The sequence below is a fragment of the Nothobranchius furzeri genome, chromosome 4 (assembly GCF_043380555.1).
Source record: "Nothobranchius furzeri strain GRZ-AD chromosome 4, NfurGRZ-RIMD1, whole genome shotgun sequence".
Taxonomy (NCBI): Eukaryota; Metazoa; Chordata; class Actinopteri; order Cyprinodontiformes; family Nothobranchiidae; genus Nothobranchius; species Nothobranchius furzeri.
In genome coordinates, this window is record NC_091744.1 from 4028580 (window position 1) to 4082045 (window position 53466).

A 53466-nucleotide genomic window follows, 5' to 3' on the forward strand; every position below is an offset into this window, starting at 1 on the left:
ATTGGGACGTAGATCGACTGGTAAATCGAGAGCCTGGCTTTCTGGCTCAGCTCCCTCTTCACCACGACAGATCGGCTCAGCGTCCGCATCACTGCAGATGCTGAACCAATCCGCCTGTTGATCTCCCGATCCCTCCTACCCTCACTCATGAACAAGACCCCGAGATACTTAATCTCCTCCACTTGAGGTAGGACCTCTCTCCCGACCAGGAGTTGGCAAGCCACCCTTTTCCCGGTCGAGAACCATGGTCTCAGATTTGGAGGTGCTGATCCTCATCCCAGTCGCTTCACACTCGGCAGTGAACCTACCCAGCAAGAGCTGAAGGTCAGAGCCGGATGAAGCTAGGAGGACCACATCATCCGCAAAAAGCAGAGACGAGATTCTCCTGCCACCAAACTCGACACACTCCACACCACGGCTGCGCCTAGAAATTCTGTCCATGAAGGTAATGAATAGAACCGGTGACAAAGGGCAGCCCTGGCGGAGTCCAACCCTCACCGGGAACGGGTCCGACTTACTACCGGCTATGCGGACCAAACTCACGCTCCTCTGGTAAAGGGACTGAATGGCCCTTAACAGAAAGCCACCCACCCCATACTCCTGGAGCGTCCCCCACAGGGTGCCCCTGGGGACACGGTCATAAGCCTTCTCCAAATGCATAAAACACATGTGGATTGGTTGGGCAAACTCCCATGCCCCCTCCACACGTAGGCATTGAAGTCCCCCAGCAGGACAATGGAGTCTCCTGATGGAGCACTATCTAGCACTTGTCCCAGGGACTCCAAAAAGTGTGGGTGCTCTGAACTGATATTTGGCCAATGAGCACAAACAACAGTCAGGACCCGTTCCCCAACCTGAAGGTGCAGGGAAGCTACCCTCCCTTCCCCCGGGGTAAACCCCAACACACAGGCAGAGAGTCTTGGGGCTAACAAGAAGCCGGCCCCAGCCCTCCGCCTCTCACCCGGAGCAACTCCAGCGAAGGAGAGTGTCCAACTCCTTTCAAGGACTTGGGTTCCAGAGCCAACGCTATGTGTCGAGGTGAGTCCGACAATATCTAGCCGGTACCGCTCAACCTGTGCCACAAGCTCCCGCTCCTTCCTCGCCAGTGAGGTGGCCAGGTTCCATGTCCCAAAAACCAGTTTCCTTGTCCAGGGATCAGACCGCCAAAGCTCCCGCCTCGGTCTGCCACCCGATCCACACTGCACCAGACCCTTCATGTTCCTCCTGCGGGTGGTGGGTCCACAGTTGGATGAGCCCATGTATCCGGTTTGAGTTGGGCCCAGCCGGGCCCCATGGGCAAAAGCCCGGCCACCAGGCGCTCGCTCACGGGCCCAAACCCCAGGCCTGGCTCCAGGGTGGGACCCCGATAACCCTCCGGGCCAGGTACTCCGACTCCTTGATAGTTCATCCATGAAAGACCCTCTGAACTGTTCTTTGTCTCACTCTTCACCTAGACCAATTTGTCATGGGAGACCCTACCAGGGGCACAAAGTGCCCCAGACAACATAGCTCCTAGGATCATAAGGACACTCAGACTCCTCCACCACGATAAGGTGACGGTTCAAGGAGGAGTAGGCCTCCTTCTTCACTTTACTGCAGCAATTTTCAAATAATATATAAATAACAAAACAATATAAAGCTCCTGAATATTTTATTACAGCTTTTAGTTTTGTTGCACCAATTCCATCTTTTTAAATGTTGTTGCAGTCCTTCAGAAAATTGCCGACTAAATTAAGAATTTTGGATTTTCTCATTCTGACACAATTTGAGATGTGTCTTGATTTTTGCTCATTCCTCATTAAATTCTGCTGGTAAACAAAACAACATAACAGCCTTTAATTCTAACAAATTACACTGCATGTTGTCATTAACAGCAAACAATGCACAGGTTGCATGAACTGGTGTCTGTTTAAGTGCATCTGTGCATGCAGTCTTCACAGAGCCTAATTAGCAGCATGTGTCAGCGTTGTTGCAAAGAGCAGGTGTTGCACCCAGAGCCAATTACAGACCAGTGGCGAATAAAAGACAGAAGGCAGGATGATCTCACCTCCAGCAGCTTGTTATTTATAACTAAATCACAAAGCACAACCAGCCTGAATGATTGAAGTTTGTTATTAAAACAGAAAATAAAATGTTTTTTCTTTCGATTTAAATATTTTTGCAGACTTATAATATTCACTTTTACGGTTTTCATAGAAAGAGCTGAGCACACAAAATGCAAAAGACTGATGTTTCTTAGTTTGTGACTATTGAAGCTGGATTATACCTAACAAATTGGGGTCTAGATGCAGCGGTAACCTTCAGCCTTGGACAGAAAAGTGAGGAAAACGAGGACACAGAAGAAGGAGGAACGATGAAAGAGGGAGTGTCTCATTCTCAGCGTGTGTCCCGGAGCTCCACCTCTGTTCACACATGAAAATCCTGCTTTGGATTAGCTGCTGGGACCTTCAGATTGAACACTAGGTGTTTGGGATTGTGCTGCTTTGGGAGTCATTTTACAGGAATATTTTCCCCAGGAGCTCTGGATCTGAGTGAGAGCTTCCAGCTGGAGGACATCCTGCAGAAGGAGAAACATCCAGGATTGGTATGAGAATAAACATTTGGCTTCTTTCTGGTTGTCTTTAATGGTTCAGTCTGACAAAACAGTTTCATATTGTGTTTTAAGACTTATGAACTTTGAAAACATCATTGAAATACTGATGTTCACAATTGACAGACAGACAGAATAAAACAAAAAAAATTTTGTCAGATGCAAAGATAACAGGTTTTAAAATGTCTGACCTTTCTGATTTTAATACATTTAAATACCACAACCAGCTTTTGTTTTTCATGCTTGTATTTATTGATTTATTGCCTGTCTGCCTTTTGACTTTGTGCAGTGGCACCAATGAGCAGGGCCTCAGGTTAATCTAAGTATATCTTCTCAGGGATTAAATAGCTTCTTAATGAGCTTTGACTAATGTCCAGGCTGCAGGAGAGCTCCCTCTGAAGGTTCTCTGCAGAACAAAGCTTTGTCACATTAACAGAACCACTGCTGTTAATACCTTTATTATGACTTCATCATTTAACACCAAAAGACCTTTACTTATTTTTTACCACTTTTTAAAAATAGATCTACAATCAAACAAGATGCAACAACAAGTAAAGCTTTCAAAAATCAAGAAATTATAGAAAATAATGTTGTTGTTTTTCTGTTGGTCTTTTCCACTTTATAAAATGTCAAATAACTAAAGTCAAATTCTGTCAGAAATCTGATTTAATCACTGACATCGCAGCAGCTGAATTGTCTTTTCTACTTTATGCTTTGGAGTTTTGTTTTTCAGAAAAAACTGAATTGGATATTTTAAATGTAATAAAATTAGCACAGATTAAGACGGTTTGATATTCATGTCAACTTTACAAAAACAAAATAAGAAAACAATAGAAAAACTTTTCAAATGTCAAAAACAACTAAAAGTCAGTTGTGAATGAATTATAATTTTGAAACGGATGTATTTAATAATACAGCGTCACGCTTCCTTATGAAGACCAGATCCCTGGACTTGACATGTTCTTAGATTATATTTTGGTTTTGTTTCACCAAAGAAAGCAAACCCGGTGCTCCATAAACTGAATCTGGGACCAAAGATTGTTGAAGGTCTCTTTGCTAACATGCCAGTTTGCCATGCCACGTGCACCCGTGCACCATCAATCTCTAACAGGCGCTGACTTATAAACCCAGAGCTAAAACATCTTGTCCCTTGACCATCTGAATTGAGTTTCTCATTCTTTCTTTCTTTCTTTCTGTCTTTCTTTGAGGTAGTTTTGGCAACACTTTACAATAGGGGTTCTTTTATTATCATCACTTAGTGTATTATTAAGCATTAATAAACAAAGGGCCCCTTTATTAACATTTCTGATATTGTTAACTATTAACTGTACTTAAAGTTAGGATAAAGGGCCAGGGGTGGGGGGGGGGGGGGGGGGGTCCTGCTTAGTAATGCATTACTTAAAATAGTTAAGCTGTTTTTAATACTTTATTAAATAGTTCATTAATGCTTAATAATACACTAAGTAACTTTAATAAAGGGGCCTCTGTTGTAAAGTGTTAATATAGTTTTCATGCTGCAAAGTGATTTAATTGACTTTTGAAATGTTCTCAGATGCATTTGATGATATTTGACAACAGGACTTTTTAAAATCAGAAACTCCAATATTCATGTTTTTTTATGAATTGTAAATGCAAAGCTGCCTGTTATCACAATAACCTGAAATGAGATTATTGCAGCCAATGCATCTTTAAATGACACTATGAACTGAAAACGATGAAGAAAAATGAGAACAGAAAGAAAAAATACAGTTAAAAACTTTTTTTTCCTTTCACAAATTAGAAAACAAATGTACTATCTGACAGAATCAAGATGGTTCCCTCATCAACATCCCAGACCTGTTTTAGGGGACATTAATTGAAGCTAGTTGCTGGTCTCAAAATCACCATTTACAGACTCATTCAAAGCACAGGTATTCATTTCTGCACCCAGCGTTCCGGTATCCAGTATGTTTTAGTGGTTTCTCTGCTCCAACATGATTCAGCGGTTGAGTCACCTGTGTAACAGCTAGTCAGGCTCTGCAGAAGCCTACTTGCCTGCTGATGAAAACCAGATGTGTTGAAACAGAGTTAAAACTAAAACGTACTGGATACGAGCCTTCCAGGCCTGGAATTGAATACCCCTGCTTTAAAGGATACAAACAAATTATACATCTATTTATTCTGCCATACCTAACATCTATTGCAAAAATAATAAAGTTGACAACTGAAACCGGAAATCTGAAACAAAATGACTCAAAGTCTTGTGAAAGAATCCCTTATTCCCATGGATTTGATCTTTCCATACTTCAAAGAAAACAAAATGATGGTTTAAGGATCAGGGGCGGACTTAATGGGGGGAAGGCTAGGGTCAGCTGCTGTTGGAGGTATTTCAAAATTTTGCGTGTAATATAACAGTAATTTAGCTTCTGCTGTTTTAGGCCAATAAGGTTCAAAATGTAACTGTTTTGCAAAGAAGAACTTGATATGGTAGTTATCTGTGTTTTCTGTCTTGCAGTGAGTAATATGAGGAAGCCTTTGAACGTGTTGGATCCTGGGATCAGACTACAGCGTGTCCATGGTGTTTAGGACTGGGAGCAGCATGCAAACCAAACGGTGAACCGCCGCTGCCTGTCAAACCCCACCGGCACCACCAACCTTAGGGAGGGGGATTTCAGTCGCTTCATCTCCGCCTGATAATCTTCACCAAACACCATGGATTACATGCTACCCATAAGAAGTCAGGACATTATAGTTTTCTCCTGCTCTGATCCTTTTCTGGATCCCCACAGCACCAGAACCAGGTTCCACTACCAGGCTGTCAAGAGAAAGCTGCGGCCTGGACGGATTCTAGGCTTCATCGTCAGCGTGGTGGCTGTCTGCACAGTTTGTACACTCAGTGCCTTATCACTGGCCACAGCGGTGGTCACTGAGCCAGAGTCATCTGCTGAGGGCTCAGCTGATGCAGCGGTACCCCAAAGAACTCTCCTGCAACAACACAACATCTCAGCGGCCCCAGAGGACACGCCAGTCGCCATGAAGTCCGCCCACTTAGAGATGAACCAAGGAGACTACCCCACAGATTATTTCAGTGTGGAGGACAGACGTCAGGGTTATGTGATTCTTCATATGTTTGGGATGTTGTACATGTTCATAGCCTTGGCCATCGTGTGCGATGAGTTTTTTGTCCCCGCACTCACTGTCATCACGGAGAAGCTGGAGATCTCAGACGATGTAGCAGGGGCCACCTTCATGGCAGCAGGTGGTTCAGCCCCGGAGCTCTTTACCTCCGTCATAGGGGTCTTCATCTCCCACAGTAATGTGGGTATTGGCACCATTGTGGGCTCAGCTGTTTTCAACATCCTGTTTGTGATCGGAATGTGTGCCCTGTTCTCCAAAGAGGTGCTGAACCTCACCTGGTGGCCTCTGTTCAGAGATGTCTCGTTTTACATCGTGGGGTTGCTCATGCTCATCTATTTCTTTCTGGATAATCAAATCACGGTGATGGAAAGCGCCAGCCTGCTGACATGCTACGCCTGTTACGTGACGTTTATGAAGTACAACGCCAAGGTTGAATATGTCATAAAAACCCTGCTGGGCAGCAACCAGGTGGACAGGCTGGAGGAGGCACCAAAGGTCTGTGATCCATACACCTATCCATTACTCATTTCATTTAGTTTTGGAAGTCAACAGAACAGCTCCTCCACCAGAAACAAACCTCACACTACAGATTTTCAGACATTTATATTCCACTGAACCTGTAGCCAACAAAGGAATGAAGGGATAATTTCATAACTTATTCTGAGAATACCAGGTATCTTCTGTTAATCAACAGGGAGGTAAAGCAGAGTGGGTTAGGGTTAGATTTGATCACACCGTGCGATAGTCTTCATAAAGGCTCAGCAGGACATGTCTGCCATCTCTCCATGTTCAAAGTCTGTGAACTGGCCTCTTCAGTTTCTACTTTTAGTGACCTTTCTCAGACCCAAGTCCACTAAGGCTCTTGGGATTGAAGTGATGTAACCGTTCTGGGTCAATGTCCTCAATTAAACAGGATTAGAACAGTGGAGAATTTTAGGGTAAAGAATTTCAGGAATAAAAGTAGTTTGTCATTCGTAGATGAAAATATACCATTTTCAACTTCATATTAGAATGAATAATTTTTTTAAACAAACTGGCGATCAGCCAAGTTGTTGTTGAAGTTCTGCAACATGAGAGATGATGCATGGGTATGGGATCACTGCCATTAGTTTGAATTTTAAATGCAGAGGAACTTTGTAAGGAGGCACATTATGACCAGTGGAGGAAGTTGTGCTTTATTGTCTCTTTGAAACACTTTATAAATGTAGGAAGAACTTGTCTTGTTGTTGAGAAAATTCCCTTTTCCCAGAGTTTTTGTTTGCAGTGTTTGTTTTTGACATGCAGCTGAGCTTTGCTTGGAAAGCATAAGAAAAAACACCAAAGTGACCTTCAAATCAAGTCATCAACAGTTCTAAGAAACAAAACACAACCAAGAGTAAATCTTCTTAGTTTCATTTCCACACTCAGACATTGGCTTTGGAGGCTTGTAGTATTTACCAATTTTATGGCAAACATACAGCAAAGCATTGGTTTCATTGCTAATTTTGCACAAATTGACATATCACTAACGCTACTTTAGCCCAGGAATAACACAAAAATCCAATCCTGTTGTAGTGATGTCATGTCTCCATGACTCCAGCAAAGTGCAAGTAAGTGCAGGCTAGCTCTGCTTTTATCTTTCCGTATATTGTCTTATGCTACAGTAGTAAATGCATTCATGTGTTATTGTTGTCACTTCTTTTTAAAATAGCAGATGCCTTTTAGCAATATTTATACCTAGGCGGGGATTTTCCCATTAATACACAAAATGATCAGCATCAACTCAAGCTTGTGGTCATGCCCTGTTACATGTTAATGCTAATAACCCCTGATTGTGACCCATATGAAGCAGTATGGAATTGTTAACCATCAACCACAATACTGGTTAAATTGGTTCATAACCTGATGAAAAAACAGTTGAGCTGTAACTAAACTTTATATTATGCCTTCTTTCTTATTTGGAGATTGGAAAAATTCTCTAACTGACTTGGTGGTGTAAAATCTGGGTGGTTGTTTTTTTTTTTTTTAAATGAAGCATATTTTTGGAACATTTGACCTTAAGCAGTTGGTTGGTAAAATTAGTTTCGTTTAGCTTTGATAGAAACCCCAAAATGTCAAAAATACAATTTTCCAACTTTAAAAAATGATTTATGTTTCTTTATTTTCTTTTCATTCATGTGTATCACAGTCAGGATGACTATTTAATTACTTCACTCAGCCAAGTGTGAATAAAGGGAGATTTTAATCTGGAGATTAACTTTGAGAGCTGATGGTTCTGTGATTATACACTTTGGGATTAGATTGACAGTAAAGAAGCTCAAAAGCAGCAGAATTTCTTATTTATTGCTGATCTTATATTATTTATATGCAGTTTCATCAAATCTGTTGATCTATAATCCCATGTGATGCAAATATTAGAAGCTACACTGTAAGAAAGGAAATGTTGAATTTACCCAACCAAGTTATATCAACTGGTTCCACTAAACCTAACTGCTTCTATTTGATTTTTTATCTAGATTTTTATCTTGAAAGGCCCTATATAAAAGATTGTTTCTTCTTCAACGTAAAGAGTAATATACATTGTTATAAATCGTTATATACATTGCTTTTTATTGAAAGAAGCCATTTGAGGTGGCTCGGGTATCTGGTTAGAATGCCTCCCTGGTGAGGTTTTCTGGGCACGTCCAACCAGGAGGAGACCCAGTACAAGCTGGAGAGACTATGTTTTTGTGCTGGCCAGGGAACGCCTTGGGATTCCTGCAGAAGAGCTGGCCCAAGAGACTGGAGAATGGGAAGTCTGTGCCTCTCTGCTTATGCTGCTGCCCCCACGGCCCGACCCTGGATATGCGGATGAAAATTAATGGATGGATGGGCATTGTTCTTTTCATTATGAGCAACTACATTTAGAGAAATCAGTGAACATAAGTTGATTAAGTAAATTCAGCCTTTCATTTGTTAGAATGTAATCTCATCATCACATGTGTTGTTCTGCATCATCCAGCTACTTAGGTGTTTAAATGGAAAGAAAATTATTTTATTAATGTAAAACATTTTATTTATTGTAGAAAACAACAAAACTTTCAATTATTTTGAAAGAAAAAAATGCATTTTTTTATTTTAATTTCAAGTCATTTCAAGTTTCACTTCTAGAATTGTGACAGCTGTTGAAACTTCAGTCACTGTGGGTCAAATAATTACTGTTAATTATGTCCCCCACTTCCAAAGAAGCTTCCACGGCGGCCACAACAAAACAAAGCAGACAAAGGGTCTTAGGGCACAGTAGTCTTACAAACGGTGGAGGGTACATCAAGAATGACTGTAGTTTTGGGCCGGACTAGAACATGAAGAAGTGTGGTAGGTGATTTCTTGCAACATAAAACAAGTTGGGTCCAACTTCAGTCCAAGTCTAGCTTAATTTTAAATATTCTATCTTTGGACCAATGTAAACGGTGCACCACTTTGAACTGAATAACACTCACACAGATCGAGGATCAATGGATATTCTGTGGAACCTTGTGCCAGGTCTCCTCTGATAATCCATTACTCAGGTCTAGCTCCCATTTCTGCTTTAAAACGCCCAAACTGGTCCGATGATGTGAACTGAGCTGGGTATAGAGTTTACTCAAAATTTTCTTGGTTGATGTCCAAGAGCTCAAGATCTAATCAAGTAAATATGGGCACAAGGGAAAACACAGAGTTAGATTTGACAACATGTCACATTTGTAAATACCTAAATGGTTACGAAATCTGGCCACCAGTTGTTCAAAGGAGGCAAATATACCATCAATGTATAAGTCATCTAGAGAAGATACCTTTAGTGGCCCACTCATTAAAGACCTCATCAGACACAGGAGGAATAAATATATGGTTCTTCGACACAAGAGCAGTAAATGATTATCCAATGAAGCCAAAAACCATTTAAACTGATTCCAGATCTTAACTGTCTGAACATTGATGGGATTAGCTGAGAATGGAGAAATCAAGTCTGTGGTGTTCTCCTTAGTAAATTAAAGCAGCTGTGAACAGTGCTGCTTTTGGAGGCTTTGATATGAAGCACTTTGTTTCCTGCTCTCTCACCGAGACTGCTGTGTGCTCCTCAAAGCAGTCTATGCTTGCACTGCCGCAGCTGAAGCATTGCATTTCTAAGATGCAGTGAGAGAAGATGTTTACCCTACTGCGTCCAGACTGATGATGAATTGCGCATTTGAGAAGCTGCCGCTGACTGATTCTACCCACCAAAATGAGGCTTCCTCTAGTAGTGTCACGTTTTGGAGGGATGTTAGAACCCAAAATGCAGAACCCAGGATGACACGAGGCAGGAGTGGATGTGAAGAAAAAAATCCTTTTATTGTAGGATAAACAGAATTAAATTTAAAAAAAAAAAAAGGCAGAGAGCCAAAATCCAAAAATCCAGAACATGAGAACCAAAGCCCACTTTGAGCACAAACTGGGCACGGGACAGGAAGCTCACACAGAGCACCAAAACAACACTGAACAAACAACAATGGACCGACAAGACACTGAGACAAGACAGGGCTTAAATAAACTGGGGCATGATGGGAGGCAGATGAGCTGCAGGTGTGTGGGGAGAGGACCAGGTGAAAGCAATACTTAATCAGGGAGCGAACTCACATGACCTAAGAAAAAGCCTAAAAACAAGAAAAGCAACCACATAACTAATATTCTAAAGGGAAGGAGAACTACAAAGACTGGTGGGACAAAACATATAAAAGTGACTAACGAAATGAAAAGCTGAAACTATAAACACTGCAGAGGGGTGAATGGAGAAGACTAAAGGAACACAGGACCTGAGAGATATATTTGGAAGGCTGAAGACCAGGGGACACATGAGGAACACAAAGAGACACATAAATGAGATGCAGACAAAGGACACATGAGGGCGCTATGAAACGCAAAAGGAGAACCTGGAGTGGGAACTGGAGGGGCTGGGGAACAAAGGGACACAGAACATGACAAAGAGGCAGTTGTGAACCTCAGTCAGCCAATCATACAGACCAAGAACAAACAACATCCAACCGAGCTCCCAAGACAAAATTACAAAATAAATTAAAACCTCTCTTGGCCTAACAACAATAGCATATCAGTAAAGCCTAATGTGTACTTCTCCATCTGTGTGGGTACAGAGAGCCATTATACTTTGGCGCAAGGGCTCTCCAACGGGCTTGAAGAGGCTGATGGAAACATGCCTAACTTTTTTACTATCCGTCGAAAGTGACGAAGATCTTTAGCTTGGGATTGGGCTTCTTTTAAATTCATCAACAGCACCGCCGTTGCCCCCTCAAACTCAAAAGCTATTTAGGGGCAGACACAGAACAGACTGAAGAATGCCTCGTGGAAATTGTCTGAAAATACGAATGTTTACCCGCACCCGTGACTGAAGGAATACAAATGTATGCAGCAAGCATTTTATTTGTGGATGGAAATATGGCACGAATGTATCTGTGTTTAAAAAAAAGTCTTTGAAATACATTAAAATGATGTAAGCACAATAGTAAACATACTATTTTGGACCAGGTACGTGACTGTAATGGTGGCAGGATACCCCAGAAAAGCCCTATGCCTTGTCCAGGTGGGAGCTTTGCAACACTCCCCAGCAGACGAAGAAGAGAAAGCATCTCCGTCAATGCATGTGCAGGACTCCACATTCGAGATGGCGTGTAAATCAGGCTTTACGGTCCAAATGCAATCTGCCACAACAAAGAAAAGAGAGCAAACAGAACAGAATAAAATCAGATTTGCTGCTATTTCGTCAGCAAAACCTTCCTGGTGTCCAGCAAAGACGCAGCCCAGAATACAACCAGCCCCAGAGCTCTGTTAAACAAAAAAAAAAAGAAAAAAAAAGTCAGAATCAAGTCAGGTTCTTCTCGCAGTCTTGAAGAAGTGTTCCTTATCTCAGTTCTCAGTGCACGCAGCACTCCCTTATTAAAGGTGAAATTGTCAACCCCAGCATCTTTCAGTTCAAATTCAAACATGTCAGAGATTTCAGACTTTAATGCCCTGATTATGTCATCTTTCAGATTCATCATGTCAGACATGTTAGGGATAGAATCTGTTGTTGGCCGATCCAAATGAGTCAAAACTGCCATGGTTACGAACCGCCCAGAGGATACATCTACTTCCTAGGCTGCAGCGCGAGTACTCTTGTTTGTTTTAGCATTTGTTGCCTTTTTATTTAGCTGTTAAGGGACCACAACGCATGTCGGACCCAAAATGAGGCATCGAGGATGGTATAAAGTTCCGGCTAAAAGCCACTTTTGCTAAGGAAACTGGTCAGGAGCTTCAACCATGATTCCCAAACATCTTCTGCCATCTTGGATTTTCCCTATTGATTTACATTTTTATTTAAACACATTTCTTTGTTAGAATCAGTGCTGTCGACACATACATCTCATCTGGGAATCAGCTTTTCTTTGACTTGTCTCACTTCAGCCTCAAGAGCAGCTTTTCTTCTGCTGCCGTCCCGCACTTGATGTCCAGCTGCCTTGGCCTCATGTGTCAGTAGCTGCTAAATAATCCCCAAGGTTAATTCTCTCCAATCCCATTAGAGCCACTAATAATAGGATGCTCCCTGGGGGAAAGAGGAATCAGCAGATTGACCCTTATGTAAAGTCTGCATGCTTCTTTGCTGTCTGAACTTTTTTTTTTTTTTTGCACCAAACTACTGATATACTGGAGAGCTTGTGTTTTACTTTCTGAGGTAGGCCGTGTTGGAGGAGATGACAAAGACACCTGCAGGTTTGCTTTATGATGGCAGTAAAGTCAGCAATCCTCTTTTATCCCCTCATCAACTGCTTACCTGCAGTGACGACAGCAAACACAGTCCAACACACTGCAAAGCGTTCTTTCTGCAAACTCAAATATTCGGGTCATTTCCAACTAAAACGCTAATGCATTCTTTATCATTGCAACAAAAAGCATCCACACTGCCCTAGTGAGTGGGACGTTTCATCAGTGATTCCAGAAGTGCCTTAAGAAATTGTTTGATCTGTTCATTTGTTCCTATGTGGAGGTAAAGATGAGTTGCTGACAGATGTCGGTGAGAGCCGTTTGACAACACTGTTACCTGGGAGGACTGCAGAAGTTCACACGCAGTCTTTAAAATTAGCATTCTGAAAGTGGTGATCGCTGTGGATTAATCCTGGATAAGTCTGACAGCTTGGCAGTCAGGTGGATGGGACAAAGAGGAGCCCACAGAGAGAAAGTTGATCTGATTGCACCTCAGAGGCATAACGGTAATTGGGATGAGGGAGAAGTCTGTTTAAATCTGTCGACTCCAGGGCGGCACTTTTAACCACAGGAGTGCTCATATGGTCTTGGAGGTGAGAAAAAATCAGAGAAATACTGTTTTTTATTACTGCTGTGATCATTTTTAATTATAGGTACAGATACATCAACATATCAATGGAGTTGAGTCATTTTCAGCACAGTCGGCTCAGCTGAGATTCAAAAATCTAATTTTGATATGGTTCATAAATGCACCAAGCAGCAATAAATAAAATCTGATATTTTTCTGGGTCCTCACCATCAGCTTTTCACTAATAAAATAAAATAAAATGAAATAATAATTATCTTAGTTATATTTTTATGGAATGATCATCTGATCAGAGACTAATCAGAAACTAATGATAGCCTTATAAACCAGAGTCAGGCATAGTTGTCGCTATTGCTCTCATAATTCACATCCAGAAGTCATCATGGACGAGTGGCAGGGGACACCCTGGACAAGTCTCATGTCCATCACGGGGACGCATGAAAACGAACAACCATACACACTTTTTTGGCCTTTGTCAGACATGCTGGTTCATTCTGCTTTTTATACAGCAACATGTCAGTGATACATGTATGTGATGTTTATGCAGGTTTGTTATAGGAAACTCTTAATTACTCCAAATGTCACTGGGATGTTACCAGTCATGCTGAAACTTTGTTGGAAGATTGTTCTAATGCAACCTATCATCACTGTGCATCATCACCACACACTATTGGTCACAAATGCAAGTTTTCTGTTTAATGTTAATTATTTGCTACTTTTTTAACGGCTTGAGATGTGACAGTAATGCTTCATTTTATTTAGCACTGATAAATTACACAAGGTCACGCTTCACATGTCAACACATTTTTTGCATAGGGTGGTGATTGGTGCTGCTATTAAGATCTGTGGTTATAAATCTGGCCTTTTTATAGAAACCTGTTCAGGTTGTACCTCTTCACTCACCTGATGACCCCAAACACAATAAAACAGATGGTCAACCTGTGCATATATTTTCAAACACCTTGCAGAGGAAGCAACATGCCTTTATGCTGTTCATAATTCATGTTCTCACAACAGTCCCACAAACGTTTCATCATGCAACATGCTGCATTTTTAAAAATAACTGAGGAGAAATTTTCAGATTAATGTGGAAGATGCTGATCTAAGGATTATTTAAAAGTCTCCAACCTTCAAATGTAGGCGAATGTAAAAAAAATTACTATTGAACAGATTTATGAGGCATTTATAAAACATACTTGCTTCCATTCATGTTTCTGAGCTAAATGGCTTATTATTATTGGTTGTTGTAGAAACCATGCTTGAACTGTCAAAACAGGTTTTTTTTAATTAGATAAATCAGACCTGCTTTATTTCTTTCAAATTAGAAGTTTTCTTTAATAACTTCGCATTAAATGATTATTTGGGGAAACTCTTGCTTCTGGTCTCACGTTTAACGAGACATTTAAACATCTGATAAATAAAACAACATGCCGACGCAATATTTTTTTTATCAGGAGACAAAGCTTTAGAAAATAGAACATTTGAATCTGTATATGATATTTTAAGAAACACATGATTTCTTCTTTTCTATATACAGTATGTTCATTAAATGTTTACAATTATTACAGTTAAAGAATTTTTTGCACAAATGTTTTTGCTGTCACTAATTTTTCTCATTATTTATAGAATGGTTACATTTGTAATTCGATTTAAGCACAAATTTATCTTTAGGACTGTTTTCAAATTTTGATTATGCAAGCTGGGCTCAAAACGTAGGAACATTCCTATGATTTATTTGTGCTAACAATGGTTCTTGACAAAATACAAATCTTTGGAAAGCTTGAATGACCTCCATTAAAAGCTGATGCATTCATAAAATGAGAAACACTGCAAAAAATGCCAAAATCCCTGATATTTTCTTCTGCTGGTTAATGTAAAGGTGCTGATATAGGATGAATGCTTCTTTTTTCTATTTGTTTGTTTTGATGAAAATGTTGTCTTGAATTCTGAGTATAACCAGGGTTTGAATTACGGGGGAGCTAAGGGGAGCTCGGCTCCCCTGAAAGGGTGACACGCTCCCCTAGAAGCCCAGATCTTACACACCCAAGGGGAGTCTAATAAAAGATCAATTTTCTACCTATATTACATCATTTATATGGACTCTAAGTGTAGGCTACTGGGGTTTATTGTTAGCAGAGAGTGGCAGATCACTGATTGTTCATGCCCGCCATGCAGCTGGGTCCTGCGCACTGTCACAAGCGTGGGCGAGTTGAGTGGTTGAGGTGAGGATCCAAAAGGCAGGGGAAAGGCAGTCAGGAATAATTACAAAAAGGCTTTAATGAAGAGCACACGAGACATTGAAACAATGAACGGATGAGGAACACAGAACTGGGAGGGTTTAAAAACTAAAGGAGCTGGGGTCTTCAGTGATTGGCAGACGAGACACATTCTCACTCCCAGCGCGTCAAAAACAAACGCTTGGTCGGCCACCCTCCGCCTCAGAACCCTGACGCCAAAAGTGCCCTTTTTCGTTACTTATGTGCGAAAAGGGGGTTTACCCTTTTCTGATTGCAGATCCCAATGCAGCGTAAAACTGACGTGAAGGGATGTCCGCAGCCAGGGCACCAAACAACCTCATTGTACCTCACCCTAACCTTATCCTCTTATTTAACCTTCCCCTCACCCCTATCCTAACCTTAACCATCTTGCAGCGAACACGTTAGTGATGTGTCGATCGCTCTAAAAGCTGGCTCTATGAAGGGAGCCGTCTCGTCATTGGTCGGGTTTGGACCGAGCCAACGCGAGGGGGAGGTTTCATATACCACGGTGGAGGTTAAAAGTAGAGGGTATGTGTAACCTCCCCCTCGCCAGATGGTATGTTCTAACGTTCCCCTGGGCGGCAAATACGAAAATTCACAGTCAGAATGCACGAGAAACAGACGCTTGATCACAGTGAGAGTAACGTTTTAGGTAGCAAGAGGGTTAAGGTTAGGATGAGGGTGAGGGGAAGGTTATAAATAGTGAAACATTAAGGTTTAGGTGCGGTTAAACGAGCTGGTTCGGTGCCGCATCAGCGGATATCCCATCACGTCAGTTTACGCTGCATTGGGATCTGCAGTTAGAAAAGGGAAAAACACCTTTTCGCACATAAGTAACGAAAAAGGACACTTTTGGCGTCAGGGGTCTGAGGCAGAGGGTGGCTGACCAAGTGTTTGCTTTTGCCGCGCTGGGAGTGAGAATGTGTTGTGGAGACACAGGACTGAACAGAGAGTGGAGAGACAGGACAGATTGTGCCAGAGTATGACACGCATGGCCACAGAAACATTGTCAAAGTGGAGCCACCAAATTAATGTAATTAACACGCCATCATTCCTGTCCGTTCATTTTGTCTTGTAATTCCTTTTTTATTCATGTGTGATGCGCTCCTCTATTGCGGAGTGCATGACCCGTGCTCCGGTAGTTTCACCTCACTGGCGTGACCGTGCAGTGTGCACTCCGTTACACCCTGAGTATAACAAAAACCTTTTAACAGAGATAGATTATGTAACTCACTGTGCTGTTTTATAAGGGCATTAATGAGATGTGTACAGCCTCTGTACATGAAGGACACTTGTTGATACGGTTTTCACTGAGTGGACTGCATTCACGTCAGATCCAGATTTTCAGATTAGAGTTTATTGCATCCTTAATAGTTGAAAGACAATTAATTAGTAGATTTTAATCACTTTACTTGATCGCTGCTGACCTTACCTCTTTGAACAAATAAAAAATCCGATTTAGGAAATTTTCTTAAAATTGTTGCATAGTTTCTTGTGACTGAGTTAAATCCAAGCAACATTTCCTATTTTCCAACTTTTTTACTTGAGTCTTTTTTTTCCTTTTTTTTTTAAAATCAGTATTGGTGCCTAACAATGGTTTCTTCCATTTTTCCCTTCTCAGTAAACTGCACATTGCTTCATATTTCATCTATGGTCTATCCCAACCATACAGCCCAGTCTGCTCACACAAAACCCCAGAAACCTGCAGCTCTCGGACACAAACACAAACAGAAATATACAGATGATTGTCCTGCTGGGTTCATATAAAAAAGCTCATTTCCTAAACATTTTTTTCTGTTTCTCTTTGAAAGGTACCTGAAGATGATGAGAACAAGTTGACGGTGAGTTTTTTGCATTATGTATAACATAGACATCTTTGCTGTTATTTCTTTATATCTGTTTCCAGAAAATTAGGATTTAACTTAAATGACATAAAGAAAATAACAGCTACAGAGGTTAAATGAAGTGTTTGAATATTTAGAGTTTTGCTTTGTGACAGGCCAAGCCGAGGCTGCAGAGGGAAGGCAGTTGTGCTTCTTTACACAACTCACTGATGAGAAACAGCATCTTCCAGCTCATGATCCACACACTGGACCCCCTCAGTAATGAAGGTATAACACATAAAGCCTCTGCAGATTGTTTCAGTGTTATGAAAAACAATCCTTGTGCACAATGTCACATGCCCTCCTGCTGGATTGCGTCTGCTTCTGCAGGACGATTCAAAGAGAAAGCGTCAATCCTTCACAAAATGGCCAAGAAGAAGTGTAAAGAAGATGCTATGAGTGCCAACGGTGTAGGTGTGTAACGACAAAACAGAAATGATAAATCTATGAAAAAAGTGATTATTGATCAATTATTAATTGACGCCTCACCAATAATAGAAGTGTTTCATTTTAAAATATTAGGTTGACTTATACATTCCAAATTATATTCACCAAAAATATTGAGAGGGTGCTCGCTGCAGAACTACAAAGGCGGAGCTGCACCAGAAGGTGGAGCTGCACCAGAGTCAGCCCCGCCCATTCACGCAAACTCAGCCCAGCCCACTGACTTCTTCTGTTTTTCTTTTTCAACTATATCACAAACCAACCTGACCCACATGAATTACGGCTGTTACTAGTTTACAATTGTTAATGCTATGTTCTATGCTCCAATTAAACAAGATAAATATAACTTGCTACATGGCAAAGCCTGAATATATCCCGACATGAAAAGGTTTCTTTTAGTAAATATCTGCAAACAGCCGCTCTGACAAAAGCGTCATTTACAGTATTTACTGCTCAAAGTTTTGTGGGTTCTGGTAGTCCGGTGGCAAGATCGTCTGCCTGAAATTTTACTTCCCCCTCAGCTGATGCTGGTTCGGCTCTCGGTGGGGTCGGCAGCAATCTATTTAGCCAGCTGAAACATTTAATTTGTTTATATTTTAGTTGTAATGTTTATTTTCTGCAAAATATTTATGTCTCTAAAACTTCTTTGAATTTGGTCGATCCTAAACAGCATTTTAGTTGAAACTCTGCTCACAAATGGACTCACACTGGCTAAATAAACGAATAAATAAAAAAACAAACACGTTAGTCATTATATTGTAAATGGTATACCAATAAATCGTTGTAAACATAGTACTGGCAAGTGTAGCTAGAAAAGAAGAAAAAGGGTTTTAAACTACCTTTATACTTCCGCTAGTGGGAGGCGAACCTGCGCAAAGCTGCATGTGAATCGGACTCCACAACCACTTCACTGATAAAAGCAAGTGGCGTCACATGTAATTGTGCCATCCAGTGTGTCTCTGTAGATGGGATGGAGGGTTTTTCGCCGGTGTCTCAGTAGAAGTCATTTCAGAAATAATTTGTCAGAAAATTCACAGAATATCCAGATTTGAGAACCAAGACCAGACCCGCTTTGGGGGAGGAGACTAAAATTGAAGCGGAGATGGGAGGAAAATGCACGAATGAGGCCAAAAATGGCTTTGGCGTGTTTCTTATGAGGAAATTACAATATAACACGGTAAAAAGTTACAAAATTTAGATTTTTAATTATATGGAACCTTTACAAAAACGGTTCAGTTAACCTCTCAACTCCGTCCTCAATCTTGCATTTTAGATGATATTAGCTATAACACCCTCTTTGGTTCCAGAATGCTATCAAGTCTGACAACTGGAAGGAATTGGACTGACTCTGATGGAATGGGCGGGGCCGACTCTGGAATGGGCGGGGCTTACTCTGGTGCAGCTCCACCTTCTGGTGCAGCTCCGCCTTTGTGGTTCTGCAGCGAGCACCACTTGAAAATATTTATAAAGGCCCATAAGGAGAATAATAATTAAAGGCCTCACATAAATTAAAGGAATCTATATTGTTTGCCTCTTTTCAAGACAGTGTTTTAAATTAGGATAATTTGATATTGAGAAATACAGGAAATATAACAGTTTTGGTCAAATCTGGAAAATTGCATGAAGTGCAATCAAATGCACTTCTTATTGTGATTTTTTGTTTCACTTTTTTCATGTTATTTACCTGTTTTTTATCTTATCAGTAATGAGATGAAAAAGGAAAGAGGAAAAATCATCTTGACTTAATCGGTTGCCTTTGAGCAGCCTAATTGTTTAACATTTTTTTCTACAAACTTTCACAGTTTCTTTGTTTTGATATTTTTCCTTAGTTGAGAAAAAGATCCACAATAGTTCAAAGGTGGAGGTGGAGGTCACACCACCGATGAACGGCGCCGCAGGAGGAAACCAGGTGTGGGTTTTATGTGCATCCTTCCTTTTTAATTTTAGAAGCTCCTTTTCCATAATCAAATGTACCGGAGTACATTCTGGTAAGAGGGAAAAACATTAGCTGACAAAAAAATGTATGTAATTTATTCAGGGTGAGGAGGAGGAGGAGGATGAAGACCAGCCTCTGAGTCTTGCCTGGCCTGACACCCCCAGGAAACAGCTGACGTACCTCGTCATCCTGCCCATTGTCCTACCGCTGTGGCTCACGCTGCCCGATGTCAGGAAAGAGGTGAACACACACCAGCACACACATTTGCTCTTTATTAATGTATTACTGTTTATTATTAATGTGATACCATACCATACCATACCATACCATGTGCTTTATAAATAAACTTGGTATGGTATTTATTTGAGAAATGATGCTATAAAGGTTTGAGCATAAAGGTAAACAAAATGTTAAAAACTGATATCAGGAGTTCAATCTTAAATGTTTAACTCAGATTTTTTGTGTCAAGCTTAAATATTACCAGCCTCCCATGCTGGACTAGCATGCCAGCACACAAAACACAACATATGCTGGGTATTTTTTCAGCAGGGCTGAAATGAAAGCAGCATATCAAAATAAAAGTCAGGAGATTGGATCCCCTACCTAACACCTTAGTCTCTTTGATGGTAACATTGTGAGAGTCTGTAATGTTCCTTGATGGGTTCTTTTCTGCACTTTAATCAATGACCCATGGCTAAATTGACTCACACAGGCTTTCTGTTAAAGTAACACAGAGCAGTTTCCTGGTCCTCCACTCTCATGGTTGAAAGTGGAATTACAACTGTCATAAACACCTCTGCGGTAGCTAGAACTAACAATGAGCTAACACAAAAATGAGCTAACTAATGCTAAAATAAACCACGAAGTAAAAAGATCCACACTGTTGGACAAAAAAATGTTATTACTTACAAGTCCAGTAACAACAAATCCAGGTCACCATCAGTCCTACAAAATCCCTCAAACTAGCGCAGGCCACGCCAATGTTTATTCTGGTTTTAGCTCTTTGCTTTGCCTCCAAAGACATTATTCATTTACTTGTCATGCCAACTAAAAAGCAAACTTCTTTTTTTTCTTCTTCTTGTGCTTTTTATTAACAATCGACGAACTGAAAATGCTAATCACTGGCATTACAGCTAAGATCAATGTTGAAGCTCTAGATTAAAGTTTAAAAAACTATCTGTTGTTACTTTAAATGGACTCAAAGATGTTAGAGAGGGACTCTCTAAACCCTGCTTTTATTTTGGTAGGCTGCTTCTGTTTTGCTGAAATCTGAATTAGCATAGTATTTAAATATTTAAGATTATTTGTAAAACAATCAAAGTTTTAGGCCTTTTGGATCCAAATGGGCAACATCAAATATCCTTGGTGACTTGTGAGAATTTTACTGGAGTATAAATTCCTTACCTGAGGTGAAGCTAAAGATTGATTGTGTAACTAAGAAAGCTACTTTTTATTCTTTCCAGAGCTCTGAAAAATTCTTTCCCATCACTTTCCTCGGGTCGATCAGTTGGATTGCCTTCTTCTCCTACCTGATGGTGTGGTGGGCTCACCAGGTACGTCACAAACACACACGGTTCACAACATGGTTGACGGTGGCACAGGAGTTAAGTGCTCGCCCCGTAATCGGAAGGTTGCAGGTTCGAGTACCGCTCAGTCTGTCGCTGTCGCTGTGTCCTTGGGCAAGACACTTAACCCACGTTGCCTGCTGGTGGTGGTCGGAGGGACCGGTGGTGCCAGTGCTCGGCAGCCTCGCCTCTGTCAGTGCGCCCCAGGGCAGCTGTGGCTACATTGTAGCTCATCCCCACCAGTGTGTGAATGTGTGTGTGAATGGGTGAATGACCGATTGTGTTGTAAAGCGCCTTGGGGGGTTCTAGGACTCTAGAAGGCGCTATATCAAATACAGGCCATTTACCATTTACCATTTGATTGTTGTGTTTCATTTTTAGATGAATGTTGAAGTGTGTATGAGTCATTACTATCAAACCCATTGTAGGGAGCTTCCGGAACAGCCTCTGTTTGGAGAAACAAAGTCCCTCAGTACTGATAAGCTAACATCTTTTTAATACACAGCCAACACACTAGTGTACTGCTGCAATCTAAAAAATAACTCCAGTCTCTTAAATTCCATGCAAACATTTGCTCCACCAGATCACACAAATATTTTAAACTTCAGTTTAATAAGAAATTCCTGCTGGACTTGATCATTGGATGCAACTGAAGTACTACATGTGGTGGCCTACCTTTACGGCGGGACGGCGGTCCCTCGCTTCCTTGGGTGGAGGAAACCAATTTCTCTTTGCTGATCGTCCTGGGCGGACACCAGTCGGCTTTGCCGGCTGATATTTTAAAAGCACCATGGGTAGTTTAGTTTGCTTTTAGCACCCCCTACAGTCCATTATTAATTCACTGTCTCAAAACCGAAAGTGAAACTCTTCTCCTCACGGCGCATTTGTCTTTTTATCTAACAGCTGAAATGTCTCAGCCTTCATTAGGTTCTACTGGAGCGATTCATCACTTAATCAAACAAATCAGCTGTGTTCATGATCTAAAACATGCAAGAAACATGGGCTGGAAGCAGAATCTAGCACCAGCATATTAGTTCCAATTACTATTGCTAACAGGGAACAGTCCGGACATTCTGAAGTTGCAAGTGCAGTATTCTGGCCACAGGGAGAGGTGGGGTCCATGTGACATTTCAATAACCATGTAAAGGATCATTTTAGCAAATACTGGCTCAAGAAAATGATTTAAAATTTTTTGAAAAAGTTGCATTTAAACAACCATGGATAATTCTCAAATAAGTTTCCTTCATCTACCAACGAGTGAACCGGTAAATCTCAATGGACAAATCCAACAGCAGGCCTAAAAATGATGTTTTAAGGATGTTTACGGTGAGTGGATAGCAACAACAATGTTTTCAGACAATTGTTAGAAATGATGTGGATGTGTCAAAGCCTTGATGCACACCACCATTAACAATTCATACAACTGAACTCATATAGTTCAGTCAAAATGAGCATTAATGCAAATGCTTTCAGGTTAACTGTGCAAATCAAACAAGGGATACTTTTTTTTTCTGAGCACTGACTACAAACATTTTTTCTGATTGAAATACATTTCTGAACTCTGCCTCATCGTAGGTCGGAGAGACTTTCTGGATCACTGAGGAGATCATGGGTTTGACCATATTAGCAGCTGGTACCTCAATCCCCGACCTGATCACAAGTGTGATTGTTGCACGCAAAGGCCTCGGTGACATGGCTGTGTCCAGTTCAGTAGGATCCAACATCTTTGATATCACTGTGGGGTGAGTCTACTGGTAAATTAAAGGTGTGGGACACAGAAAATATTTGTTTAAATAATTATTGCTGATTATAAATTGGTCACTGACTTTTTCATGCAGGCTGATCATGTGAATGGTCTCCTACACCTATCTCCTGCTTTAGCTTCTGATAGAAAATAAACTGTGAAACTCTACGTCTGTCAGATCTATGTCAAGCGGTCGTATAGACTCACCCATCTTGTTAGCATTCAAGCTAGGTTGGTGTGCTAAGCTGACTGTGCGTCAGTGTGTCACCCCACAGTGCATGCTGGGTGATTCTCGATGATTGACAGCTCCCTCTTGTAGACACACAACTCTGTTGGTCAACACTCTAGACTCACGTCAATTATTTGTTTTCCCGTAAGGGCCAGGGAGGGACTTATGGGAAGTTTTAAGTATGAAAGATGACCTACTTTATATCATAGAACAGGGTCAGATAGTCAAATTTTAAAGTTACTTAAAAGCATTTTAAACTACACACCCCAGCTTCAAAAGTCTGTCACTCCTCATAGAATTATTTTACTGAGTCTCCTGTCTCCGCAGCCTCCCATTCCCATGGCTCATTTACAACATCATCAATGACTTCAAGTCTGTGGAGGTGAGCAGCAACGGCCTTTTCTGTGCCATCGTCCTCCTCTTCCTCATGCTCCTCTTTGTCATCATATCCATCGCGATTTGCAAGTGGAAAATGAGCAAGTTCCTGGGCTTACTAATGTTTCTGCTCTACTTCGTCTTCCTGATCATCAGCGTCATGCTGGAGGATAAAATTATTGTGTGTCCTGTCACCGTCTGAGAGAAGGACTCCCATCAAATGACATGAAATCTATTAATGAGAGTGCAATAGGAAACTGCCTGTTAACTGTCTCATGTGCTCATGATACTGAACCCTACACACGCACACGCGCGCACACACACACACACACACACACACACACACACACACACACACACACACACACACACACATTGTTGATGGAGGTGAAGCAGCACTCATGGTTGCAGGACCAAGCTATTGCATCACAATATCTGACAGAGACATGCAGGCCTATACTTTTGACTTCACACTGCCCAATGAGCAGTCTTTCTTTGCACCATGTGACCACATTCCGTGGCCGTGATTGGTAGATTCCTGCTGACATACAAGATGGACCTCAAGTTCAACTCGAATGTTGCATGAAACTTTTATTCTTTTGAGCTGAAGGACTGTACAAAAAGAAACTCCACCACTCATGGAAGCAACAATTCTGAGAAATTAATCTTGGACGCTCAGAAAAGAAGAGTTTTTGTGTTTAAAAACCCCAGAGGAGAAAGGAAAAGCAGCAGCAATGCATGAATGTAATAGCTGATTCACGGGATTTCTGTTAAACAAAAATGCATTATAATAGACAGAAAAATAATCATTATTAAAATGTTTCAGCCACAGCTTCATGTTTGAGGTCATGTTTGGCAGAAACGACTATATTCATGTTCATCCCGTTCATAATAGAGAGCTTTAAATACTTACATTCTTGACGTGCACCTCTGTAGAAAACATTCTTCCTGTTTCTGGGCGCACATAAGAGTTGCATTTTCTTTGTCAGTTATCTTGTTTAACTTCTTTCTTCACAATAGGTTGTTAATACAATTACAGTTAACTTTGGTTTTCCTCTGCAATGTTTTGATGTAAAACAGCTCATGTACTGTAATTCTTAACACAGAATTTGTCTTATAAGACCAAGAGTCCAACTTATGGAAGCTATGGGATGCAATGCTAACTACCAAACTGGAAATTACAAACTCAGGACAGTCATGGTCCATGTGTCATAAAATAAAATGATGTATTGGCTGTGATTTGTTCTTGAGATGGAGAAAGGATGCATGCATGAGGAAAGTTATTCACTTTTGCATCACCAAATTTTATATTTCCTTCTGAAATAAACCAACTTGCGTAAAATAAAACAACAGTTTTGTCCTCGAGAAATAATGTGAATATTTTGACAATGTCACAATGTTAAAGTATTTATTATAAAATAAAACGTGTCTGTAATTTCAAAATCCACTTTCTGTTGTTGCATTTACTCATTAAAAGGAGATGTGTTTATACCTTCTGAGAATTTTATGAGGTTTTAAAACGGCAAATAAAACCATAATTAGTGAAAATTGCATTTTGTTTTGCAGAACTAACTTCCTAATTGCAAAAATAAAAAAATACCAAACTTCTCCAATGGTTTAAATGATCTGGGATGAGTCTGTGTCCCAGAAATCTTCAACAAGAGAGTAATTTTTGTTGGAAACGTCCTGTTTTCTTCCTGAAGGAATAATTCTAAATTGTGCAGCTTTTTAATTTTTAGAACACCAGGATCTTATTTTCCTGTTTAGATAATAAAATGAAAAAAATTTACATTTGACTCAACCCCCCTATTTTTATGCTTTCATATTTTTCTTCCCATGTGAATGTACCAATGGTTCCTAATGTCACATGATGTGTTTCATCTAGTGTTCATGAAATATTTGTAAATTGCAAATAGGGCATGCAAATAAGAGAAAATACATGCAATAGGTTTTAAACATTATATTTTTTTACACCTCTGCAGTTCAAATTTAGTTGGCTATGCAGTATCACTTCATCTTTATTTAGTTTTAAATATTTATGAAGTTACTGAATGATTTTTGAGTTTTTTTCTGCCTAAATGGATCACCTGGGTGTGCAGAATGTTTGAATGAATGAGTGCATTTTAAAATATTTACAAGAATTCTCCTTCATCACTTTTCATACTCAAATGATATAACAAAGCTGCATTTCTTTGCTGTGTTTCTTAGATATGGGAGCATTTTCATGTACTTGAATCACGTACCAAACTGTAAAAACACATGTTAATCCCTGTTTAAAAAAATGTCATGAATAAAGAAATGTTAAAAAGTTTAATTGTGTTCATAACTCTAATTTTCCACAAGAGCTGGTGCAGCAGTTTTCTGATTGTGTCGCTGTTTCGGTGCCATCATTAATATAATGAACCATATTTTCAGTTTACTTATTTCTCCGGCCATAACCTCAGTTTCATCTACCTGTAAGGGACGAGCTTTACCTAGACACAAGCTCCTTACAGAGCTATACGTGGCTTACGACCATTATCGCCATAGGACACAGATTAACTGGACACCCGAGGACATCCAGAAAATAACTCACCTCTTTTTATCTGCATTGGTCTTCAGAGACATCTGAGGACAGGTGATGTCTTCATCGTCCAACCAACAACCTAAAGGAAGATGTGCATGAAGTGGACATGCCAGTCAGTTATTCGTATGAAAATGTCACAGCTACTAATCAGAGCTTGGGGCTTTAAGTTAAATTTGCTTCACCTAAAATGTGTTTTGCTAAATTAATTATCTTTATTATCCAGTGGGACTCTAGGGTATTTCTTGAGTGAAAATGTGTTTTTGCTAGTTTGACTAACCCTGAAAACCTCCATTTGATCAGAAAGAAGCTGCAAATGCAGCTTTAACACCAAATGCATCAAGTTAAGGGTTTAGTGCATGCTGACATGCTGTGAGGTTGAGATGAACTTTTATACCAGATGCCAATAAGAGGAGCAAGTCAAAAGAAGCTAGCTTAAAAGGGATCTTGAAAATTGTCGCAGATAATTTAAATACGCCTGAAGTCTTGCAAATCAGGATGCTGTGTTTCAATCAGGAGCTTGGTTATCAGTTAAACGGTCAGAATGTTTACCTTTTATCAAATCTTGAGGGTGCGGTAAAATAATTTAACTGAAGAAAAGATGGCAGCAGAAATGGATTAAAAAGCTACACCGAGAAACTTATACAGAACTATGATGTGGGTTTGCAGCACAGCAACTATCGATACTTCATACTTCATAAATTATTCAATAGTATTAAATAAAAAGGAATTTAGGTAAAAAAAATGATAAACTATTAAAACAGACAATTCCTTAAAATATGTTATTATTATTATTATTATTATTATTATTATTATTATTATTATTATTATTATTATTATTATTATCATCATCATCAACTTTTGGGTCATTTCCACCCCACACCGAAAGGGGGCAGCACGATCTCTTATTCCTTGCACAAAACCATCGCACTGAACTGAGCAACGGAAGCCTGCTGCAGTCAGTTGTATAACAACAATGCAGCGCTAAGTTATGTTTGATATCAACCAGGTTATTTAAGCCACAAGTGATTTTATGGTGATCGCTAACGGGCAAGTATGGACCTCTCCGAGTCCTGCGGAGCGGATGCTCCTGAACCTTTGCCAGACAAGAGCCCCAAACCTGAACTTTCTGCCGCGATGCGAGCTAAAATCGAGAGGAACCGGCAGCGAGCGCTGATGCTACGGCAAGCACGACTAGCGAGCCGCCCTTTGTCCGCTGTGGAGGGAGCTAATTCGGCCAAAGTTTCTAAAACCATCGACTCCGGTGCTGGCTTCTTCATCGAGGAGGAGGAAGGAGACGGAGAGCAGAAGGTCAAGCAAGTGATTCACCAGCCAGGTGTGTGTGTGTGTGTGTGCGTGCGCGCGAGATCGTTCGTGCGTGCGCTTGCTTGTTAAATGATAAATGACCCGCACTTGTATAGCGCCTCTCAGAAGGACTCCAAAGCGCTTAACGGGCTCGACACACGGGAGGCGACATCGCCTCTCCTCCATTCATTTTCAATTAGACATGCGCGACAAAGCGATAATCGCGGAGCTCCAACCGCTGGGTCGTCCGTGCACGACACGTGCACGAGCGCAAAATTTCACACGCACGTTTTTTGCGTTTCGCTAGTAGGAGAGAGACCCGCGATTGTCGCGCATGTCTCATTGAAAATGAATGGAGGAGAGGCGATGTCGCCTCCCGTGTGTCAAGCCCATTACACTACGGTGTATCATTCCTCCATTCACACGCACATTCACACACTGATGGTGATGAGCTACGATGTAGCCACAGCTGCCCTGAGGCGCACTGACAGGGGCGGGGCTGCCGAGCACAGGCGCCACCCCGACCACCACCAGCAGGCAAGGTGGATTAAGTGTCTTGCCCAAGGACACAACAGCAGAGTTCTCTGGCCGGAGCCGGGATCGAACCTGCAACCTTCTGATTACTAGACAATCTGCTCAACCTTTTGAGCTACTGCTGCCCCAAACTTGTTTTAAGTTGTGTGTTTTGCTCTCAGCCCCAGTGATTGAACCAGACTACCTGCTGTGTGATGACTGTCAGAAACCCTTCATGGATTCTTTCCTCAGCAACACCTTTGATCTATCTGTGTGTGACAAGTGCAGGTATATATATAGACACACACACACACACACACACACACACATGTAATTTAGACAAGGAAATATGTCAGAAAATTTGTCACGTTTTAAAATGTTTCTTTTTTTATTGTAACATAAACAGTTTACACAATGTTTTTTTTTAAGATAAACATGTTTGTTTTCCTTTACAAAATAACATTTCTCAGTTAATAAACATTAGGATGAGGCAAACCAGCTAAAACATTACCAGTGCTTGTAGCAATCATTTCTTTTCAGACTTACTTGTTGCTTATTAGCTCGCAGATGTACGTTTTTAGTTTGATGACCATAAAAACTAACAGTAGAAAAACGAATCATCTTTAGAGACAACGAGGAGAAGCACAAGCTGATCTCCAGAACGGAGGCAAAGCAGCGCTTCCTGCTGAAGGACTGTGACCTAGACAAGAGGGAGCCTCCCCTCCGGTTCATTCTGAAGAAAAACCCTCACAACTCCCGCTGGGGAGACATGAAGCTCTACCTCCTGCTGCAGGTGCACAGATTCCCTTTGATTCACCAGAGACTTTGTGACGGCTACAGAAAAAGCTATAACCTTAAATTTCACAGTTAGGATTTGACAAGAGGGGCCTATTCATGAACCAGAATTAGGTTTATTGCTAAGGAGGAATTTGTGTAGGGGTCTCACTGCAGAAGAGCTGACAGGTAAACAAGCAGTGGTGCTCATAGATCCCGTAGATCTTGTTCTCGTGACATGAGATACTAGATTAGAAAGTGGTTTCTTTAAACATTTATTTCCAAGGTGGGAGGGGTCAGTGGTGGTCTGTCTGGCCCTCCATTAAGGTTTTGGAGGTGGACAGAACCTGGAGAACTGATGCTTTGCTGCAGTCTTTCTTTGTTTTGGCTGTGGAAGCATCAAAGCAGACCATAATGGAAGTGGTGAGGATGATTCAGTGGTAGAAATTCTTTTCTTTGGCTGAATCCTGTTGTGTGTTTCTGATAAAGATTCTGATATTTAGTTCTTCTGAAGTCCAGGATCACCATTCAGCTTTATGGTCGTTTCCGTTAGGAACTAATAGAGGAGTCAGCTTTAGAACGTGTGATTGTATTAAAAGAATTTGGTACGGCAGAAAGGTGTGTGTGTGTGTGTGCGTGTGTGTCTTTAAGCTCTTTAAATAGAATTCACAGGATTAAGTTGTGAACAGTTTTAACATTTTTCTGTGCTTGTAAACTACAGGTAGAGAAAAGGTGTATGGAGGTTTGGGGTTCAGAGGAGGCCTTGGAGGAGGCTAAAGAGACCAGGGAAGAAAACAAAGAGGCAAAGAAACAAAAGCGTTTCAACAAGAAGGTCAAAGGTCAGTTCTCTATCTGGTAGATTTTTCATCTTTCTTAACATTGTTCTCGCTGTGCGATGGTAAACAAGTGTGTGTGTGTTTGTATGTCAGAGCTACGCAGGGCGGTGAGGAGCAGCATGTGGACCAAAGACACCAGCGTACACCAACATCAGTACGGACCAGAGGAGGTGGTGGACCCAGAGGATGATCTATACAAGAAAACCTGCACCAGCTGTGGACATGAACTCACATATGAGAAGATGTAGACCTGCACAGGAAGAAACGGTCGGGGAACTCATCCTCTAAATGGGACTTCTGGACTGGGAACAAATCATTTCACCAGTTTTTACAGCCCTCCATGCTGATCTTAGACAAGAGGTCAAAGGTCATCCAGTAATCTGATGTTTTACTCCTCCCAGCCCTGATGCTGAATTCGTTCTGCAGATATTTTTAGCTGATTGCTTATTGGGGTCCGTGGAGTTTCTCTGAGAAATTTAAAGGAAAAGAGACGCCTTCTGACTTGCATCAGACTTCCTGCTTGCTTCAGTGGAAATCACATTCAGAGGGAATCATGGGAAATGCCTTTCAGAGGCGTGAAATGCAGCTATAAAATCCAGGAAACTCTGGTAGTAGGTTTTGTTGTGTCATCACGATTAATAATAATAATAATGTGCAATCACATTTACTCCTATGTAATTTGATATCAGAATAAACTGATGTGAGTGGGTCAAGATCTGTGAAAACTGTCTATTGAGCATAGTTTTTAAAAACCAGTATAACTATTTTATAACAGATGTGAAGAAGAAAAAAATTCTAAGAATTTGTGCAGTTTTTTTCTTCTTAAAAATTAGATTAAAAGTTGAAATATTTCCCAAAGTGTATAGTGTAAAAGTTTTGTTGCATTAAAGTTTTATTGTTTTTATTTATTTTTGAAGTTTCTTTGTTTCTCTGGATCTGTTCAGCTCTCCTACCAGGCTCAGGAGGGACAGGACTCCTTTGCTTCTCATCTGAGAAACAGTTTCAGTTAAAACTCATAAATGTGAAAGCTGTGGAACTCTGATTATAATCAGTCACTCTGCATTTTTCATGCAGGCTGAAGATGAAAATAGTCTCCTACATCTATCTCCTGCATTAGCTTCTGATAGCAAATAGACGGTGAAACTAAGATTTGAAAATCCTCACAGATCTTCGTCACACTGTCTAACATTCATGGACTCATCCATGCTGACTCACAGCAGAGAAGGCTGTTGTTTTTTTTTTTAGCATCCAGGAAACAGCAGAAAATGGCCCGAATAGTAGAAGCTAATCGTTAGCATTAGCAACTTCACCACACAGAAAAACTCCTCCAGGCTTGTGTTATTTGTGGAAATAAAACATCAACGTTCCAAGTTGGTAGTTGAGTCGCGTTGCTGGTATCCAATCCGAGGTGAGATCTCCAAATATCAGGAAATAAGACTCCAAATCATGCTGCAGCAGACTTGTCCCTGCTGATCCCAACGATTCTGGGCTATTTTTGCCCCGAGTACAGTTTGCAAGGCATTCATTCCTACCAGAGACCACTGCAGATGTACTGATTTAACGGGTTTCCTACACCTCTAAACATATCAATAAACTGACCAAATATAAAACAGGTAAATAATAGAAATGTCACTTGGCAAAATCGTTTTAAAGAATTTCTTAGGCAGATATTTTTCATGAACATAAATACACATTTAAATAAAGTTCTAAAAATAATGTAAGCTAATGTTTCTTAGAATATACAATGTGCATAAGTCTCCCAGCTTCTACGATCTCACAGCCTGACAGTTGAGAGTCCTCCTGCTGGCTCCAGCTGATACAAAACATCACAGTTCAGATGATTAGTTCCTGACGTGTCAACAGAAACTATTTTAAACATCTCAAATGGAGGGATCAGGACTTCGTCCTCATCTGAATCAAAGTCTGAGTAGGACTTCAAGTAAGCCCCGAAACACGTGCGTATTTCAAAACAGGTTCTTTGCCCAAAATGCCGCAGCTTCTTATTGAGGGAGCTTGAGGCAAAAGAGCCGAAGCGCGTGGTCTGTCCAGGTTTTCCCAAAAATAACAGTCTGCTCCGTCTGAATGAGGTGTAGCAGCTCCTTTGGTTGACTTTCAGGAGCCGGATGGCGTCAGAAAGCAGGAAGTGGAGGGCGTGAAATCTGAAAGTGGTGCTGTCAGAGGCCCAGCCTGTACGAACGGCCTGGTTCAGATCACTATAGGAGCCGGCTGTGTATGCACACAGCGCTTTAAAGTGGTCAAAGGAGGGCTGATCGTAGAATTCCCTACTCTGCATGGCTTTAAGGGCACAAAGCTTGGTGTAGGTGGAGTTCAGACCGTCTGCGGTGCTTCTGGGCAGGTAGTGACGTTTCACCTTGATGAGCTTCCTCTGGGAGCAGCCAAGGTATGTCATCAGCCGAGTCGGGATAAACCCAGAGGGATTCCAAAGAGATGGGAGAGCTCAGAGGGAGGCTGAACGGAAGAACTCGGAGTATCTGTGATGTTGTGTAGGACAGCCTGAGTAGAGATGTTCTGAGTCTTTTCACACCCAAAGATGAATGAAAATAACTGTTAAAAAATCGTGGTTGAAGATTTCATAATGCATGCACCAAAAGGTTAAGCACTGGCCAAATATTTAATTCCTGTTCTTCTGGTGAATAATATAATTTGAACTATAAACTGCGTCACTTTTAGTGGCTGAAAGTGAAGGGTTTTAGTGGAATCCCTCAATTTGAGACATTGACTGTTTATCAGTACTTGGTAGTAAATGAGTACCCAAATAAAAGCTAAGAGTGTATTTTTTGACTGCTCTCCACTGGTTGCCTGTTGATTTTAGAATTCGTTTTAAACTTCTTTTAATGGTGTTTAAGGTTGGTTTATGCTTGACACGTCCGCGAGGTCCGCACGACAAAATTGCGTCATTTTAACAACCACGCCTCTGCATGGCCCAAAATTTCCGCACCGCGCACCTAAAAATTAAAAACCTAGAAATTTTCTAACCACGCGGACGGTCGGACGCGGAAAAACACATGGCGGACTGGCAAGAACTAGTATGGCAGAGGTTCATAAATACAGACATTTGTATGATTCAGCTCTCAAAGATCACCGTGATCAACATGTTGTTAATAATTCTTGGAGAGGAAAAAGCTCGCACTGTCAGAAAAGACGAGGACGCTGTTAAAAATGCTGGAATGCCGTGTTGTAAACAGTAATTTCTACTTCTACTATGGTGTAGTGTTGGATGCATGCCGTAGAGCTCCATGCTGCCCCCTACAGTTTGGGAGAATATTGGCTCACCGCAGAGACGAGCCGCATGAACCATAAACGCTGCGAGTTGTGAAGCGCGTTCCATCCGCGAGCCGCATCACCAAGCGGAAAGTGAATGTGTCAAGCATAAACCAAGCTTTAAGGCGCTGAATGGTGTGGCTCCAACCTATTTGACGGAGTTGCTGCAGCCATATGTTCCGGCCCGGTCACTCCGCTCTGAAAACCAGCTGCTGCTTGTGGCTCCTAAGGCTAGGCTGAAGTTGAGAGGGGACAGGGCATTCTCTGTTGCGGGTCCGAAACTGTGGAATACACTGCCCCTAACTATTAGGGGCTCTCCATCAGTAGCAGTTTTTAAAATGAGGCTGAAAACCTACTTTTATGATTTGGCTTTTAATTCTGTGGGTTAACAATTGTTAATGTTTTATAATTCTTATTTGTGGTTTTAATAATGTCTGTGGCGCTTTATGTTTTATTGTTTTATTATTTTGTTGTACAGTACCTTGGTGGTATGCTCATGTCTGTAAGGTGCTTTATAAATAGAGGTTGAGTTGAGTTGAGTTGATTTTAGTCAAAACAGGGATCCCAGACCAACAAACCTAGTGACTACTTTTTTTTTTATCTTTGTTTCTGACGCTTAAAACCAAGACAAGGGGGTTCAGCGGGTGACAATCACACCTGGGTGAACATAATCTGGTGAGCAGTACCTGTTGAATTCAAAAACTGCCTTTTGAACACTAAAAATGTCGGTTGTCATCAACTGAATCTTTCTGTTAAATTTAGGAACTTGTTCAGATCTCTAATTAGCGGGCCTTGTGATTAGAACAAGGGGAGAAACTGTCTGGAAGTAAAATTAAATGAGACAGCAAATTAAAGCTGTTGTAGGGAATTTGCATTTAATAAGTTTTAATTCTTTTAATTTTTCATGTATGCCCAGATTGGGAACCTTGAAATGATTTGACACAGAATTTCACGCTCCGCTGTGTCTGGGTTAAACAGCAAGGTCGTATCAGAATGTAAACACACATTCTAAAAGACCTTGGGCACAAGTAAGAAAATATTCTATCAGCCATGTGATTCTTAAGCAGAAATCAGAAAAGCTTCTAATATAGTTCCTAAAAGATAAAAACCCAGATTAGTCTTTTACTACAGTTTCTCCTGTTACTCTTAGGTTATGTAAATAACTTTTTGTGATTATGGCTTTTTTGTTAGTCGTTGGTTTGTTTTGGGTTGTTTTGTTGTTTTATGCACACTGTGCTGCACGACTCTGCCCCCTGCTGATGTGAGCTAGTAATTACAAGTTCCTTGGAATGGGTGTTTTTCACGTTGTGTGTTACGTGCCGTGCCCCTTTTTGGCCACAACATGGCCTCAGTGGCTTTTGCCTGGCTTGTCTCCCAGTGCCAGCTGTTTCTAATCTCAGCTGTTCGGAATCAGTAATCAGGGAGCAGCTGTTAAAAGCTGCTCTCCTCCCTCAGTCTTGGAGAAGGCCCAAGGGTAGTATTGACTCGACTGAGGTTGTACCATTCTCTTCTCCTTGTTCGCTATTAACTCGTTTTGCTTGGTAGACTTTGGTATTTGGACTAGTGATGTGAATTCCGGCTCTTTTTAGAGAACCGGTTCTTTTGGCTCAGCTCACCAAAAAGAGCCAGCTCTTTTGGCTCCCTAAGTGGCTCCACAGATTTTCTGTTGCGTAGAGTCCATATATAACCAAAATAATGCAAAATTATTTGTAAAATGATTTACTAATGTAAAAATAGCAATATATAATATAATATAATATAATATTAAATATTCATCATTTCTTTGGATTTAATAACTGAACACTTTAGGAAATCTCCACTTTCCGACTGCTGGCGCTCATTTTCTCACCGTCTTCGTCGTACTCTCCTCTCTCTCTCTCACCTTTCTCCCCCTCCTCATTCCCTCTCATCTCTCTCCACCCGCATGTGCTCTGCTGTGTGTCTGAGTCTGATCCACCCCTACTGCTCTGTGTGTGGACAGTCTGGACACGCAGTTACACATGTTGACCAAAGCAAGAGGGAAGGGGGTGGGGGGGGGGTGGGGGGGGTGGGGGGGACGGCTCCCAATGATGAGCCAGCTCCCGTCGTTCACTTCAAAGAGCCGGCTCTTAGAGCCGGTTCGTTCGCGACCGACACATCAGTAATTTGGACTTGTTTTGAAATTTGGATTTAGAATTAGATCGTTTGGCTATTTGACTTTGGAACGGCATTTTGACTTGGAATTTAGGATCTCCCTTTTTTGTATAAAATTTGATATTCTCAGTTGTTTATCCCCATCCCCTTCTGGGTTGGCGCTTTACGTTATCTCCTTTTTGAATATTGCTCCTTTGGTTTTGTATTTAGTATTGTTTTTAGGTTCTTTGTAAATATCCCGTGTTTTGTAATAAAATTCTTTGTTTTTTACGTGACACAGCACGTTGATTATTTTACCCACACACTATTTTTATTACGTCCCCTCCTCATCTCTCCTAGAGGGCCGAGGACGTAATATTATGCAAGGTCCAATTTTAACATTGGGTTGGTGCAATGCTTGCCGGTATCGGACCCTTTTTGTTTATGTTTCGTTTCAGGTGAGCCCTGAGTTGCCTCATGCCTCGAGATCAGCTCCCTGACAATTGGACAACCGCCTTGACACGCCATGGAAGGACCCTGGTGTCTTCCAAATGAGAAGTTGAACTTTGCGCTTCATGTTCCGAACTACGTTATTATGCTCCGGACATGGATTTCGAGGTACTCATCAACGCAAGACTAAAACCATCCTGACCAACGGAAGAGGACTTTCAAACCTGTTCTCCAACTGGGACTCTCAGTCCACGGACAAGCCCTTTGATGAAGAATGCCTGGGTTGCCTCAGCTCTGCCATAGTTAGAGCTGCGTAAATTAATATTACACCTTCATTTTTCCTCCTTCACTGAAAGATTTGTCTGCAACTTGGAGCTTTAAACAGAATTCACCTGATGTTTCAATACACCGAACTGATGTTTTCTGTGTATTATATGGTTTTGCTAACCCTTCCCAATCTCCTTACAGGAACTGCCATAAAATTGTAGAACTGTGCATTGATAAACATATTGATAAAATCCATGACATCATCTTATAAATAAAAACTCAAACACCTGATTTCATTTACAGGAAATGGTAAAACAAAACAAAACAAAAAAAATAAATAAAAATAAAATACACAGAAGCAGCAAACAAAATTTTAAGTAAAAACACCAAGTCCAAAAACAATAAAGCTAAACAACTCCAGAACCTCAATGACTGAGAAAATATTTTATAAAAAGAAAAGATACAGAATACATTTAATTTACTTTGACTTTAATATTTGCATGTAATAAAATATATACTTCTCCTTGAACCGTCACCTTATCGTGGTGGAGGAGTTTGAGTGCCCTAATGATCCTAGGAGCTATGTTGTCTGGGGCACTTAGTGCCCCTGGTAGGGTCTCCCATGACAAATTGGTCTTAGGTGAAGGGTGAGACAAAGAACGGTTCGAAGGATCTTTCATGGCGGTGAAAACGAAGAGTCGGAGTACCCGGCCCGGAGGGTTACCGGGGTCCCACCCTGGAGCCAGGCCTGGGGTTGGGGCCCGTGAGCGAGCGCCTGGTGGCCGGGCTTTCGCCCATGGGGCCCGGCCGGGCCCAGCCCGAACCGGATACATGGGCTCGTCCAACTGTGGACCCACCACCCGCAGGAGGAACATGAAGGGTCCGGTGCAATGTGAATCGGGTGGCAGACCAAGGCGGGAGCCTTGGCGGTCCAATCCCCGGACAAGGAAACTAGTTTTTGGGACATGGAACGTCACCTCGCTGGCGGGGAAGGAGCCGGAGCTTGTGGCAGAGGTTGAGCGGTACCGGCTAGATATAGTCGGACTCACCTCGACACATTGCATTGGCTCTGGAACCCGAGACCTGGAGAGGGGTTGGACACTCTACTTTGCTGGAGTTGCTCCGGGTGAGAGGCGGAGGGCTGGGGTTGGCTTTTTGTTAGCCCCGAGACTCTCTGCCTGTGTGTTGGGGTTTACCCCGGGGGACAAGAGGGTAGCTTCCTTGCGCCTTCGGGTCGGGGAACGGGTCCTGACTGTTGTTTGTGCTTATGGGCCAAATATCAGTTCAGAGTACCCACCCTTTTTGGAGTCCCTGGGACGAGTGCTAGATAGTGCTCCATCAGGGGACTCCATTGTCCTGCTGGGGGACTTCAATGCTCACGTGGGCAATGACAGCTTGACCTGGAGGGGTGTGATTGGGAGGAACGGCCCACCTGATCAGAACTCGAGCGGTGTTTTGTTATTGGACTTCTGTGCAAGCCGCAGTTTGGCCATAACGAACACCATGTTCGAACATAAGGATGCCCACCGGTACACTTGGTACCAGGGCAGCCTAGGTCACAGGTCGATGATAGATTTTGTAGTCGTATCATCTGACCTGCGACCGTATGTTTTGGACACCCGAGTGAAGAGAGGGGCGGAGCTGTCAACTGATCACCACCTGGTGGTGAGTTGGATCAGATGGCAAGGGAACATGCCGCGTAGACCTGGCAGACCCAAACGCATAGTGAGGGTCTGCTGGGAACGCCTGGCAGAAGAACCTGTCAAGACGGTCTTCAACTCCCACCTCCGGCAGAGCTTTGACCACGTCCCGAGAGCAGTGGGGGACATTGAGTCCGAGTGGGCCTTGTTCCACTCTGCGATTGTCGAGGCGGCTGTTGCTAGCTGTGGTCGTAAGGTGGCCGGTGCCAGTCGTGGTGGCAACCCCCGTACCCGCTGGTGGACACCAGAGGTTCGGGGAGCCGTCAGGCTGAAGAAGGAGGCCTACAGGGCGTGGCTGGTCTGTGGGTCTCCGGAGGCAGCAGACAGGTACCGGATAGCCAAGCGGGGTGCAGCAGTGGCAGTTGCCGAGGCAAAATCTCGGGCGTGGGAGGAGTTTGGTGAGGCCATGGAGAAAGACTATCGATCGGCTCCAAAGAGGTTCTGGCAAACTGTCCGGCGCCTCAGGAGAGGAAGGCAGCAACTCGCTCACACTGTTTACAGTGGGGATGGGGAGCTGCTGACGTCAACTGAGGCTATAGTCGGACAGTGGAAGGAATACTTTGAGGAGCTCCTCAATCCCACCAATGCGCATTCCGAGGAGGAACCAGAGCTGGGAGGCCTGGGGATGGACTGTCCGATCTCGGGGGCAGAAGTTGCTGAGGTAGTCAAACAACTACACAGCGGCGGAGCCCCGGGGGCGGATGAGGTTCGTCCTGGGTATCTTAAGGCTATGGATGTTGTAGGGCTGTCATGGTTGACACGTCTCTACAACATTGCGTGGTCATCGGGGGCAGTTCCTAGGGAGTGGCAGACCGGGGTGGTGGTCCCCATCTTTAAGAAGGGTGACCTGAGGGTGTGTTCCAACTATAGGGGGATCACACTCCTCAGCCTCCCTGGAAAGGTCTACTCCAAGGTACTGGAGAGGAGGGTCCGATCGATAGTTGAATCTCAGATAGAGGAGGAGCAATGTGGTTTTCGTCCTGGCCGTGGAACTGTGGACCAGCTCTATACCCTTGCAAGGGTGATGGAGGGGGCATGGGAGTTTGCCCAACCAATCCACATGTGCTTTGTGGATTTGGAGAAGGCTTATGACCGTGTCCCCAGGGGCACCCTGTGGGGGACGCTCCAGGAGTATGGGGTGGGTGGCTTTCTGTTAAGGGCCATTCAGTCCCTTTACCAGAGGAGCGTGAGTTTGGTCCGCATAGCCGGTAGTAAGTCGGACCTGTTCCCAGTGAGGGTTGGACTCCGCCAGGGCTGCCCTTTGTCACCGGTTCTGTTCATCACTTTTATGGACAGAATTTCTAGACGCAGCCGTGGTGTGGAGTGTGTCGAGTTTGGTGGCAGGAGAATCTCGTCTCTGCTTTTTGCGGATGATGTGGTCCTCCTAGCTTCATCCAGCTCTGACCTTCAGCTCTTGCTGGGTAGGTTCGCGGCCGAATGTGAAGCGGCTGGGATGAGGATCAGCACCTCCAAATCTGAGACCATGGTTCTCGACCGGAAAAGGGTGGCTTGCCACCTCCGGGTCGGGGGAGAGGTCCTACCTCAAGTGGAGGAGTTTAAGTATCTCGGGGTCTTGTTCACGAGTGAGGGTAGGAGGGATCGGGAGATCGACAGGCGGATTGGTTCGGCGTCTGCAGTGATGCGGACGCTGACCCGATCTGTCGTGGGGAAGAGGGAGCTGAGCCAGAAAGCCAGGCTCTCGATTTACCGGTCAATCTACGTCCCAATCCTCACCTATGGTCATGAGCTTTGGGTAATAACCGAAAGAACGAGATCGCGGATACAAGCGGCCGAAATGAGTTTCCTCCGTAGGGTGGCCGGGCTCAGCCTTAGAGATAGGGTGAGGAGCTCGGACATTCGGGAGGGACTCGGAGTAGAACCGCTGCTCCTCCGGATCGAAAGGAGCCAGTTGAGGTGGTTTGGGCATCTGGTCAGGATGCCTCATGGACGCCTCCCTGGGGAGGTGTTTCGGGCATGTCCTGCCGGCAGAAGGCCCCCGGGTCGACCCAGGACACGTTGGAGAAGTTACATCTCCAATCTGGTCCGGGAACGCCTTGGGATCCTGCCGGAGGAGCTGGTGGACAAGGCCGGGGAGAGGACGGCCTGGAGCTCCCTAGTTGGGATGCTGCCCCCGCGACCCGGACCCGGATAAGCGGAGGAAGACGACGACGACGACGACGAAAAGATACAGAATACATTTAATTTACTTTGACTTTAATATTTGCATGTAATAAAATATATACTTGGTTTGGCAAGTTATTATAATTTATATTTATTTCCACTGTCAGCCTGCAACCCATTTAAAATGAAAGTTTGAGAAGAGAAACCTGGGATAATTGTGAGTATAAGTAAAGGGCTAAATAAACACTTAAAAATTAAAGAGTAAGTGAATGACAGACTGACAGTTATGAAAAACTTACAGATTATACGTGTTTTTGATCATAAAAATAACAGATCTACAGACAGATGATAAAGCACATTGTGATTTCCTACTGACCTTTCAAAAGGACAGCTTTTGTGAGCTTCTGACTCACGCTGTCACACTGAAAGCTGAGTCGCTAATCTTGCAATGTGGTGCAGCTTAAAGAACAGGGAGACAATAGAAGTCAACAGTGTACGGGAGTGAGACTCAGTTCCATACTGTGTCTCACTGATGTGCTCCCCAAGCAAAAAGACATCCTCTGACCCAATCCTCTTGCGCACATTGTAAATGACCTTCAGTGCAGTGGTTTGATAGGCTGTGATCGTCTGCCCACTGATGCCTGGCAAATTGTCCTCTCTGCTGCTCTGATGACCCTCACAGTACCTTCAGATGGGACCACAAGACCCCCGTTGTTCTTCAGAGTCAGCAAATGGTAGCTCTGGTCATCTCAGGCAGATGCAGCATCCATCACCAGGCTGGCACGGCGGACCTCACAGGACAGCTTGGTCAAGGCTCGCCGCACAACAAATCCTGAAATTACAATTACCAATGTAACTGGACAGTGTGGTTGCCTTTATACTTTACACAGGCCTATAGAACAACATGATGTCAGGTGAGAAATCAGACAAGAACTATAGTTTGACTACCTAAAGGCAAACAAGTAATCATGATTAGTAAGTGTGGAATTTATTCATTGTATTTATTTATCAGGGGGATTTGACAAGCCAGCAGTTTTTCAAAAGACTACAAACATCTTTTGTGTATTATTTCTGTGTTTTTCTTCTGACTGCATTTTCAGGTTTTATTTGAAACACAGGGAAGGTTTTTTTTACCTTACTGACAGTTTTGATCGTGTCTGCGATCTTCCTCAGAGCTGATGCTCAGTGACTTTGCCATGACTGTTATTTCTAAAAAGCAGTTTTCTAATAATTGTTCAAAAGCAAAGCCTAACACAGGTGAATGTTTGTTATTGTTAAATCTTATGAATGAAAGGTGAACCCACGTTGTCGTGATTGAAGACATCGTCTATTAGAGCATCGATAGGCAGCACAAAGTCAGGCATGCTTGTTGTGTTTCACATGTATTTCTGTAAAAACAAAGCCAGCTATTTCCGCTATTTTAGTATACTTCAATCTAAGTTTTTTACATTTTTTTTATCAAGGTAAGCCGCCTGGAAAACAAGGGCAATTTTACCCTTAGCTTCCACTGAGGTAAAACATTGTAGCTAAGCGCCACGGCAGCCTCGACGTATTCTCTAAGCCAAGTTAGACAGCTAATAAACACTAAAACATCCACCAAGACAGCCATGCAGACAAAAATTAGGTTTACGTACACTTTGTAGTTTCGTTGAACCATACGAACCCTATAAAAATATTGATGGTGGTCTCTCTCTCAACCTAACGCGCAAAATAGCTTAGCCGGGACACATTGTTCACAATTATGTCGTGTTTCAAAAGTAATAGTGGTGATTTCAACATGTGTAAGTATCCTGCGTCAAGTCTATGCATCATACGGTTTGTAATAAGTCAAACCGTTTGTAAATCCGTTAATATTTCATCGAGTTATAAGTATTTTTATTGGAGCCGTGCACTCACCCTCAACTAGAGAATGGTTAGTTGTCCGAAATAAGATGGTCGCCATCGTGTAAGGACGCTGTCGACTCCCAGTTGGGGCATCTAGTAAATGTATATGATATCTGTGAGAGACAGGAGGATCCATTATTTTGCGACTTTTTTCATGCATTAAAGCTTCTTTCTGGAGTATTTCTCTTATCCAACGGCACCATCTAGTGGCTGACAAGCATATCACACAAAAACTCTTGTTTTGTTTTTTTAAGACGGCGACTTCACGTTTGTTTATAAATGTGCTTCTGTAGCCGACAAACAGAGCTAAAACAAGTTTTTTTCAAGTATTATTCTCATATCGTGTTCTCATATATTTGTATTTTAGAGACTTATTAGTATAATCACTTTTACGGATTTCTGAAAAACCAGAATTTCTGAAAGGGGAAGACTCCGGAAAGCAGCTTTAATGGTGGAATAAGGAACAATTGAAAAGCTTTATTTAAAAAAAATCCACAGGGTGTCTAGATGTGTGCATAATTAATGTACAGTAGAATAAATGCTATATTTAAAAAAAATCTATTAAAATGTTTTGATGGGCACAATACTGGGTTTGTTTACATCTACCAGCCAATAGGGGGCACTGTTACAGTAAAAAGTCCGCTTTGCAAGATGAACTGGAACTGTGTAATAGCGGATTTGTTTTGTCAAGCAGTTGATTGAGCCCAGATGTTCTTTAAACTGTTGACTGTTGTAAAATATACCCTATCTCCAAACAAGATATTTAAGTTTATTTTATTTCTTTGCAACATGAACATCAAACATACAAAACTGGGTTTAAAACTCAAAAGTCGTCTGAACTTCCGAGGTCTGAAACACGAAGGCATCTTGTGTAGCATCAACTTGAACTCCTTCAATGTCACCCTGCAAGAAGGAAATATTTTAAATACGCTCTACAAATGTACAATTTTGTTAAATACAACTAGACCTACATTGCTGAAATACTTCTCTATCAGATTAAATGCAGCCTGGTACACTGCATTGTTGTCATGGTTCTGCAGCATCTCAATCTTCTCCAGTCCTCCCAGCTCTTCAACCAGCACACTAAGCTTTAGTGTTTCACCAAGTTTCTCTGCAGCCTGGGTATTAAATTTAAAAAAAGCTGCATTTTTATTTAACCAATGTTAAGATTTTTAGCTTTACTAAATTTAATTTCCTGCCCTTACCATGAACACATTGTTTATGGCTTCCAGTATGACCAGTATGACTTTGGTATCTTTGACATGCAACAGTTTAATTATGGCCTCCAGGGCTCCACTCTGCACCAGCCGGACCACTTGATCCACAGTTCCCCCACTGGTGAGGTTTGTTACTGCCCACACTGCCTCCCGCTGGGCTTTGAAGTCTCCCTGCAGAAAGAAAAGACTCATGTCAAATCCTGTGATGCTGTGGTTGATATGAGGCAAGTAGTGACAGAAAGATCAATTTAAGCTTCTTACATCCCTGAGAAGCTCAACAAGGGGAGGAAGCAACCCGCAGGTGATGATTTGTTGTATTTGTTTACATGGTCCTGCAGCAATGTTTGACAACGCCCACGCTGCTTCCTTCTGTACGGTGGCTTTATTGTGCCTCAGCAGCTTTGGTAAAACGCCAAGAACGCCAGCATCAATAGCCATCTGAGTGTGCAGGTCAGAGCCACTCACTATGTTCCCAATGCAGCGGAGAGCTGGAGTCTGGAAGTTAGAAACAATATGACAGCCGGCTCTTCAAGTTCTTGTGTCCAGATTTAATTGAAGACCTCAGTACCAATACACAGAGCTCCTTGTGAGTCATGAGCTCCACCATTCGAGGGACAATGCCAGTTTTCACCGTAACATCAATACGGTCGTTGTTGCCATCAGTCAGGAACGAGAACGCCCAGCATGCATTGGACAAGAGGTCTTCGTCATTATGATGAAGCAACTGGGTCAGAGAAGGAAGCATCTGAAGAATGACATGTTGATTCAGTTGCACATTGTGGACTAGAAGTTCAAACCATCACAGACAAGTGATTTCACGCACCTGCTCTACTGCAGACAAAGGTGGACACGGGTTCTTGTTTCGGCACAAGTTAGACAGCGTCCACGTTAGGTTGCGCAGGTAGCCAACCTGCAATCGTGAGCATCCATTAGTTTCCACACAAGGTTATGGGTTTTAAACACCATGGTGGTGTCCCATTTATGGACCTGAGGGGGAGACATGTGCACACAAGAGGAAGTTGCAAAAGTATGAAGTGGCTGCACAAAGCATCTTCAGAGGAGACTGGCCACAAAGCATGAGAAGTGCAACCAAATGGGGGGGGGGGGGGGGGGGGGGGCTTTTTTTGCACCACTGGCAGGAAATCAAGACTGGCTTTGAACAACAAAAATTCTACAGCAAACCCCAGAATTTATAAATGTTACTTATTTCACCCATTAGCAAGAGTGGCGATGGACCAGTTTACATAATAGGACCAGAAATATAAAGGTGGTTTCTGATGACAGCTTACTGGAGTGTCTGGACAGATGTGAGCCAGAAGTGCTGGGATGACATTACATTCAATCAGGACATCTCGATAAGCTGGACCATCCCCTGTAAAGACATACCGTCATTTGTGACATCCTCATTTTACACCCAACCACAGCCTGATCATTGGAATTTCACCTGCAATGTTCCCCAGAGCCCAGACAGCCTGTTCACTGATGTGCAGCATCGGCGAGGCCAGCAGGCTGATGAAAGCAGGTACAGCTCCATGTTTCACCACCTTAAGATCAGAAATGTGGATTAACTTCAACTCATTCATGACAAAAATTGTGTTCGGTTCAGACACCTGCTGTGTGTGCCAAGATGTTCCGGAGGCAATATTAGTCAGGGCCCAAGCTGCTTCAAACTGCAGAGTCGGCTCATCGTCCATCGACAGGAAAGATACAAATCGAGTCAGCAGGCCAGCATCAACTATTTCCTTCAAGGGAGGGTTGCGACTTTTAGAGAGCAGCTTCCTGAGAAAACACGGTGATTTTTATAGCATCAAAGGGACATTTAAAAAGCAGCAACACTTTAAAACAAGAGTTTTAGCCCATGTTGAACCCATGTAAAGTTCTTTGCGATGTTTGACGTTAACGCTGTAAAAACATTAGTTTGTGAGATTGGAGACACTGAAGATGGTGGCAAAAACTGGTTCGCTCAGGCTAGCCGGATGCATTTGGACAGTTTCTCTAAACAAGAAACCATTCAGATAGCTACCCACAACAGGTATGGTGATGTGAACACACCTGAACACCTGCATTTTTATTTAGCACATAAAAAAATAAAATTTATACAAAAAGACAATTGAATAGATGCAGCCTTTTGGTCATTTCCACAGCAGAACTAAACTCCAGTTGAACACGCAGTGCACACAAGTCTCAACTTTCTCCTCTTTGCCTCTGTAATCAATGAGAAAATCTTCAGAAAACAAAAGAAAACAGTTTTTGTTTAAAGGCCTCACTGAGCCGACTCACCTGGCTGCCTGACAGCCTCGCATCTGGGCTCCTTTGTTGTCGCTGTTCACGTCTTTGATGATGTCATCAATCCCCAGCGTTACCTGAAAGATCAACACACCTTAACAGCAGCTCCTGGACCTGGTGGGCACACCCAGGCGCGTCTGAACCGACCGTTTCCTCTTGAGGAGAAAGCGCGTCCTCGTCGGGGAGCGATGACAGCGTGATGCTTCTCCTCTTCAGAAATCCTTCATTTTTCTGAGCTTTACGCAGCGCCACGCACTCGGCTATCCGCTTCTCTCGAAGCTTCTAGAGGAAGTCACCAAACACTTTAGACAAACTTTAACCCACGAGTGTTGCAGATCAGAGCTACTTACTGCAGGATCTTTCCCTCTGTTTTTAAATTTAGAGACGCGCTCTTTGGTTGCGTTAGTTGGCATTGTGGCTTTACGCACGTGACTCAGAACAACATTTTAAAAATAAATGCCTTGTTCTCTGAGCGAGGGTGGTTTAATCTGCTGTACCTTCGCAGGTGGGTCTGATCAGATGATTGTTTCCACCTGCAACTAGCGCGTTGCACCTCCTCAGACCTAAAATATGAATTTATTTTTGAAACATGTTAAAAGCAGAAAAACTGCCCAAAAGACACCATATTAATGATGAAATCCACAATACAAATCACACAAGGGCACAAAATCAACCAAGAAGATAATTATTAAATTTTTTTTAAAGATTAGCAAATAAGACCAGCCAGGCTCTCGATTTACCGGTCGATCTACGTCCCAATCCTCACCTATGGTCGTGAGCTTTGGGTAATGACCGAAAGAACGAGATCGCGGATACAAGCGGCCGAAATGAGTTTCCTCCGTAGGGTGGCCGGGCTCAGCCTTAGAGATAGGGTGAGGAGCTCGGACATTCGGAGGGACTCGGAGTAGAACCGCTGCTCCTCCGGATCGAAAGGAGCCAGTTGAGGTGGTTTGGGCATCTGGTCAGGATGCCTCCTGGACGCCTCCCCGGGGAGGTGTTTCGGGCATGTCCTGCCGGCAGGAGGCCCCCGGGTCGACCCAGGACACGTTGGAGAGGTTACATCTCCAATCTGGTCCGGGAACGCCTTGGGGTCCTGCCGGAGGAGCTGGTGGACAAGGCCGGGGAGAGGACGGCCTAGAGCTCCCTAGTTGGGATGCTGCCCCCGCGACCCGGACCCGGATAAGCGGAGGAAGACGAGACGAGACGAAATAAGACCGGTAACAAAACCGTTAAATATGAAATTAAATTCTTATAATTCATACCCAGATTTGGGTCAAAATGTTTCTTTAATACGTCAATAAAGTCTAATCATTCTAAGAAGAAAACATCTGATTAAGGTTATTAAATTCAACTATTTATGATATATATATTTTTTAAATTTTAATTTGAAGGAGTTTCAAATAGAATAATATAAAGTAAGAAATTGCCATTATTATTATTTATTTGTTTTTGCTTTTCATGATTAATTTATTCATTTTTTGTAAACATATAGGACCAAGTTTGGCCAAATCTCTGGAAACACAAACTAATGAAGCTGGAAAAATACAAGGAGGGAGCAAAATTTTACAGTCTATGTTTTTAGGGGATGTAAGTGAAAATGAAGTTTTGACGATAGTTAGGAAAAGTAAAAATAAAACATCCACAGACTGTGACGGGATTGACATGATGATTGTAAAGAAAACTGTTGATTATGTTGTTAAACCATTCACTTATATCTGTAATTTGTCTGTTCAGAGTGGTACATTTCCAGAAAAAATGAAAACTGCAAAAGTAATTCCAATATTTAAAAATGGAGATAGACATAGGTTTGATAATTATAGACCAATCTCAGTGCTTTCCCAGTTTTCTAAAGTGCTTGATAAATGGTTTGTTCAGAAAATAACTTTATTGAGAAGGAAAACCTCCTGAGTGAGAGTCAGTATGGGTTTCGATCACATAAATCTACATCCCTGGCTTTATTATTAAATGAAGAACTTTCATCAGCAATAGAAAAAAAAACAATATACTGTTTGTTTATTGATTTAAAAAAGGCATTCGACACAATAGATCATAGTATTTTACTCTCCAAGCTGAGGGATTATGGGATACCTGGAATCGCCCATGACTGATTAAGTAGTTATTTGACCAATAGAAATCAATTTGTACAGTTAGATGATGAAATTTCAGATTCACTAGAGATTACACACGGTGTCCCACAGGGGTCAGTGTTGGGCCCTAAGCTTTTTATTCTGTATATAAATGGCATTTGTGATGTGTCCAAAGTATTACAGTTCATATTGTTTGCTGATGACACGAATATATTTTGTTCTGGAAATTATTTAGAAATTAATATCCAAAATATGATTTGTGAGATGTCTAAACTTAAGAAGTGGTTTAATGACAATAAATTATTTCTCAATTGGAATAAAACAAAATTCATGGTTTTTGGTAACAGAAAAACTAATGATTTAGTTACGTTGTCTATTGATGATTTTTTAATTGATAGAGTAAATTAAGTCAGATTCTTAGGGGTTCTCTTGGACCATAAACTTACTAGGAAATCCCATATAAAATATATAAAACAAAAATTATCCAAAAGTATTGGAATTTTAAACAAAGTTAAAGGTATTCTAGAAATTTCAACGCTTCAGACATTATATTATTCATTTATCTTACCATATTTAAGTTATTGTATTGAGGTTTGGGGCAATACGTATAAAACAAACACTAATCCTTTGTTTCTGTTACAGAAGAAAGTTTTGCAAATTTTATATAAAGCAAATCCGAGAGAACATACTAACAAATATTTTGTTCTATCTAAAATTATGAAATTCAAAGAACTTGAAAATTTTACTAATTATGTTTAAGGCTAGAAATAATTTACTGCCAACTAATCTACAAAGATTCTTTGATTTGATCCCAAAAAATGAAAAGAGTAGAAAGAAACCAGAGTTTAAAAGGATATTTGTTTGTACTACATTAAAGCAAATGAGTATTTCAATACATGTAAAACTACTGATCAGTTCACAAAAATGTATAAAGATAAAATGCTAAAATCATATGATTTGTTGAGTTGAGGGTGGAGGATTCATGTTTTAGTGGTGATGTTATTTGTGGAAGAAAGAGGGCAGTTTATTTTTTGTGTATAAGGCCATTTTGTAGTTTTTGTCATTTATCTTGTCTTAGTTAAAGGGGGTAGGTCATATAAGATTTTTTCTTCTTCCTCCCCCTATTTCACTCGAATGCTTATATTCTGGTTGGCAATTGTATTCTGATTTGAAGTTTGTATATTTAAACTTTGAGTGAAATAAAATTATTGAATTGAATTGAATACGCATTCTTGTCAACAGATGGCAGCATAACATTACTGATCTCATCCCGCATCAGACAAAGATTAATTTGATTATATTAGTTTTGCTGAAAAAAAGAGAATACACTTTAATGAATATGCAAATTAATTTGTGCATCAACATTTTCCATTTGTTTGTTCAAAAATTCAAGTAACTTCATAAATGAACGGTCATTTCTGCAAAACTGCTGAAGTCAAAACTATTTGTATATCAAATACAGGCCATTTACCATTTGTAAAATGGGTTAAATGCAAATGATGGAGAACTAAAAAGAAAAGGAAAGGGATACGTTCTTATTTATTCTGCAATTCAGGGTCTCTTCCTGGTTTCATTATTCTAGACTGCACCACTTGATGTTTTGATGCAACCTAAAAGAGAATGTTACACAAATATGATAAGGTGATTTAAAAATCATTCTAAATAATACAATTGAACTTGTAACTTGATTTTTGCATTAAGATCTCTTTATGACCTGTTTAAGATCGTGTGTGTGTGTGTGTGTGTGTGTGTGTGTGTGTGTGTGTGTGTGTGTGTGTGTGTGTGTTCTGACCCTCCAGTGCTCCTTGTTCCTCAGAGACGCGCTGAAAGGTGCAAAGTGTTTCTGTTCTGCAGCATCGTCTGATTTGCTGTTAGTCTGAACAATCAGAAGCTTATCAGCTTCTCAAAGACACGCCAACAAATAAAGTTCACAATAGCAAGTCTGAAAAGCACCAGCAGAAAGGTATTAACAGTTTTAACTAAAAGCTTTTTACAGTTTGATTGTTGATATGTTTTAGACCTGAGCTGCGTTCCAGGTGTTTTTACGTTATCTAACGTGATCTGATAAGGTTCAAAAGAGCTTCTTCTGATGTTAAGTTTGCTTTTTTTAGTCGTCAAATGCTCACGACCCCATCACAATCTCTTTCTTTTGGTCTTTTCTAACAAAGCTCAAAGATGGGCTCTGCAGATTTAATCTAAATAAAATCATTATATTCTTTTTCTTTACACATGCCCCTGCTGCTAGTGGCTGAGTGGGAATAGAGGTTCCTCCTAACCTGAAGGTTGGTGGTTCAATCCCAGTTTCCTCACCACCTTATCTGCACACGTAGTGTTAACGAAAGGGTGAAGTGAAAAGTGCTTTGAGTGCTCAGAAAGGCCAGAAAAGCACTTTTTAGAAACAGTCTCTTCACAAATAACTTTATATTAATTCTAAACTCTAAATTATCATAATTAGTTTTATGACAATATTGAAAGTTTTTTTAAACACGTTTGCTCATGTTCATCCAGGAAGTCCTAATATATCTCTGTATAAAACACCATTGTTGGTTATCTGGTTCACTTCCAATCACTGATCATTTCTAATATTAATAATAATTGATAGCTATAAACATCTCTAACCCATTTAAAAATTTCAACCAATAATGTTTCACCATGTTGCTACATGCATATTCCTTTGGGGAGAACATTTAGAGTATTAATTAAAGCAGCAAATATGATTTCTTTAGTTAACTCTGCATATATTCTGATTTTCCCTCTTTATTTTTTTAACCATATGTTGACTCACATGTTTTATCCGTATTTTGAATTACTCATCACACAGCAGATGCTGAATTACGTGATGTTTAGGATTAAAAGATAAAAAAATGTATGTCATTTTGTAGCAAAAATGAGAAAAAAACATTTGAAATAACACAAAAGTTGTTTTTCATCAACTGATTTCCATTGTATATTTTTATTTTTTATTTTTCTCAAACCAAAACTTCAGCAAACCCTCACAAACATTAATTGATGATGTTCAGAATTAATTTCTGAGCAGTTAAAACTAGTATTTTTGATTGATTAGTCCAATAAAGATTCAAAACTAAAGACTGATCTCTACAGATCAATAAAGTATTAATAGGTGATTTATTAAACGTAAATTATGCACAGCTTTCTCCTCTCCCATTACTCCATTTGTCTCATCTGACTCACACCCCCGGTTCCCAGATCAACTTGAGGGGTCCATAGGAAATCATTAGTATAGATTGCTCTGCAGAGCTGGGTCAACACACACACACACACACACACACACACACACACACACACACACACACACACACACACACACACTGCATCCTCTCTGCATCTAATCTGAGCTGAGGGATGTTTGAAACCTCAATGCTCTTTAAGGTGCATTACAGAGGGCAAATTGTTGGTGAGGAATTTCCTTCAGCGTGTGTTAGCGTGGTCGAACACACGCTGATTTACAGAAATGATGACAAACACTCGCAGAGTTTGGCACCGACAAAGGTGAGCCTTGTCTGTCTGCAGAAGTCAGGTGTTCTCAAGTATCAAAGAGAGAACAAGAACCACAACAGGATGTGGGTTGGAGTGACAGAAGGAGATATTTTCAGGTGTGTGTGTGATTTCTCTTTTATGTGTCAAAGATGGAGGGAATTTCCACGTGGAACAGAAAAAAGATACTGATATCTGACATGTTTCAGATTAGTGCTTGTTTCTAATGCTCTTCTTCTTTTCATGCAGTCGAGCATCAGGTTTGACCTCCTGGTGAGTTCTAGACCTCTTACATTTCAAACACCTTCTTCTTTGTCCTTCTCACCCTCTGTCATCGCAGCATTTAGCTCCACTCTATTAATATTTCATACTGCTGCTCCAATACCTGCCTATCAATAACCAAGACAAGACACACCTCAGGTCCAATCCATCAAACTCTACTGAATTACTTCTGTTTGTTGATAGCTCATTTGTTTCTGCTGACAAAGCCGTGGTGGCCGAGACAAACAGGCTCAACAGCTGGGCGATCGAAACAAGCCATTCATCATTTCTGTTAGAAAAAGCACATTCACACTCTCAGGTATTCAAACAAGACAAGAAAAAAATAAACACAATCGTACATATTTACAGAAATAAGCAAAGACTGGTGCGCAAGGGTCAAAATGTCTTTTTGTTTTCATTTGAAGGTTGGATTTACAAAATCCAAAAAGATGTTTCACAGAATAAAAAATGTTTTTGCATCTTGTGCAAAAAAGAGAAAAATAGGTTAAAGGTGCAGTGTGTAAGAATAAAGTAAGATGACATCCTGTGGTAAAATGTGGTTACTACAGTCACTCTCTCACTTCTGTTCCATGAGTTTCACCACAGTTGCCAGTTACGGATCAGCGCCAGAAGATTCTAGATGACAGAATGAGTCATACACAACAAGTTGATAAGTAAATAAATGCATTACCTTATCTGGGAGTACTTAATACACTTATTATGGTAATATGCCTTCGGCATAGAAGAAGTGTGGATTTGACCGTCTTGCTGTTAGCTCGCAGTTATAGTTCTCAACAACTCTTTAAAGGAAGTAAAATGCCACGTTTGACTAATCATTCACACACACGGTAATATCAAGGTAATTGAAAAACGTTGCTTGAGCTATTTTTAGAGCCAACTATTTGCTTCTGATTTACTGTTAGCATTGTAAGCTCAACTTTAACCTCTAGCCTTCTTATTAGAGTGAAACAAAAAGACGATGTGGCTTCTTAGGGGTACAAGAAATAACTTTTGGGTCCCTTGTTACTGGTTTTGATTCTTTAAACAACTATGGAGTGTTTTGCTGGTCTTAGTCGAATTACAAATGCTGGCGCTGCAGCGTTAGCTTGCAGGAGACAGCAACCTCACACTTAGTAAACAGTAGCTAGGTCCATCTTTCCTTTAGTTTGAAAGGAGAAAAACGGACAACCCTCCCCAGTATACCCTTGCCTGTAACAGATACATTAAGACTGTTTTGAGGTTTTTTTCACTGTAGAATCTTACATTATTCACATTTATGTTTAAATATCACAGCATCTGTTTTATTTTTTACACTTGCAAATTTATGAATATGAAGTTAACCATTGTAGAGTCAGGGTATAGTGATAAAAATTATGCTATTTTCTTATTTTTTTTTAATTGGACAACTTAATTAGACTGATTTGCGTTGATCAAAGCTTAATTTGAAGCTTGGCGTTGTCATAAAACTGCAGCCTTGATCTTGGTTGTGCTAGCTGTTTACCATTCACTCCAGCTTTCCAATGAGAGACTGTTGTGGATGCTCCAGTAAGTAAATGTTTACCCAATAAAACACTTAAAATAACTTTGAACATTGATGGTGGGTAACGTGTTAGCTTCCAAGAAAATTTTAAGAAGAAAAACAAATATGGCTTTGCCATGTCCATATTATTGATAAGATAATTTGTCATTTAAAAAAAACACCTAAACATCATGTTTTACTTTGAAATAAATCTTATTTATGTCTTGGTTCAACCAGTGATGACTGCTGCTGTTTGAGCGTGCAGTAAAAGTAAATGGTGAGCTTTCTCAACATTGTCTGTCTGGTCAGACTCCATCAGCGTGTAAACGTGAGGCCTGTTTTATTCCACCTGTGTCCCTTCAAAGCAGCACTGCTATTTCAGCACATTGGTGACATGCAGTAAAAGGGACAGCAGTAAATGTGCCTTTATTCCAGCGCACACAAAGTACAATTTTCTGCACCCACTTGTGCACAGTCTAACATTTGCCTCTGGCCCTAACAAACAATAAAACTTTGATTAGGTGAGATTAAGTATACGTCTGTTTGTACCTGAAACAGAATTGGTGAATGTGTTTTTTTCTGTTAATGCTCAGGTTTGAAGAGACTGAGTGGTATTATCTGTGGATCAGCCAACTCCCCGTAACAAGAATGGGAATCAAAGCAATGGGAGAGATGGGGAGGTGCAGAAAGGCTGCAGAGATGCACGGTAGAGAACTTCAAAGGTGAGCACAGAGTTCAGACAGATACGAGGCTCAGACAACGGCCCACATAGATGCTGCAGACGAGGTGGAGAGACTACCAACTTACATGGGGCATACACACGGTCAACAAAAACATAATTCTTGTGTCTGCATGCAGAAACGCCAGCTGGTAGGCAGATGAGGGGAGTCTGAGGGCTTCAGGGGTCCAGTCAGAACTTTAGAGGGTGGATGAGTGTCAAGTTGGGGGTCTGAGTCAGGTATCAGGTGTATCTGAGCTGAGAGGCCCCTCGCATGGGCATCCTATTCACCTGCTCCATGGGCCTGGACAAAGACCGTGGCTCGGGAGCTCCACTGGGCCACAGACAGGACGGGTAACACAAGAAGGTCTTAATGGCTCCAAGATGAAGGAGAGATGGTTTAAAGAAGATTACAACATGGGAAAATGTTGGGTCAAAAACAAGGCTCGCTGATGATATGAGCCGCTGCCGTCAACAAGGAGGTTTTGGTTTACCCAGTGGGCCATACTGGTTCCCAGCACACACACTAATACCAGGCATGTATAGTTGTAACTTTAATGGGGTTATTGCTTTTATGGATAAATAAGAACCAGACACCAGTATTTGTACCAATATTTGTTTAA

The 53466-nt window shown here is 41.5% G+C and overlaps 4 protein-coding genes across 5 annotated transcripts; 2 read left to right on the top strand and 2 right to left on the bottom strand.

Moving 5' to 3' along the window:
• The first annotated feature begins 5133 nt into the window (after positions 1-5133).
• slc24a2 (solute carrier family 24 member 2) lies at positions 5134-23792 on the top strand. Its single transcript, XM_015967915.3, has 9 exons — positions 5134-6202; positions 17089-17118; positions 17277-17388; positions 17491-17574; positions 19434-19513; positions 19643-19780; positions 21004-21093; positions 22681-22847; positions 23406-23792. The coding sequence occupies exons 1-9, from the start codon at positions 5282-5284 to the stop codon at positions 23653-23655; spliced, it is 1872 nt and encodes a 623-aa protein (XP_015823401.1). The 5' UTR covers positions 5134-5281; the 3' UTR covers positions 23656-23792.
• A 3154-nt stretch (positions 23793-26946) lies between these two features.
• xpa (xeroderma pigmentosum, complementation group A) lies at positions 26947-29918 on the top strand. Its single transcript, XM_015967903.3, has 5 exons — positions 26947-27352; positions 28017-28122; positions 28462-28627; positions 29330-29447; positions 29538-29918. Exons 1-5 carry the CDS (start codon positions 27073-27075, stop codon positions 29690-29692), a joined length of 825 nt encoding a protein of 274 aa, XP_015823389.1. The 5' UTR covers positions 26947-27072; the 3' UTR covers positions 29693-29918.
• A 1196-nt stretch (positions 29919-31114) lies between these two features.
• Positions 31115-31970, bottom strand: LOC107391503 (NAD(P)(+)--arginine ADP-ribosyltransferase 2). The gene has a single exon (XM_015968832.3). The coding sequence runs from the start codon at positions 31852-31854 to the stop codon at positions 31219-31221; it is 636 nt and encodes a 211-aa protein (XP_015824318.1). The 5' UTR covers positions 31855-31970; the 3' UTR covers positions 31115-31218.
• A 10039-nt stretch (positions 31971-42009) lies between these two features.
• kpna7 (karyopherin alpha 7 (importin alpha 8)) lies at positions 42010-45269 on the bottom strand. Of its 2 annotated transcripts, none has more exons than XM_054743562.2 (12): positions 45114-45269; positions 44911-45042; positions 44758-44840; positions 44088-44256; positions 43922-44021; positions 43767-43849; positions 43301-43387; positions 43046-43222; positions 42739-42972; positions 42466-42648; positions 42232-42378; positions 42010-42163 (listed from the first exon to the last, which is right to left on the bottom strand). In XM_054743562.2, exons 1-12 carry the CDS (start codon positions 45174-45176, stop codon positions 42077-42079), a joined length of 1545 nt encoding a protein of 514 aa, XP_054599537.1. In that variant the 5' UTR covers positions 45177-45269; the 3' UTR covers positions 42010-42076. The 2 variants fall into 2 exon arrangements, with proteins under 2 accessions (XP_054599537.1, XP_015823377.1); XM_015967891.3 differs by having other exon boundaries at positions 44911-45045; positions 45114-45268.
• Positions 45270-53466: the final 8197 nt, after the last annotated feature.

What these genes read in the sequence shown, in the direction of transcription:
- slc24a2 (XM_015967915.3), top strand. Translation starts at nt 5,282, where the DNA reads ATGGATTACATGCTACCCATAAGAAGTCAGGACATTATAGTTTTCTCC. An exon ending in GGACCCCCTCAGTAATGAAG is followed by an intron (nt 17,389 to 17,490) that starts GTATAACACATA and finishes CTGCTTCTGCAG; the next exon opens with GACGATTCAAAGAGAAAGCG. An exon ending in ATCTTTGATATCACTGTGGG is followed by an intron (nt 22,848 to 23,405) that starts GTGAGTCTACTG and finishes CTGTCTCCGCAG; the next exon opens with CCTCCCATTCCCATGGCTCA.
- xpa (XM_015967903.3), top strand. Translation starts at nt 27,073, where the DNA reads ATGGACCTCTCCGAGTCCTGCGGAGCGGATGCTCCTGAACCTTTGCCA. An exon ending in GCAAGTGATTCACCAGCCAG is followed by an intron (nt 27,353 to 28,016) that starts GTGTGTGTGTGT and finishes TTTTGCTCTCAG; the next exon opens with CCCCAGTGATTGAACCAGAC. An exon ending in TTTCAACAAGAAGGTCAAAG is followed by an intron (nt 29,448 to 29,537) that starts GTCAGTTCTCTA and finishes TTTGTATGTCAG; the next exon opens with AGCTACGCAGGGCGGTGAGG.
- LOC107391503 (XM_015968832.3), bottom strand. Translation starts at nt 31,854, where the DNA reads ATGACATACCTTGGCTGCTCCCAGAGGAAGCTCATCAAGGTGAAACGT.
- kpna7 (XM_015967891.3), bottom strand. Translation starts at nt 45,176, where the DNA reads ATGCCAACTAACGCAACCAAAGAGCGCGTCTCTAAATTTAAAAACAGA. An exon ending in ACAGAGGGAAAGATCCTGCA is followed by an intron (nt 45,046 to 45,113) that starts GTAAGTAGCTCT and finishes GACTTCCTCTAG; the next exon opens with AAGCTTCGAGAGAAGCGGAT. An exon ending in TTGTTGAGCTTCTCAGGGAT is followed by an intron (nt 42,649 to 42,738) that starts GTAAGAAGCTTA and finishes TTCTTTCTGCAG; the next exon opens with GGAGACTTCAAAGCCCAGCG.